Source organism: Labrus bergylta, chromosome 6, assembly GCF_963930695.1.
Source record: "Labrus bergylta chromosome 6, fLabBer1.1, whole genome shotgun sequence".
NCBI lineage: Eukaryota > Metazoa > Chordata > Actinopteri > Labriformes > Labridae > Labrus > Labrus bergylta.
This window is the reverse complement of record NC_089200.1, coordinates 9105752-9175885: the sequence shown is the minus strand read 5'-3', so window position 1 is coordinate 9175885 and position 70134 is coordinate 9105752. Positions and strand designations below refer to the sequence as shown.

The following is a 70134-nucleotide window of genomic DNA, read 5'->3' as shown; positions in this document are numbered from 1 at the left end:
GAGGGCAGTGGTTGGATAAGCATCGACAACTGAGTTCATGTTCAGAAAAATCCACTCAACCCAAAGCAGAGCCAGGCTTGATCCAAAAAGACTGATTAACAACCATTATGATTATCTCCTTTGAATATGAATATTTGAAGGGAAATTCAGCTCCAAGAAAATCATACACATCAGAAAGAACTCTTACAGATTCAAACTCACAGCTGATGTTCGAACAAAGTGTATTTAAGGCTGACTGGAGGGCTGTACTTTTCTGATGTTGTTAACTTGTCAAGTTGGTAAAGTTGTGTCAAACATACAGTTGTCTTGGCAGGATCTAGAAGAAGCTGTCATTTGTGCGAACACAGAAGCTAAATACTACTTAGGAATTGGGTAACACACATTTTGGAAGATTTTGTCTCTGCTATTCCCCTCAGGCAACTCTTTATTTTCTAAACTATTGGATCTCAACCTGGGGTCCAGATCCCCCTATTGGGGGGTGGCCAAAGATCCTCGCAGGGGCGAGAGGCTTTTCAAAATTTGATATTCACACATGAACTAAAATCAAGATAACACTCAAACTGGATGGATTATACAAAGGTCTTTAAGAGCCAGTTTGTGTAGTCCTATTCTATTGGGATTTTATAAATGGCACCGCCTGGGTAGGGCTTGACTTTTCTTAGAGACAAGAAAGGGCACTGTAATAACCAATGGGCTTTGGCCTTCTTATGTATGCTGCTCCATTTATACCTCCATGTCAATGTTTTTTTCTTTTCCAAAATAGTGAACCAATGGCAGGATTGTCAATTACATCAGTTATTCACCTCTGGTTTGTTCTAAGGAGTAGATTAAGGGCAGGTTTATTAAGAGACTTTTCTTTATGAAATAAAAATTATAAACTGTTTAAAGAACTACAATGAGTAAAAGGTCTTCAAATGTCAGAAAACATTTTTCTAATTTTGCACAGATTTCGTTTTTTAGCTACTGTTTGGCAGAAGTAAAATTGTCTCTTCTTGAACAGACATACAATGTTAGCTTTCTGTTGGTGTGGGGTTTTAAGCTTTAAACACTGTTTTTATATATTAGAATTTAGGTAAATTATAGCTCAGCTTTGGTATTACAGGTCCAATATTCAAGCTACCTACTGTTTTAAAGGATCACTATGTAACTCTGACACCTAGCGTTTAAAATTGGTACTGCAGTCCAAATTCAAAACATTCAAAACCACCCCCTCCTCCCTATAATCGATGTGCAAGCAGGCCGCTTGTTGCAAACACACTGAAGCTTCAGTGTTTAGCCAGCTCTGCATTGGTCTGTAAACCTTTCTGTGTTCTAACCTCTTTCCATTTTTCAAAAGCATCTCCAATATTGATCCTAGTTTGAGCACGTTTCTGCTCGTGGAGCTTATTAGAAACATGCAGTGGCTTTTTAGGTCGGGTACAATCACTTCTATCTGAACCAGTTCTCATGACCGCTTCCATCACTGCAACACCTGTTGGTTTGACCTGATAACTGGTCTCATATCTGGCAATCGAGGGGTGTCCAAAACAGCCGTGTGGGGGTGCCTTAAAACCGTCTACCTTCTCTGGGCCAAACAAATCCAGAGCATTCAGGACCAGAATCTAAAGTTAGAAGGAGGGCATACTGGCTGCTGCATTGTTGTCAGAGAAGCCAGCACTTCAACATTGCATGTTTCCCTAATGGCTGATCATATAGTAAGGACATGTAATGATTTAAATACCCCTTATGTGGTATCTTACTAACTTTCGGTGTATGGAACTAAAAACGGCCCCCCTGGACGAAAATCTGAAAAAGCTAAAGGAAATGAGACAGAAATGCTCTGTGGGGTATATTTAAAGGCAGAGTTTATATATAGTATATGTTTAGATATGGACAAATCTTATAGCACAGCTTTATTATTTAGCCTTAGGCTTGAAAAGGTCCTGACTAATCCATGGACGTCTCTCAACCTATTCTAGGACTCGGGATAAACCTTGGCCTTCATGACTGCAGCTAGTCCTGACTCTGCAGTTTTGTTAAAAACCCAGAGTCTGGCTGACCTCAGCTGTGTTCCTGACTGAAACTCACACGGAGTGAAAAATGACAGTGACACACACTTTACTTATCCGCATGATAAGTGTTATAGATTTTAGTGTTAGCTTATTGACGAACTGACTAAAAATGAGTTATTATGCACTTTGCCAATTGCCTGTTAAGCAGAAACTCCACAGCACTCAATCAATCTATGGCCAAGAGCTATATGCTTTGATCAATGGAGACTACAACTGAGATTTTTTTTTTTTATTTACCATCAAGCAGCATGGCCCGAAGCTAGTGCTAACTGTAGAGAAAACATAATCAAGTGCAGACGACAGGAGGAAGCAGACTCTCCACTTTCTGTCCTAAAAAGTCCAGATGACAGAAATAAAATGATGTGTGTTAAAAATAAAACAACTGAGGACTGTTTATTTCAAAGCATACAAAAATAAATAAAAGAAACACTTTATCTAGTTATTGTCTTTTAATTATAACTTTTGCTGCCCCTTGGCCAGGACTCCCTTGAAAAAGAGGTTTTTAATCTCAATGGGACTTTAATGGATAAATAAAGGTAAAATAAATAATTTTTAAAAAATTGTCAAATTACTGCTTGGAAAAGATTATTATAAGACAACAATGCATGATCCATCCATCCATCCCTATACCCATTCATCCATCCATCCATCCATCTTCCCATCCATCCAACCATCTACCCATCTATCCATCCATCCATCTTCCCATCCATCCAACCATCTACCCATCCATCCATCCATCTACCCATCCCATGTCTGATGATAGCAGGCTAAAAGCAAGTTGCCCCGGGCGTCCCTCTCCCCAGCAACATTTTCCAGCTCCTCGTGGGGGACCCCAAGGTGCTCCGAGGCCAGAAGGGAGCTCTGGGTCTACCCCAGGGTATCCTTCCAGTTGGACGTCCTCCTTTCAATGTGTAGGGGCAGCGGCTCCACTCCGAACTTCCTCCGGATGTCCAAGCTCCTCACCCAACCTTCAAGGCAGAGCCCAGCCATTCTCCGGATGAAACTCATTTTGCTCACTGGTATCCGCGTTCTCATTATTTTGGTCACTACTACAAAGATGCGTCACTGAATCAAAATGCCTCCCTAAAAAGAAAATGTAGGCTAAATACTTACATGCTAGTCAATCTAAGGAGCCAATCTGTGAATGCTTGTTAGACCCTCCATTGTTAAGAATGAATCACCACATGAGTCGTTACATTATTCTCCACAGAAAATATTGTAGAGTGATATTTAAGCTCTCCTCTTTGCACCCTCCTGGCTTATAAATGCTCCCTGTGTACCCTATCTGAGTATCAAGTATGGGAAGGCGATGTGACCGATGAATGACCTGAGAAGTGAAACTTTCCAGGTACGGGAGGGGAAGACACTCTGGGGAGCGAAAGCTGGATACAATTTAGTTGAGTCTGCATTTTAACTTTCGACTGATAGGACATATTTGGGGTTTCTAATATATGTGGTCACCACATCTAAATTACATCATAGTGGCATACGATTGATTTGTAATGATAAAATGCTGAGTGGGATATATTTCTCTCTGCTCTTGAACTATAGGATGGTTTGTTCCATAAAAAGAAGAGGGGTGTAAGACCCTTTTTTTTTCCAGAGAGGGATTTGTTGGAAGTCTTTGGCATGCCTGACTTTCCTTTTTTCTTGCATCTGACTCCAGACTCCACAAGAGATTTATTGTGTGTTTTGACTAATATTTCTCTTCTTACTGTATTTTTGACCATGCATTGATGACAATAACCAGAGCTGTCCCAACCCGAACATTATACTGCACCTCTTTTCTTTGTCTGTGTCCATGGTAACCACGGAGCAGCTAGTTTGATGTACATTTGTTTGTGTGTATTAATTTATCATGCAACTAGTCAAATACGTGTGTATTGTGTGATTCATTAGTACCATCTTGATGAATATGGACAAACACAGTTTTCAGATCACCAACCTGAGGCGGAGTCTTTGTGATGTTGTACTCTATCAGCACACATGTAGTGTCTCTTTTCCAATCAGATGTCATTGTATACGAACTTACTGTTTTATGAGCCACATCATGAGATAAACAAACTGAGAGTAACGGAGGACGATGTTGAAACTTCAAGTTTCAGTGAGGTAAAATTACAGATTTAATCAATGGAGTCTGGTGGCTCTGGAGAGTATAATAATTGAATGGTTTTAACAGCTGTTTCTGAACATTCAAAGTCATTTACTATCTTGAATAAACAGGTCTGTAGTCAACAAACAGATTGCTTCTGGCATCTGTTTTCAGCACAATGTTTATGCTGGAATAGGCTTTAATACGTATAAAGGACAGAAATTAGATAAACAAATGACGTCCAAGCATCACATTGTGATTTGTATCCAAAAAACAATGTTGAAACAGACAACACAGTGCCAACCACTCACCCCTCGTAGGCTGTCATTTGTCAAAGTGAGGCATCAGCGCCTCAAAGCCAATGCCAAGTGGCACTAATAGCTGCTCATTCTTTTCCAAAGACAAATTATCCTCAGCAAAAGACATTGAGTCAATCTTCTTTACAATCCTTCTGGTTCCTGAAAAGTGCTGCAAAATGTTCTATCATTATTAACATAAGGTTTCTCTTAAGGTGACCAGACTACATATCTACTTCCTTGTCATTCATAACAGTTAAAGATAAGTCAGTAGCTTTTGGCTTAAAAAAACATGAACACAAACCAAAAGTAATGCGACTCAATCATCAATTATGGGCTGTCTGCAGAGACTCAGGATTTTCATGTTTTGTTTTGGTAGACACTGATGTGTTTCCTCCAGCCAATGACAGCACACAGGTGATTTTAGGATACAAAAGTGATTCAGCGATTGGATGCCATTCAAACCGGCCAATATGAGGGACATGGTCATAGTGGCAAAAAAGAAAAAAGTGCTTTCACACTTGCAGAAAAATCCTGAAAAACACCTTATATTTCCAAGAGGAGCTGTATGTGTGAATGCAAACAGATATATTTTTCACTTTGACTTCACCCTGAGTTTCTCCTGCCAGACCCTTAGCTTTTTTTTTCTGCAGCAAGTCTGATTTGGCTCGTGAGAACTCAGCGGGATATTCTCCAGAGAATTCAGCTCGAGCCAATGGGACGAAGGATTGACGTTTATATACTGGAGTCAGTATAATCTCCGGAGTAGTCCTCCTGAAACGATCTAGATATTTTCAGGAGTGTTTGTGTGAAAACGGCTATAGTGAGGCGAAACGGCAGCCGGATAAAGCTCGGCATACACCGGTGGTTAGCTTAGTGTGCGATAGCTTGCAGTGACGGTGCAAGCAGTACACGTACACACTACGTCCTGCAGAGCCCTTCTGGGGAGCCCAGGAGGAGGAGCCCAGTTTGAATGTTGTGTTTACAAGCTGCAACGACCAATGAACAGACCCCACCTTGAACGCATGGTGGTTTTCTGATATGATAAATGGGTTTGTGCTGTTTAACACCATGTTGGATACTGCTTTATAGAAGGCTCTTGCATCATGTTACATACACGGGTGCAAACATCAGCAGACTGTACAGATCTTATAGTGGCGTTTCCACTAAATGCATCATAAATCAGATGGCACTCGGCAGGGAATATGTCCGCCTATTTATCAACAGATCCCAGTTCCACATGTCAGGATGCCATTGCAGCTTGAAATATTTCCCCATGCCTCATTACCAAACTGTTTAACATGAAGGAAGGTGCAAACGTTTTCCTCGCTGCGTCTAACATGGAACATAAAATATGTTTTATACATTCTTGTCACAGCCCCAAAGTCTGTCCAGTATTCGTTATTAGGTGGTTATGTCTAAACTAAAATGAGCGACATGCAGGAAAGGAACCACGGGTCAGATTTGAAACCAGCCGCCCACTTGGAGGACTAAAGCCTTTGTACATGGGGCCACCGGCGTCCCCAGGTGTGACCTTTTTAAAATGTTTACAGATTATCTTTCAAGTCCATGCATTTACTTCACTTCTCAACCTGTCCCAGTCTTTTAATTTGTTCATATATTGTCACCAACGTACAGCCACGGAGGAAAAGACTCTACAGCTGGATATTAAAGCTCCATGCAGCCTGGCTAAAAATGCTCTTCTAACACATGTATCGATGCTGTGAAGAGGTGTGTGAAGCCTCACACCTTTCCTCCTCCATCCGTCATAACATTTCTGGATTTGTGCCGGGATATTACCCACTCCAGGGCAGAGCGTTGGATCTCTTTGATGGTGTGAATCCATTCTGAAATGATGCATGTCTTGCTTGACTTTAAAAAAAGAAGGTATTTGAAGTGAAGCACTCCTGTGCTGCCTCATCAGATATCCTTAGATTTGTGATTGATTCCCCAGCCCGTGAGCCTATTCTGGTAACATGGTTAATGGGAAATAGTTACGTCTGAACTAATGCTTTTCCTCCTGCGTTTGAAGAGGGAGGGGAAACTAAACCCTTTGAGGATAAAGGAGGGAATAATCTGCATTTGAAGCAGCTCTGATGCCTGTGCTGTCAGAATAATGTTATCACTTCGCTTTCACTTCAGCACAGGTGAGGTGGTCTTTGCCTCTATTTTCAATATCAATATTATCCATACTTTATCCTGTCAGAATAGGGCACTAATCATGACTGAATAAATCTGTCAAGTATTTTTGTGTTGCCTTGTCATCCTTCATTATAGTAGTCCAAACGCCCGTCATCAATGCACTAAAGCAACGTGAAGCTAGTCCCTGCATGAGGAGCAGAACAATGTCTTCAAGCAAGAGAAAGTTGAACAGACATTGGATAGACTATATGTCTGGGATTGCATGTAGCCACTGTGTCACTTTTGAAGTGACCATATTTGGTCGACAGGGTGAATTCGGTGATGAGCTTTCAGTGTGGGCTAGTGCATGCAAGAGGTAGAGAAGGAGCAGGGAGACAGGGAGGCGTGATTGGTTCATTAGATTGGTACCTCGTGGCAGACATTGGTTGAAGTTTTTACAGGCTTACAACTGCTACAGATGATGGATTTTCTTTGTTCCTTTTTCAGAGCACATGAGTTATTAATGTCTGTCAGGACCTAAAGACAGTTTCAAACAAAATCTAAAAAGTGAACATGAGAAAATGACTAACCCTGCCTTTAAATTCATGAAAATCTATTACAGTTTTTCTCTGTCGCTTTGGTACATTTCTCGAATCATCCTGCGACAAGTGCATTTCTCAAAACAATTCGTACAAATAGCAAAACACCATGCAACACCTGCAAAAGCCAGTCTCTTGCTCAAAATCCTTAGTTCATCTCTCAAAAGTAAATATATGTGTCAATGAACATGTCAGTGCCATCAGAATGACAAGTCCTTGTGTCATTGTGTACGGATAAGACAGTCAAATTGCTTTGCTGGTGTTCTGATATAAACTATGGCTAAAGTTCTGATGACAATTATTGTAAATTGTAAGTTACACCTCAGTGTATGTGGGAGATTGATTGCAAGAGACTGGACAAGATTCACATTTACGCTTTTGCTGTTTGTACTGTTATTTGTTGACAGACCATGTCATTGCGATACAGAAAGGAAAAGACAGCACTGCATAGCACAAAGAACAAAACAAAAGTAGAAATGTGAACACAGGACAATCTCCTTAGGGAAAACTGTACATGCAGTGCTGTAGGAATTAGTAGTGCAGTCTTCCTACACCTCCTGACGTTCCTGTCTGTTGGGCCACACATTCTCATCCATATCACAACGAATATCTTCTCTTGCGATGCAGCGTGGAAAGAATCTTTTAGAGTGTCTTATCCAGCCTCTGCAGGCATCTGCTGTGATGTCATCACACGCTGCATCCATGGCAGCCAGAAGGGTCATCTGTGTTTGTGGCTGGCTCCATCAGCATCAGCATCCTGTTGTGGGTCGCAAACCATTGCCTGATGATGTTGGAGCGATGAAAACTGACATTGTCACTGTATAAAGTATAAAGTATACTTACTGTATATTATAAAATGCAAGTGGAATACTGTAATATTGTATGAAGCATTACAGAAAGTATACAGTATTACAGTACAGTGCCTATTGTTAGATTACATACCTGTTCTGTCGACGAAAAGTCTGAATGATTGAGGACACTGTTGTTTTCCAAACATTTGGCTGCACCCTTCGACCAGCCTCGGCCATTGTAAGCCCATGATTGAGAACTTGGTCGACAAGTGTGGCTCTTATCTCATCAGGAAAGCGCATATGTCCTCGGCCTCTTCTGCCTCTTCCTCTGTTTTGCCTCCCAGCGCCTTCGCCACGCAGCCTCACTCCTCTTCCTCTTCTTCTTCTCTCTGGCTGTTGACCCCGTCCAATTCCTTGTCCTTCCATTGTCAGACATTGTAACATTGTGTTGTGCTCCGGCTATATATATATATATATATATATATATATATATACTTACATGATGGTTCATGAGATGCACCTTTGAGCTAGTTCAGAAAACTGGTTGATCATTGGTTGATCTAATGCTTCACACATTTCCCTTCGTTAGAGAAAGTCAAGATTCACCTGGGAGCAATTTACCAATTCAGGACAGATTTAGAAAAAGTCTAATGGAAATGTATAGAAATATGCTTGACATATTATGACAACTTGTTCAACCATTTTGCATGTAAAGACTTGGGGGGGGGGGGGTGAGACTATTCAACAGAGACCCATTATAATACATTTTAATCAACATGACATAAGCAATTGATAATGTAGGAAACAGCAGAGAATTGTACATAATCATTTGCATGGATGTACCAAAGCATTTGCCACTTGTTCAACAGAAATGAGAAACTGCCTTTTTGATGTGCACAAGTGACACAATGATGTGAAGACTGAACAAGTAGTTTTGAGAATTTCCAATTCTGATCTGAGAAATGTACCAAAGCGACAGAGAAAAACTGTAATATCCTGCAGCTTTCTGCTTTAAAAACAGTTCCCCACGTTTCTGTTGTGGTTTCTTATTTATAGATTTCGCCTTTAGCCTTTAGCATGAAGTGTCATCATTCTTTTCTTTTTGTATTTATTTATTCAGAAAAAGTGACAACACAAAGCAACAAAATACCCCCAAAACCCAAAGACAGGCTAACAATAAGGAAAAGAAACACACTATACAAATGATCTACAACTTTAGAGCATTATGCATATAATTATATATACAGAATTACAGTAACATATATGGGTTTCCAAACATTTGTTTTCTCTGCTTTACTGTCATTAAGTGAATGCAAAGACCGAATATAGTGTTCTTTTGCTATATGTGAATGTAATATATATTTACCGTACAGAATTAATACATTAAAGATGAAGCATTTTTGCACAGTCCGTTACCCTCTCATTGTAATTTAAAAAATAAAAATAAAAATCCTCTATTTGAACATATGGAAGAAGTGCTCTTTAACCAAAATATGTGAACATACAAGTGATAAATACTTTCAAGATCAACTTTATTCCCACTTTTCTGAATCATAAAGTGTCTGGTCTTTGTTCAGATTGCAGACGTCAGAGCGTTACGTTCAAATTGCGGCTTGCGTCTCCTTGCGTCAGAAACTACTTCCGGTGGTCACGTAAAGGTAGGCACTCCAGATCTTGAGACTGTACTCTGCAGACGTAAACAGTACACATAAAGGGGGGAAAGCGGTCTTACATTAACAGCCAGGGTTGGTGTCTGACTTCAGATCTGTTTGTACACTAACCGCATGATTCACCTCGGTGTGCCGCTCGACTATTTTTTGGTTTTAAGTTCTTTTTTCTCCATGTTTGGTCGAGCAGGATGTCTTCCCAGGGTGGCATGGACCGGCTGCCGAAGGTCATTCTCGCTCGCTTTACTAAAAAAACAAATGAGGCTAAGCTGGCTGATTTAATGAATTTATCACAGCTCATTATGAAAATAGTGTGTGGTTAATTTTTTACAAACAATACAACATCGCTTGAGGTCCACAGAAGTTGGAAGAGAATAGGTTACGTGAGCCTGCATGCTAAGCTTACCATGCCGTACAGAATCGTGTAGAAGAAATACATAATTATACTTTAATCTTTATTTTTAAGCTCTTTTCTGATCGCAAAAGTCATCTTTCACACACTTTTACGAATCATTGGGATCATGAGACAAATTCGGCATGCCTGCTATCTGACAACTTCTGAGTTTTGCGCAAGAAAAATCACTTTTTATCATCAGTGTTCACGTTGTTGTCGCGCCGGTCGCTGACGTCACCGGTACTCTCTTCCACCACAGAACAGCACTGAGTGTAAATACGTTATGTGCCTTATTTTTCAGTCTCCATAGGGTATACCCACTTATAAATCTCCTTTGATTCCCACCATTGATTGATTGACAATATCCGTGGTATGCTGCAATTTTATTTCCTAGGATGGTGAAGGGAAGACTGTACTGTGTCTCTAATTGGCTCATATGCACAACTAAATATACAAAAGGAGTCTTGCATGTCACTGTTTATAACAGAGGTAGATTATCCTCTGCTGGACGGGCCACTTAAAAAAAAAAAAAAACAAGAGTAGCCTACCCACTTCTTCAGGCACCACAACACCACTGGTTATCTGATAGAAGTACTGGAAGGTGTATTGTGTTTGAACCTGTTTATACAGTCTGTGATACAAGCTGAATTTACAGTAAGGTTTTCACAGTTCGTTTAACATCCATCACCATATTTTTTTTCATGATCACATTGTCGTGCCGTCTTAAAACTGCAGGATTTTAAAGGGAGTTTTGTCACCAACCATCATACGATCTGAGCTAATTACCAGTGCCAGTGAAGGGCATTTGTACTACTAATCCTGGATTACCTAGCACATGGGCTTTACTGCGATTGTAGATCAGGCGTTACCGGAACAAAACAGTGATTTACACGAGAGAAAAATCTGAATCTAGATCTGTAACAATGCGCGTTTGTTTTGTAAGACCACATGTCTTCCTTCTGTTACATACTTTGTTGCTGATTATCGGCCTTCAACTCGTCTCTTCCAGAAGTATCTTCCCGTTTTTAAGGTTATCATAATACGACTGTGGTGGACATACTCTGTTGTGCTAATCCATGCAGTGTGTGATTGTTAAACTCAAGCAGGTTATTATCTAAAACAGTTGACCTAATGCCTTCAAAGTCATCTTAAAGCTTGTGCCATGTTGTGCTCTGTTCTTTTCAGAATGGGGAATTTAACATCCTCTTCCACTGCGGGTCTGTCCAGCACAGCCTGTGCACGGTATCTTCAGGTTAGTAGATATCTTTTTTTAAGTTTTTTTTTTTTTTTTTTTCACTTTTGGTACAGTAGTGTACTCTGGCTCTCTCTCCACTTTTATGTCTTTAGGATAGGATAGTACTTTATTGATCCCCAGAGGGGAAATTCGGGCATTGCAGCAGCACAGACAAGAAGGTCATACAAAATACACATTAAACAGAATAGATAAGATAAACAAAAATAGGGGGGTATATACAAGTACAAAATGAATGATGAAGTTAACTATGCAGGGAATGGAGACAGTATGTGCAGGGAATGGCATTTATTATATATGTTTATAATTAATAGCAATACAATACAAACTTCTGCAGATGCATCTCCAAATATTGATGCTCTGATGTTTCCTACAGTCCGTCACCATTCTTTGATTTAGTCTAGAATTATTATTTATTTTTTTTTGCATCTTTGTTTTATGTTCTCAGATACTTCCACATGTTTTTTGTGTTTTTCTGTACGTTGTGATTTGATTTATTTGATTGATTGATCAAGGGACAGTGTGCAATGATTTTGATCATTTATACAAAGAAAAATGAATAGATGGTTGCACCAGATTTAGCGAGTCGCTGATTTCCATCTGTAGTCGTCACATGAAAGGAACGCAAGACAAACCATGAAGCTCCACTCAACAGAGGACAATAAAGAAACACACCTGACAACATTTCAAAAATAAAATGATGTGAAGACTTTGTAACAATGTATATCCTGCTCACCCAAAAATCACATCTGTAACTCTATCCATTCAACTATTACCAAAGGCCATGCCAGACGAGGCCCTATAATATAATATCATAAATGTAGTGCTAAGTTATACTGGTTGTAAATGCTGGTTATGGCAAGTGTAACCAGTGTGTATTTTGAGTTGTTGAAGGTTACATGTGAAAGTACATTTTATGAAATGTGTGATTTAGGATGTAATTTTGTCCCAGATGATGAATGCATCAACTTAACAATTTTCATACAGTCTAAAATATAGCCATAAAATAAATGCAAAGTCATTGTTCCTCTTGCCTTTGCCCAGAAACACACTGTAGCCCACAGTCTGTTTAAGTGCTCCACTGATATTAACATAACTGGTTTGTTTGATTGATCTTTCAGGAGATGGTGTCTCAGAACTGTGTTGTGATATTTTCAAAGACCACCTGTCCTTATTGCAAAATGGCCAAGAACGTCTTCAATGAAATCGGTGCGACCTACAAAGTGGTCGAGCTGGACGAGCACAATGACGGGAGGAGTCTGCAAGAGGCCTTGGCTCAGATGACTGGTGCCAGAACGGTAAGACTTTATTTGTTCGGTAAGACTTTATTTGTTCGCTCGTGATGTATTTTAGGACGCTGAATGAAAGTGACTTCTCTGCCGCTTACTTTAGCGTCTGTTAAAAAAAAAAAAAAAAAAAAAAAAGAATCAAGTCAAGCATATTGGACAGCTAGTTTGCCTTGGCAGCACTAACAAAAACTTACATTCAGATTTATTATTATTAGATCAAACAAATAAAGTCACCTGAGCTTAAGCCAAGAGCCATGACTTTATCTGGACTCACAATAACTGAATGTTAGTCTTGATGAAGCTCAGAACAATTTGAACCTTTTTCATGACTTTAATATAACTTAGTATACACAGTGTCATCAAGTGACTTATATGAAGTTGTTTTTCTTTTTACTGCAGACTCCTCTTTTTTCATACTCCTTAGTTGTGAATGAGATATAAGATAAAATAGGCACAGGTCAATCGTAAATGTATATTTATCATGAAATGATGTTTACAATTGGTAAGAAATAAAATCTTGCTTGAGCCTTTTAAAATGTAGTTTCACAATGGAGATGCAAAATCTGATTTGTTAAAAGTCACTCAAAACAAACTCAGGAAGACTTTTTTTTTTTTTTTTTTTTTTTTTACCTTGTTCACAGACTGTAAAGGCTTTCTTTTACACTTGCAGAAAACTCCTGATATTTGCAGGAGGAGCTGTATGTGTTAATGCAAAACAGCCAAATTGTTCACTCAGACTTCACCTGCCAGACTCCTGTTGTTTTTTTGAAGTCCGAGTGAGATGATGTGAGAACGCAGGATATTATCCCGAGAATTCACCTCGAGCCAATGGGAGGGGGGAATGACGTTTATATACTGTGACTGCTGCACAGTGTGCGACCACTACAATCTCAGTGCACGTATCAGTATGTTGTTCTCGACCCTTTTTGTTGATAGTGTCATTCTGTTGAACCACACAGAGCAATGATAAAAAGGCAAATATTCTCATTGTAGCATCGTATAGCAGACTCTGTTGCTTTGTCTGCGCCTTTTCCTCCAGAGCAGAGAAAACGACTTGTGTAAAATAAGTGGACATCATCTGTTGCAAAGTACTGACCCTACTTCTCTGTGGACTTAATCCATCACTCTAAAGAGTTGATGGTCTCAGTGGGTGATGATAGGATGACCACGTTTGATTATTTTGTTTTGTTTTAAGAACAACATATTATTTCGTGCTTAAGGTCTGATATGACTTCTTTGTTTCAGGTGCCAAGAGTCTTCGTTAACGGAAACTGCATTGGGGGCGGCTCTGACACCAAACAGCTCCATCAGCAGGGAAAGCTGCGGCCCCTGATTGAACAGTGTGCACCCTGCTGTGCTGGGAGCGGCTCCGAAGGCTCGGGCAGCGGACAGTCCGAGTCCACCAAATGACTAACCGTTCTTGTCCTAGTTTTCAATCCTGTATTTATCAAATGTATGCTTGATCTTGTGATACAAGTTGTACAGTGCTTTAGCCTGACTATGTTATTTATTTGTCAAAGTGCATTGGCTACATGATGGAAGGATAAATTCACATTTTTGTCCAGGGATGTACAGAATTGTTATTAAAGTTGCCCTCTTTTAAACAAAACCTGAATAGTTGAAACTGCTTTTCATATTCTCTGCGCAGTGTTGTTTTGTTAAAGATGTTTTTTTTTTACAGTCATACAAAGCGTGACGTCGGAAACCATCAAACATCCATCACCATGGGAACAAGATCAAGCCATTCAGTATCACCACTTAAACGTCAAATTCATTTTGACTTGCTTGTGGAAGCCTTTCTATGTTAATGTGTCCGATTATATCAGTAGCCTGCCTCCAAGTTTATGTGACATTACTTTACATAGCATGTTTCAACAGGAAGTTACGTTGTTTATCATGATGCTGGTCAGTATTAAGACGATATATAAGCTGACATGTATAAAAAACACAAAAACTCTTGTTTTCCTTATGAATGTGTATTTTATACTTAATAAATATGAATGAAGTACCATCATCAGCCTCCCACATTGTGCTTTTCTTTTTTAAACAACTAAAGGGTGCGTCATTATTAATTCATCTCCTCTTGTAAGGGCGGGGTGGAGATTGAAACAAGATCATAAGAGCAATTCTTCAGTACTAAGTTACCCTTTTTTTAAGTTTTTCCCTTTCAAAGCTACACATTTCATATTTTAAAGTAAAATGGAAGAAACAAAGGATCAGATTTACGTCTGTTGTGAAATGTGTGCCGCGATCGACGGTGTACGCTGCGAGTTAAAACGCGCGCACCCTCACATTAAACATTGCACCACATCCCTCCCTGCGTTCAGGTGCTCCTCGGATAATCGGAACATTCCATTTATAAATTAATTAATGCAGCTATGGTTAGTTCTGGAGCGTTAAATCGTTATGCGGGAACAAAAATGGTACTATCATTAAATGGTTTGTGTATGTTATTGCTTAGAACTCATATTTGCTATTACTGTTGCCCAGCAAAGGACATTTAGAACATTTGACCGCAATAAAAAGCTAAAAATGTAAATACAAATCGTGATATTTTTCCAACAATGAAGCCAACATCATAATCTGCCCACACAACATATTTGTGTAATATCATGTTAAGCTGTTGGTGTGACTCAAAACGAGTCTAACATTTGAACTTCCCAGTAGAAAACTATTTATTTTCCAATTATTCCGACAGCCACGCGAACGCAGAGACTGTGACGTCACTCCTGAGCTTCACAGAAATCAGAGAGTAGCGGCTGCGCGGCTAAGCTAGCATATTAGCATCTTGTTTACGTGCACAGTAAATTGAATTAACTACATTGTGTTAAAAAAAATAAATTAAATAAAATGGCTGGAAGTGCAGGAGAGTGGTGTCTGATGGAGAGTGACCCCGGCGTGTTCACAGAACTGATTAAAGGTTTCGGTAGGTAGCTGTGATTGAGTGTAACGTGGCTATGTGCTAGTTAGCTAGCTTTGCTAAAAAAAAAAAACGAGCGTCAACCTCCACATTGACGATATGCACATGGGGGGAAAAAATGTTTTAATATTCAGTTTATTAACAGGCTTTGTTCCCTAAATGCTGAGCTCTTTTGTTAAAAAAATGTGCATGTGGTAATTGGCCAGCCTGAGCAAGTTGAATTAAGCAAGCTAACATGGCTAGCATTACTCAGCGTTGGAAAACAAATCGTCCCTCATGAGAGGAGACAGAAGATGTTGTGACATGTTGTTGTCTTTCCACGTGTTGTCAGGATGCAAAGGTTCACAGGTGGAGGAGATATGGAGCATGGAGCCGGAGAACTTCGACAATTTGAAGTAGGGAGATGGGGGGGGGGGGGGAGTCCACATTTGTCAGGTCTTCATTCTTCATGTTTACATCTCTGAATATTTCACTGAATGCACCTGTTCTGCTCCAGACCAGTTCATGGGCTGATTTTCCTCTTCAAGTGGCAGCCAGGTGAAGAGCCAGCGGGGTCAATCGTCCAGGATTCACGGCTGGATCACATCTTCTTTGCAAAACAGGTACGCTTCTTAAAAAAATAAAAATAAATAAAACGTGGACACATCAGTCTTTGAATGTTTCTGCACATCTCATTTCATGTGTCCTTTTATTGCATGAGATTTTCACCCTTGAACTTTGCAATTGGTATGTTTAATTGTTAATAACATACATTTTTTATGTAGTTGACCTACAATAGGGATAAGACATGGTTCCAAAAAGTTATTAAACATTGAAATATGACTGCTTTGGTTTGCTTTGAGGTATAAACAACTTGGGCATCGAACATCTGTCTGCCTTTTGGATTGCTCTTGTTGCAAATCAGCACGTGCGATGTCTCGGGCCCTAGCCCTTCATCAGACATGAACAAGTGAGGAGACACACCTCCATATGTACACTCCTCTAGGGTTACCTGACAGGTCATGACGGGTCAATTTTACATGCAAGTACATAGCGACTTCTTCCCCTGATGATCCAGTCGTGTGATTCAAGGTGTTCAGGTAATGCAGGCCTTTACCTGCTGGATATGTTTTACTGTGCTGTTTCTATTCATAGGTCTTTTATCCAATTTCTATGTTTGTTGTCATTGTATCACATGACCTGTCAGGTGACCACAGGGGTTTTACACATGGAGTTGTCTCCTCATTTGTTCACGTCTGATAAACTGTCATGGCCTGAAAGGGCACATGTGGTGATAAACTAGTACCTAGTACTTAAAGATTTGGAACAGTGAGAAGCCCAAAGATGACTTCCAGATTGTGAAACTGGAATATTTGGAAAAGTGAAAAGGGGGAGGAATTCTTAAGCAAGGTCCTGTATCTGTCTGTTCCCAAGAAAGGCTCATGGTCAAAAGTAACACTCGATGTATTGTTTGCTCATGACTGGTGCATCAGATTATTTCTGCAGTGACCAGAACTCAATAGAAACTCGAGCGTAAATGCAACCCCTTATTATCTAGAGTGCAGAGTTGTTCAGCCAAATTGGATAATGAAGATAATGAAAAGCTTTGCTTCTTAATTGTCTGACAGCCCACATCAAAGTGTAGAGATGCTTCTCTTCATAGAGAGAGCGAGAGAGAGTGTTGGATTCGAATCTGGGCTGCCAGCTTGGAGGACTAGCCTCCATACAGCAGGGCTCCAGAGTGCGACCAATTTTTGTTGCACATGCGACCAAAATTTTTAAGAGTGCGACTAACATTTTTCTAGGTCGCACTGGTGCACCTGACGCTGCCCGGGTGAAAACATAGATTTCTTTCGCAAGAGCATCATCTCTCTTTGTTCTCCTGTGACCGAACTCACACTCGTGGTAGGATCATGTCGTGGTCTAAACCAATAAGAGACAGAGCTCGGGCGGGTCTTTGCCTCTGATTGGCTGTGGTCCTGTTCACTGCTCTAAGTCGTGTGTGTTTAAAAATTGCGAGCGACCTGAGCGCCAGAGTAGCCTGAAAAAAAAAGTCAGTGACAAAGTTAGATTACGATATTGCGGACACGTAGAAGAACGGACTGCCAGACTCATCAAAAGTCATTTAACTGAGTTTACTGAGTTGAAGAATGTGCACTCCACACGGAGCTGATCAGACTGCAAGTGATCCACGCTGAAGGATAAGATGTCTGCAAAATTAGTCCGGCCCACTTGAGGTCTCATTTGAACAAATCCGGCCCCCGACCCAATAGGACTTTAACACCCTTGCTCTACACCTTTATTCTTGTTTAAAAATCATTCACATTATATGAAAGTTATGGAGAGCGATTTAAAAAGGTGACCTTATGGTGTTAAAGGCAATGCAATGAAAAATTTGGGTGCACCTAAAAAAGTTAGGCGCCCCAGTGCAACCAATTCAAACAGTAAGTCTGGAGCCCTGTACATGGTATTGTAATCACTATGAAAGTCAACCCTACCTTATTGAAAGCTTCATCACCTGAGCATTAGCACCCGTTGGAACTCACAAGTCCTAATCATACGATTACCAAGTGGTTACTTTGAAATACATGTCATGCATCGATAAATGTTCTCTATTATCTGTCCTATAACTATTGTGTGTGTGTGTGTGTGTGTCTTTTTTTTTTTTGTCTGTGTGTTTTCAGGTCATTAATAATGCCTGTGCCACTCAGGCGATAGTCAGCGTTCTGCTCAACTGCTCCCATTCGGACATGCTGCTCGGAGACACGCTGACAGAGTTCAGAGAGTTCTCACAGAGTTTTGACGCTGCTGTAAGTTCATGGTGTTTTATCTCTAATCCAAAGAGCTTTTTCTCAGGTCGGTTCTTTTAATTGTTTGCATTACTTTAGAAATTTAGTCGTCTCTCCATATTTTCTCAGTGGATCTGTCGTATCATAATGCGGGAAGTTCCCTCTCTAAACTAAAGGGACACCCGCATTTTTCTAGTGAACTGAATGCAGTTATAAATTATTCAGTGCTCCTTTCTAAAAATAGCGTCAGAACAGCTCCCCCTCTGCGAGCTGTAATTTATTACACTCCAAGCGTTAGTCATTTTCTCCTTCCATTTCTTAACACTGACAGTTTGATCCTCTCACCTTCATCATGACTCTGTTGTCTTTCCCAAAAATAATCCAAAGAAGGAATCTGAACTGATATCATGATTCTCTACTCCTTCTTTGTTTTATAAGAAGTATAAATTGACACTAACAGATCTTTTTGCAGTGAAAAATGTCTTTAAAGTATCTCCAGAAATGGTCACAGCCAAGAGGGAGAAACAAGCAGTATTTAAAGGCCCAGTACTATAATTAAAAGACTCATTGTGGATTCATTACTCGTAACTTCAAAAAAAAGGAATGCATATTTAGTTCCATCCTGCTGCATCTGGGAGGCCAGGGTTATACAGTCAGCATTATAATCCTAATCTCCCCCCCTCTCTCTTCAGATGAAAGGTTTGGCTCTTAGCAACTCTGAAGTGATCCGACAAGTTCACAACAGCTTTGCCAGGTAAGCTCCCTGCTCATATCATATCCAGATGGAGAGGCTCCGTTTGATTGGCTTCCTGTTTATTTTTAGCTTCTCATTCCCGCCCCATTGAGAGGCGTTTGACCCATAATGCACCAGTCTGCTTTTGTGAAACTTGACAAATGTGAGGCCGGTTCATTTGGGGGGGGGGTCACGTCCAGAATGTCCAGATTCTGTTATTCAGCCGACAACTGGATACACACATTTATAAATGTGTAGTGATTGTCAGTGATTACAAAAATGTACCCCAGCATCCTGCTTTTTTTTTTTTTTTTTTTTAATAAGATGAAACACTGGCCTCTGTCTTTTTATGTGATCTGCATAAATGTGCTTTTGGATTAAGAATCAAATACAAATGCGTTTTTTCTCTTTTCAGACAGCAAATGTTTGAATTTGACGCCAAGTCGTCAGCTAAGGACGAGGATGCCTTTCACTTTGTCAGCTATGTTCCTGTAAACGGTAGACTATACGAGCTGGATGGACTTCGAGAGGGACCAATTGACCTGGGTAAGATGGAAATTTGTTTCGAAATGCGTGCGTGCGTGTGTGTTTTTGGGTCCAGCACTGCACAACTGAATTTAGTCTGATTGGCCACGGCCCATTCCCCCCTAAATCTGTCTGTTTGATGAGATGTACAGTGTGACCTTATTCTCTGTGTATATATGGACACCTGCAGTGTTGTTTATTCAGGTCTGTGTGTTTCCCCCAGGTGCATGTAACCAGGACGACTGGATCAGCGCAGTTCGCCCAGTGATTGAGAAAAGAATACAGAAGTGAGTATCGTCGCACATTTTATTTTCGCTACATTTTAGGGTAGTCCATCCAGGACATGACTTTAAAGGTCTTGTATTTTACTCTTTTCCAGTGTTTTAAGTTAAGTTTTTGATCTACCGTATATCATCTCCTCTTCTGTGCTTCTCTTTGAAGCGGGAGGGGAGAGAAGGCCATTTTTGGCCGAGCAGTAGGCTTCAAAAATGTGCATCGTATTGTTCCAGAGGAAGAAATCGGCAACGAAATGAGCTGAGATAATGCTAAAGTGAAGACTTAAATGCTCTGCCACCACAGGTCCCTGGCATTATCTTGGGGGACTCTGTGGGTTTATACAGGGGCGTCATGAAATCCAACAACTGGGAACCTCTCCTCCTAATTTTTCACTTTTTGGATGGAAGCGTCACAATCTTTCAGAAGTCCTTATTGCTCAATTACAGCCAATAATTAGGGATCATAACGGTTTGCCTTCCTCCATGGGTTGACCGTTTTGATGATCTTAAATTCTTCAGATGGCGTCTAGACCGTAACTCATGAAAATCAGCTTTTGCATGATAAGACACACACACTCTTTTTATAATCTCATGCTTCTCATCAGCATTTCTCACTTTCTGATGTGTTAATGCAAAGAATATAGTTCTCAGTAAGAAGGTGTACTCTTTTGACAGCCTATCACTCTGCAGGTGTATACATTTTGAACTGGATAAAACTGTCGTTTCTCTCTTCAGGTACAGCGAAGGAGAGATCCGGTTCAACCTAATGGCCATCGTGTCAGACAGAAAGATGATATACGAGAGGAAAATCGCCGAGCTTCAGACCCAGCTCACCGAGGTGAGTGGCAACCAAAGAGCTGAATCGCGAGCAGACGTGAGAAAGAATAATGTATTCTTTCACTTTCTGCTGCGAGGCTACATGAGAAATTCATCAGCTGTCAGCTTTTCAAGAGTTAGAGATCTTAACTGTGCTTGTGTTCGGATGGGAAAGAGAAACAGAGCTTTGTTTCTGTTTTGTGTGCCTAACCACCAAGCTGTTTGTCATTTTTCCACATGTACAATATTTATCTTTACGATTTAAGCTTATTATTTCAGAATTTAGCTTTTTGCAGTGAATACAGACTCACTTGGCATCCTGCTAATCTTGGTATCCAAATGGGTCGGAACGTGATGCTAGCCAAAGCTAACCCTCCGTGTTGCACCCTTTTTTTTTATTTTTATTTTTTTAGTTTGAGTTTATTGCACCTGATGTCACACCACTCATGGTGGAGTGCTGTCAGTGAAAGTGCTCTGCTGCACCTGGAAAGAAATACAACAAAAAGTAGCCCTATTCGGATAAATATCGGTTCAAGCCCCGATATTTACGCCCCTGTGACGATCCGCCTTCAATCTGAATGAGGTGGAGGCCACACAAAGTGATCCCGCTCCCTGTACCGTCTTCTGAGGTAGTAACCGAGACGAGACGGTATCAGCTGAGCCAGCCAGGGGAGAGCAGCGTTGTGTGTGCGTGCATGTCTGACTGCGTGTGTATGTTTAGTTCCTAATGTGCAGTGTGAATTTACAGACTGGGGCAACAATATTACGCCGTGTTGGAATCAACATGAACGTACAAAGATGTGATGACAGCTGAGCTTCGTAACGACACCTTTGCGATAAAAGCAGTGTGAAAAAGGGTGATACATGGGGATTACACCCGAGGAGCACATCCTCATTTCTGCTCAGCAGAGTTCAACATTTCAACCACTAGAGGTCAGCAGAAAACAATATCTAAGGTTGATGTTGTGGAGGGGAAAAAACAAGCCAACAATATGTAACCTCGTCCTTTAGATTGACTGTAGTCATGCATAGTTATTGCTCGTCAGACTCACTCGTATATGATATCCTAAAAATCTCTAAACAGGCTGCACACTACGTATAACAAACCCTCAGATGAAATCAACATTTGAATAATGTGAGGAGATTTTAATGAACACAAGAATACTCATCACCAGTTGTCCACTGCTCGAGTGTGAGGCTGTGACTGATGATTACTGTACTGATTAATCTGTTGATTATTTTTGGATCAGTCATAAATTTAATTCTATAAATATAAGAAAGTTGTGACAAATGCATATCACAGTCGTAGCAATGCCAGTGCGACATCTCTCAATGAGAAGGTTATGAAGAGTCCTGTGTTTTCTCTTCTGCTCCTCCCAGGACGAGCCGATGGACACGGACCAGAGCAGCACGTTCCTCAGCTCCATCCAGTCAGAAATTGCCAAGTACCAGCTCCTTATCGAAGAGGAAAACCAGAAACTTAAAAGATATAAGGTGGGTTTCTCATCACCTACACACTGGCTACATTCTCATGATGTTTTTATGTGACACTAACTAGGATATATGTACAGGGGAATGGCCAACAAGGCACTGTGTATTTGTTTTTCTTGGGAGAAAAATTTATTTTTCATCGCCATAAAACACTTTTTTACAACAGAGGCTTTGTTTACTGCAGCGTTCCCAGCCAGCCTTAAACAATGTAACCACTCGGCTCTTTTTCATTTCATCCTCACATATCAAATCATCTCCACTTTCCTCTCACTTGTGGGGTGTTTTTTCTTCTCTTTGCTCACAGATTGAAAACATTCGGCGAAAGCACAACTACCTTCCTTTCATCATGGAGCTGCTGAAGACGCTGGCAGAGTACCAGCAGTTAATACCTTTGGTGGAGAAGGTATTTTATTTTTTTCACAACGCTGCGTTTGTTCGGCACAAGTCTGGGAAGTAGGGCGATTAAAAATGATCTTGATAGATGAGGGCGATAAAATGTATGTTTAACAATCTAAACAAGGAAGAAGGTAGGCTCAAACACTTCCTCGTATGCCACATTTGAGCTAGGCATTTGTAGCATTGGATAGATGAAAGAGCCGGTCACACAGAAACAACTGCTAATTCATGAGCAGTTTTTTGTTTCTACTTAGAGTTCACTCTCATTTTACCTGAAAAAATAATATGTATTTATTTGCCAGGGAAGAAATTGCATCTTTTTATAATTTCTTTGGCATGTCATGGCAACCCTTCTGAGAGGATTTCAGTATTTTACACATTCTGAGACGTAGTCGGATAGCTCTCTTGATCACACACAAGCACACGTTCTTTTTAAGAGGTGTGGTGGCTGCTAAAAACAAGTACCGTAAAACTCCAAATAAAAGCTCATCCCATTTTAAGGCCCATTCCCTTTTACTTGCCTGGTGTTGCACGATGCATGTAGGGTTGAGATAGTTTGTGGCTCAGTTGGTAAAGTCGGTTGTCTCTCAATCAGAAGGAATTGCTCCTGCTGCGTTGTCAGGGATGTGTAAATATGTATAATTGGGATTAGTTATTATGGTGGTCACTTGACATAGCAGCCTCTACCATCAGTGTGTGAATGTGAAGGTGTGACCTGAGGTGTAAAAGCACTTTGAGGAGTCAGAAGACTAGATAAGCTCAAGGCCATTTACCATCAAAAATAAGGAGAAAAAGCAGCCAGACAAAAAGAAAAGAGATGAACTTTGACATTTGTCCAGGAAAGATAGAATAATGCTCGTATGTTTACAGACCATGAAGAAGTTCTGCATGCTGCTTTACAGCGAAAGATCAAATTAATCATTTATTTAATGTGTTTATTAATATACTCATTTTGTACACAGCTAAAACTTTCCGGTGTAAATTTACAATTCTAAAGTATTTCCCGCCTTAGCTGTGCACCAGTTGTGTTTGAACGTAATTTTAAAAAAAAACAAAAAAAAACCTGTCTGTTGTTGACTCGTGTCCCAAATAAAAGCCGGGTCATTTCATAGAAAGAGGTAAATAAATGCCTGGGCTATTAATAGAAGATTTACGGTACTTAAAAAAAAAGACTTTTAAACAATTCAGTTGTCTAAGAATTTATTTTAGTAAGTAGGTGTTAAAAAACAGAGTGTCAGGGTGTATTTTGTCCACTAGAGGGCAAAAATAGAACTTTGTTTTATTTATCACAGTTGTTTAATTTTGATAAATTGAGCCCATATTTAGATTCTAATTCCAACGTTGTTTTTTCTCCCCAGGCGAAGGAGAAACAGAGTGCCAAAAAAGCCCAGGAAGCCAAGTGAACAGCATCGCACACTTCATCAGAAAAGCCTCTAAACGCACCACACGCACACACACACACACACTCAGAACCACACAGCCCCTCTTTCATCACTGAGCCACATACAGACACGTCATCCGTCATTTGATATTAATGGCCGTGGATGGTCTGCAGCACTTCCTCACCGTGGCATCTCGTGAACCATCCACTCTTTAAGAACTGCACTGCAGGTGTAGCAGAGAGACTGTCCCACAAAAAGCTCTCTATGCGCGCGCGTGTGTGTGTGTCCATCTGCTCTAATGCATGATAGAAGAAAAGTCGTGCTCAAATTCTGTTCTGTCTTATTTTCATAATAAAATGTCTAGATGTTTGTGAAATCATGTTTTCATGGACAGATGATAAAACCCAACCAAAGTGTGTTATTCTTCTACAGACATCCAAACGCTCCTCACTGTTATAAACCCACTCAAGTCAGACATAGACGAAGGTCTTTGCTGCCACCTACTGGTAACAGAGAGGAAGTACAATCATGGCATTCTTAGGCTGTGACAAGATCTTTTAGACTTCTTTTTGTGAAGTGTAAATAAATGAGTAAAGCTGAAGTTTAGTAAGATGAATATGTGTCTGGATGCAACTTTAAAATCACAGATTTGCAAACTAATAATCTTCAAACAGAAGTTTAACTAGATCAGTGATTCTAAAAGACAAACTCTATTCAATTAACTAAAGCCACTTAGCAAAATAAATGTAAATACAATAAAAAATCTTACAATATAAAATACAAAGAAGTTGCATACCAGCAGAGAATGACTCAACATTAAGTTAATTTGATAAAAAAAAAAAAATTGGGCTTTAGTACGGTACGGGACAACTGTGCCCAGTGTGAGTGTGTCCTAAGGTGCCTGATATTTTAAATTGAGGGAGCGTGTTTTTTACATTTTATCTTCAGACATATGAATAAACTATCAAGTCGGTGTTTTATCATGATTTGAGGTAATATATGCAAGTCTAATTTTGACAACCCCCCCCTCCGAGATCTTTGAATCCCAGAGCCCAGATTTAAATCCAATGCCCGACCTACATCAACCAACATTTAAAATATCCCATCAGTTAGAAACCTTCAAGAAACCAGAACCCAGGTGAAGATGTTTCACCTACTGGGATCACTGAGATAGCCAGATAACTACAAAAAGGCCATGAGACAACTTTTCTTAATGTTTCTTGACGTCGTCCAATGGGTCAGAATAAAATTAAGAGGAGAGATGGTAAAACAATTGTATTTAATTTAACCCCCTTTCATCTGAGGTCGTCCAACACTGAGTCTTTGACGATACAGACGCACATGGACTTTCTCTTTTCTTCCTATCTAACTCGTGGTTAACATCAAACAGTCTCCTTGGTGAGGTTAAGGCACAAAGGAAAAAAGAAAAAAAAAAACCCTCTTGGTATAGGTTAAAACAATAACTTATTGTCTATGTTTGGTTCCACATGGGATTGAAACCCCCGCTCTGCTGGTTAAAGGTCTTATGTTACGTCAGTTACGGCCGTTTCCTCGACCATGAAATACAGCTGTGGAAAGGTTTAACTTACAGTTAGGGCGCTCTGTGCGTCTGACTGAACCGCAGAGGGCTGTGACAAAGCACCAGGACTTTAAACCTTGGAAAGGAGAATTATTATTTTTTTCTAATCAGTTCAGAAGTAATGGTGCAATAGAAATAAAAAATACACTTTTCTATTATAGGCGCTAATGTTTGTAGTGTCAGTAATTAATTACACATAAAAACAGAAAGCTACAATGAGAATCTGAATTCATGAATGTATTAAGCAGCAATGAAACGAAACACGACTCACGATACGATGAGTTTCACAATATGGGGTCCACCTTGTGATTTGAGCATTAACGCTGAACGAGACATTAGACGACGTAGTCTCAGTGAAAAAAAATATATTTTTTAAATGATGTGTGTATGTGACTTTCGGTGTTCCTGCAGCCAGCCTAAAGTGGACACTCGGCGAACTGAAGGATGTTGCACTTCAGCGTTGACTTCATTTTTCAACACTTCAGGTTGCCGCTTGATGCACACACACATTTTATAAGAGAGGAGAATTCTGAATAATATTAAAACATTATTTACACGTTTCCCTGAGTTGTAAAAAAGTTGAAAAGGAAAATGTGTCAGATGAAAATAAAATACGATATAATAGATATTAAATTCAAAGATTGACTAAAAAAGGTTAAATTAACTAACTGTATGCTACTCTTTATTCCCTTAAACTGCCTTTTATTTTAACTGTATGTAACCATTAAACACAATACTAGAAGACGGTGTCCTTATAAGTTCACCATTAAGAAACCACCAGTACGAGGTAAGTGTCTCCTTTCTGTTTTCTTGGTCCTGGGAAAACTTCCCGTAGCAGTTATGCGGATGTTTTGAACGCTGCTGGGTCCCCTACTTTACAAACCGGCTCCCCTGGCCGTGCTTGAACACAGTGTTCGTCTGCACTCCTGCGTAGTCTGACGTTTCTGCGCTCTGCCGACCGAAGCAACACGTGGCCCCGCGTCTATTTTTGGCTCCTGTGTTTACATACACACACCTTAAGCACTTGTTGGATCTGATCCCGGGCGGTCTGTTGCCAAGATCTGTCGTGGCAACGCAGGTTTTTTTTATGACCAGCTCTGACAGAGAGAGAGACAGAGAACAGTGTGTCTTGTTTTATTGTCATATCTGAGGTGAGGCCAAGTGAATTAGCAAACAAGAAGTACTCACTGCGACAGCGATCCGGTCCTGCAGGATGCTCATGAATACCTCAACTATCACACCGTGCATGCTTTGTTCTCAAGCACATCATTATCTTTTCCTTGCTCTTTTATCCGTTTTATTTCTGGCTGAGGTCATACTGTGTTGAATGCGATGTGGTTGGGTTGACTGTGATGCAGATCCTTGCAAACAGATTGAAGTCTTAAAAATAGCCAAAGACTGCTGCGTAACGGAATGTGTGCTGTGTAGGCCCGCTTTGAAGGTCAAGGCGAGTTTATTTGTACAGCTCATTATCACATGCAGTCCCTCAAAGGGCTTCAGAGGCCCATAAAAAGCAGCAGTCCCTTAAAACCCAGACAAGGGTGAAGTAACCGCAGCAGAGAGGCCGAGAGTAATACTTCTATGTTGATTATGTAACTTTTGTAAATAAATGTTCAGGCTATTAAAGAGTCAGGGAAATAAACCACGAGGGCTTGCAACTTTGATTGTTTTTGTTTGCAAAAAAAAATCCAAATCCTGAAGAGTTTTTTATACAATGATATAAAACAGAAAAGCATCAGCGAAACTGTTTTTTTGTTTTGTTTTTGGTAATAATGAATAATACGTTTTTATTCTCAGAGTTGGAAGTGGTAGACAACTTCAGAGGCAGTGTTCTAGTCAAATATATCCTCTGCTGACTGGCAGGCTCGCAATATTTATGCAAAAGACTTTCAGACAGAAAAATGAAAACACCTTTCAGCCATATATTGTAAATACAAATGGACCAAGAAGCCTGAGGGACGTCACCCTCGTGTAGCTGCAGGGGGCTTTGGAGTCCCATCGATGGCGCCATGCTGGAAATTTGACTTTCAGCCATTCTAACGACAGGCTGAGAGCTGGCGCCGAGGCGGTGCTTTAAAGCCTCCTGACAAACCCTTACACCACGCCCACCTGTCAATCATGTCAGATACACACCTTATTGTGAATAACTCTTATCCTTCATAAAATCTAAACGGATAGGTTATCAAAAAATACAATGAGCTAATCAGACTTATGTCGTTTTTTTGTCCCAGGCTGTAAACATGTTTATTTCTGCTCTAAAAAAAGGCTTTTTTGAATAAGCGTGTATGTGACTTCTGGGGCTCCTGGAGACAGCCTCAAGCGAACCCTACACAAACTGCAGGATTTTGCACTTCTGCATTAGCATCATTTTTCAGCACCAGAGGTTGCCGCTTGCTTTTAACCCAATCCACAGAAAATCTATGCTGGCAGTCCTGTGAGGTGGCAAATGCTAAATGCTAAATGCTAATGTCAACTTGCTGAGAAGATAAGAATATCCAGCTCTGTATGGAAAAAAAGATTCATGTCGGAATCGTATTTAAATTCTAAGATTCTGTTTTTTCGTTCTTTCTTACATCCTTAGTTCATTTACACCAGCAGCCATATTGAGCACGGCAAAGTGGAGTAGATCCTAAAATTACAACCCGTGTAACAAATAGGCAATGAATTGTGATTGTGTTTGAATCTAATTGTGACCCTGAGAATCGAAACGTGATATATTTAAAGGCACACACCCCTACTGCTTTGCCTGCTGATACATTAGCTGCTATAATAACTTACCTTGACTTCACCTAGAGGAGCTGTGTGTGAGAAAGTTTCCACATTAGTTGAACCTGACATAAAACAGACTTTAGCTCAGGAGCCCTCGGCTGTAAAGTCTGTGTAATGTCCATCTGAGCTGGAGCAGGTCATTGTTTGTGTAATATAGAAAATTCAAGTCTTTAGTAGACATGAACATGACGGATTATGTTTCACAGAGTGGTTCTGTTTTGTGCACCTTTCTGCCAGCTTACTGCTTCCCACTGTAGACTTTTCAGATGTGAAGAGCCCTCCTCTTTCTGCTGTAACAAGGCACCTCATGTAGCCTAAATAAAATGTGTCTCTGCTGTAGTTAGTCTGACATGCACCATCTCCCGCTGTGGACTAAATGTGAAGAAGAAAACTCAAGGACAATGTTTGGATCTGATTCTCTAGACCAGTGGTTCTCAAACCTTCTAGACTGCGTACCACCTCCGTAGACGTTAAAATACACATTTTACACAGGAGGCAAATATATTCATAAAAATAATATTATTTATTATTGACTGTTGGCAGCCACACTATAGGACTACTAAGGGCTAGCACTAGAACTGGCACTTAAACTCCACACAACACTGACATTTGCCCAAATCAAAAAACATTCAACATAGCAAAACTACCTTTAAAAAAAAATAAAATAATACCTCTCGACTCCTGCGCATAGTTAAGACACAGAAAAATAGAGACTCAGCTTCAGAGCAAGAGAGAGAGAGAGAGAGAGGGTGAGCGACTGTCCGTACACTCTTGTAAATGCATCACAACAGAAGCATCTCCTGGCGCCGTTTTAAAAATGTTAATGTACAGCTGCTTGTCTGTGCTGAACTCCAATAAATAACAGAATATCTGTTAATGTAGGCCTACAGCTGCTTCCTGTTGATTCAGGACTGAACTCCTATAAATAACGGACTATCGAGTGGAACTTTTCAAAACGCGAGGCGCACTCCTGGTGTTTGTGTCTGTGCGCGCACGAGCATAAATTGAGAAGATTATAGTTGTTTGTTGCAAAAACTAGATTTATTTAGAGGGCAAAACACATTTGATATAAATACAACCCAATAGATACAAGCCAGATAAGATAAGAGTACGACAAAAAAAAAAAAAAAATGGTGTTTTATGCTGAATGTTTTTTTTTTTTTTTATATTGTGGAGATTCCTTCGCGTACCACCACAGGGAGCTATCACCGGTGGTACGCGTACCATAGTTTGAGAACCACTGCTCTAGACGTATCCATATTTCCTATAAGACAACGGCTAACATTTAGCAGGCTAGCATGCTAACATTTAGCACATAGCATGCTAAGGACTGAGAAGATGACATTTCCATCCTCTGTATGTCCTCTAAAATAAAACATTAACTTTAGATGTGATGATTGGCACTTTTTAAAAGGTTAGGAGGTCACCATAGTTTCTGTTCTTCACCCTGAGGGAAATACGGACGTCTGTAGCGAAATACAAATCAAAAATAAATCCTTATATCTCTCAAGAAATTTAATTTGAGACCACAGACGTAAGGTAAGCTAAGGCAACCTTATTTGTACCCGTAGTTAGATTTGATTTACAGGGAGTGAGTCGGCCTCCTTTAGAAACAAACGACAGCACAGGAAAAAAAAATGTAGGATTATTCATAGGGCTAGAGCAAAAATCATGGGGCTCTCCAAGGTCATTAATCTCAATCTTCTTGGGATCATGAATCCCTTACGTCCGTACAATACGTCGGTTCAGCCCATAGTAAAAGGATATGTGTTGAGTCTGGCGGCCCCTGTGGTCAGAGTGGTACTTCTTATCTCTGCTAATTCTGTCGTCTACATGCATGTGCAGTATCCCTACGATGAACCAGTCGTACTTCATTCTTCATACTCCCTGTGAAACTATGCTGGAGAAAAAGTAAACAAGAGTTCTTTCCGCATGCAGTTTCGCCAGAATTCAACCAGCATAGTAACATAATTAAAAACAACTAAGAAAATGTGCTAGCTTATGCTTCCTGTTGTAGGTCATGTAGAAACTTGTTTGAGTATTTCAGAAGAAAACTGGACCTGACCCAAATGACATCCATCTGGTGAAACTGGATTAAAATAGTCCTAATACTGAAGAGGGAGGACATCTTTTTAGTACAGTTTTACAAACACTCCCTGTCAGTGTGGAGCTCGAAACCATTAAACACTCAAGTCAGGGATGTGCTCCCCTAACCTGTGGGAAAGCAGAGAGCATATGGTTCTGTAAAGGCTGCTGGTGTAAAAGATGATCTCATTACACTCAGACAGCAGGCCAGCAGGTCTGAGGAGGGAGCTGGAGCTGTCAGCCTGTCAGGAGCCACGTAGGGGGGGTCTGGACACTGTCAGCCTCTTCTATGAGTTCATGGCTGGAAACGGCACCGCTATCAGAGAGTGGACACACAGCAGGCAGACGAGGACTCTCCGCTGTCCGTCAGGATGTCCTGTTTCTGCCTGCACTTACAACTTTAAACATTGTTACAGTGCGGGAACTCAGCTCGATGACGTGCCCCCCCCCCCCCCCCTCATCAGCTGCACAAAGGGGAATGAAATGTTCCAAAGTGAAGAATTATGTTTTTGTTTGGCAGCAGAAAAATCCAGGCAAGGTTTCTTAATATATTTCATTCACATACTGCGTGTGGATGTGTCAAGGCTAAATGTGCCGCTAAAGCCTTTTCATAATGCTGTTCTGCAACAGTGTGGTAGTGAAGCTCTGTCGTCGTTACATGTCACGCCATTGTGACATGCGTATTGATTTTGCAACAGCGTAATAATGGTGTCCCTGTCTGTGAATTTGCACTGTGTTATGGTGTTGCAGAAATTCCTAAGTGAATTGTAGAATTGTACATACACTCACACAGTCAGACATGCACACACAGAACGCTGTTGTCCCCAGCTGGCTCCACCGATACGTCTCACCCCTGTAACACCTCTGTTGGTACCTCCTAATGCAGCACAGAGGGAGGATCACTTCGTCAACACATTTTTTGCCTAACTTCAACAAAACAAATATGTTATTTCAAAATGTTTTGTTGTTGTAATTTTAGCCTACTTCAAAACTTGTCTAATTACCATAACGTACTTGTAATGCTTTCACGTCAGAGGTGGATATGATAATCTTATCCATATCACCACATAATCCTGGAGACAGGGAAAAATAATCAAATTACAATCTTACACGCAAACATAATGCCACCCCTGCATTGGGGGGGGGCCTGGCAGCTCCAGTCAAAGATGTCTGGATTCACCCCTGCTTGTTAAACTAATGCGCTTGAGAGCACGTCATGTTATTTTTGCCAGATTCAGGACATTGCACTTTGACGTGTCATTTTTTAAAAATGTTTCACTTAAAGGAAGAATGTGTGACATTTTGATCCAGCAGAACACCTCCAATCCCTCTCGACTCGCGTTCACGCAAAGGAGTTTAGCGCTTGTGGCGGCCAAAATTGACATTGGCTCAAGCTGTAATTGCCTGTGGCTGCATTGTTGTGTTAGCGGGCTAATGTTAGCACATAGTTAGCTTGTAGCTTCATATTGCATGTTAATTTACACAGGAATGCCTTAATCCAAAAAACCCTTAATAAGCAGTGAGTATATTATTCTTCTTTTCTCTAGTCCTTGACTAAAACAGCTTTTATACACAAGGCCGTCCAGTCCATGTAAACACAGCTTTGACAACAACACAGCCAGTGGGACTCGAGCTTCTCACTCATTTAATGTGAAGCTCATTTTGTATAAAAAATGCTTTGTAAAATAAATTTGACTTCTCTTAATTTGTGTTGTGTGGTGGCTCCTGTAGACAAAGTGGTTTATGACCTCGTTGATAATCTTTCTGTGTACCTGCATGTGCAGTATTATCTTACAAAAAATCGTGTCCTCATACTTTTTCACCATCGCACGTGCTACTCACTGCAAAACAGTGCTGATGAACAAAGGCTCTTTTAATCCACAGCTGCAAACTGCTTTGTCGTAATCCCTTTAATTGGCATTAAAACTAAGAAAAGGGTTTCCTTTTTAGGTCAGAAGTGACAGAGGTCATATCTCAATGGATGCTGTTTGTGTACATGAACAACGTCCATGTGGAGAGCATATGTGGGAGAGTCTCTCATCTCAAGTGAAAGAGTAAATTTAGATTAGACCAGATGGAAGTAAATGGACTGTAATGCTGCAAATCAACTGCATCTGTGAATGCAAACAGTAGGGCTGGGAATCTTTGGGTGTCTTTGATTTTTATTCTTGGGGTCATGATTCGATTCAGAATCTCTTTCCGATTTGAAACGATTTTTGGATTCATGATTCAAAGTCTATTTTTGAATTAGTTCATTCTTCAGGATCTTCTCCTGTCATCTGTGAGACCGGCTGAATTTCTTGCTGCTCTATTTAGCATTCTACTGAGTTAAAGAGCTAGCCTTAGCACTTAGCAGGGAGTGACTGATTAGAGCCAAAAAATGATTCTAAGAAGTTAAGAATCTATTCAAAATCTCAGAAGGTAAGAATCTAGATTTTTACATGAATCGATTTTTTTTCCCAACTCTAGCAAACAGCCACATTTTTCAACCTTAATTGGAATCGATGTTGAATCCCCTGACCAGTGCAGGTGTGATGGTCAAACATCTCATAAGGCAGCTCCATACTTTTTCAGTTTGCCAGGTTTTTCTTTTTCGCTCATTTGACGATACTGTATGTCTGAAACATGTAGCATTGAGATAAAGGCAAACAAAAACTGTAATGAAAATGACAGATTTTACTTCACCTGCCACCTTGGATATGTTGCAGACATTACAACCATCATGTCCTGCCTCCTGGGACCCACCTCCCCCTCCCATCTGTCCCAAACTAGAAGTTGTAAGGGCCATGTGTCAAAGAGCACCCCAGGGGAGATTTCAGAGGATCGCTGTGCTGAACTTTTCCAGACATTTTCAGGGGTGCTTGTGTGAAAACAGCTAAAAATAAATCTATATAGCACTTAGGGCTGAGATTATTTTCTTTAACATCTATGTTTCTAGAAGTCCAAAGTTTGAGACTGAATTAAAAAACAAACCTGTCAGAGACATTTCGGTTTTATTTCACGAGCAGTCCAGCTGCCCCCAAACTTTTAATTTACATTCAACACGTGTAAAATCACAATATTTACAAGACATCACATTCTCACAGTCATCTCGCAGCCACTTACAGTCTTTGGTAGAAAAAAGTGAATATATTTATATAAATAAAAAATTGCACTTCATGTGTAAACATGCAAATCCATCAGATCAACATACCAGGGTAACATAGGAAGTGCATGAGTTATCGGTGTGTATTGGATATCAGCATTTAGATACTTTTAAGTGTGTGTGTCAGCAAAACAAGGATAAGTGGCTTGAATGCAGTGCACTACAACATTTTCTTCAATTGCATCATTGCTCAAAAATACCAAATTCTGATAGTAAAGAAAGTGCAGGTAATGGCCCCCGGTGAAGAAGACGTAACCTTAATCCCTTGAGATGCACACAGTGCCGCATGCAGCAGCATAAAGCATCGGGCCTAATCATCCTGACTCCTTTGTTGAAAGCTCTCAGCAGGACGGAATAAAAAATAAATAAGATACCTTCAGTGTTTTTTTTTTCCCCACGCTCTCCGGTAATGTTTATGCTCATGATTTGCATTTTGGGTCTATTATCCCGCGGCAGTGCCTGGAATGAACATCATCAGTGGTCTATTTTCAGAGTCACAGCGGTAAACAAATGACTTCAGGATCGGCTGTCTAGGTTGACTGGGGCTTAATGACTTTTCCCTCTCTCCTGGCAGCTTCATGTAGTTCTCTGTAGAGGTCGGAGAGGATGAACCTGGGGTAGGAGTTGTTCTCCATCAGACTGTAGACTTTCCTCTGAGCTGCCAGGAAGCTCGTCACAGAGGGCTCGACGAGACTCTGGACGATAGCATTTTTGGTGTGGTAATCCAGGTTTATCTGAAACCAAAACACAAGCTTGTATGAGCTTTTGGCATCCATTTTTAACACGGGATATTTTGAGTGTTAATAAAAGTTGGAGGTCCATTAATTCTGCTTAGAATGAGACCAAGGAAACTATTTAAATAGCCTCCCTTTTCTAGCATTAGCAGCAGATATTTGACAGATTCAGTCGGCTGTTACCTCTTTTGGAGCTTCATTTTTAATGAACTGCTCGTAAATGCTGTTGGCCTTGGACACGAGCTCTTTGTGCGACGTTTGGGTCTTGTAGTCCTCGCATGCCGTCCAGAACTCAATGTTCTCCTCGCAGAACTCCGTCTTCAGGAAGATACAAAAAGCAGCTTTCCCATCTTTTTGGGGGAGGAGAATAAAAGAGGAGAAGATGTTAGGAAGACAAAGCGGCTGACTGTTTTCAAGCTACGTGTGTGCAGAGCCATGACAGCCTTGTGTTTTACTGAGGCTAATAAAAACTGCTATCAAGTCAGCACTCAGTCCCCGTGTGACCTCTGAGGCTCTTTTATGTAATCGTGTTGGACCACATAGTAATTGGAACTTACATTTATGACTGAGTAATGTGTCAAGTGACTGCGCCCATTGGCTGACGTCATCAGCAGTCGGCCTGAAGGAAGAGAAACATCCTGTTAGAGATAAGTACTGTAGAGTGGAGCTAACTACCAGTTTGAAATGCATGTATGAAAACACACAGCAAAGTCCTCACAACAAAGACACACTGGTAATTCTGGACTCTTAGCATGTTTTTCCATTGAATTACTTGCAGTTTTTTAAGTTACAATCACTTCGCTACACAGTGATGGGTTTCACTGAGAGTCATTTAGGCCACACAAATCTTTGTAAATCAGTATTCATCTTGCTGTAATACACCGCAAACATGCAAAAATATCCACAATATATAGAAGACATAGTAAGATGGGTATGAAAGAAACCAAAAATGTGGAGGGAAAAATGCTCAAAATCTTCAAAAATCAATAATCAAAAGGTCTTACCTGTAAGATCTGTTTTTCATCACACTCTGTTTGGACTGGGACGACTTTGCCTTCAGTAGAAATCCTATTCTGTTCCTCCAGTTTCTCCTCCTAAAATTGGGTGGGGGGGGGGAGAAAATCACACATTAGTCTTTATTGCAGCTGTAACTGTATGATCTTTTTAAAGCTCCACCATAATATGAGCCATTCTCACTAAACTGCACAGTCACTCACTTCTTCTCTGCGAACTGGTCGGTCGGTTTCATACAGTCAGTGAACGCCATGTTTTGGGATGTAATCAAAGCGGCAGGACTGTCTCTCATGTTTTCTGTCTCCTCTCTGCCTCCCTCTTGGCCCGTCTGACAACTTTATAGCGTCTCCCCTGCCACAACCTGCGCGCGTAACAGGCTGGGGGGGGGGCGGGGCCAAGGAATGACAGGTCTGTGAGGTGATTGGCTCGTGCTGTGTAAACACCGACTTCTATGACTCTCATGGGCCTGAGGCAACGATAGGCTGTCACTGCATAAACACCCCAACCCCCACCCACCCACCCAGCCTCTCCAGTATCCTGTGGGCTTCCATTGGTAAGGTCAAGATCTGACGTAAAGAGCAGACTCTTATTCCTAAAATTAAGATCGGTCAGGGAGCGATGGAACTTTTCACTTCCTTCTTGTATCTTTCCTCCCTCTCTCTCTCTCTCTCTCGCTCTCTCTCTCGCTCTCTCTCTCTCTCTCTCTCTGTGTGATTGTATCCACACATTCAGAAAGCATCTTAGGCATCAACTCTCCCGCCTCGCACCTTTATCTCCCAGTTTAAAATCAAAGTACATTTTAAACATGATGCACAGTTGGTTTATTGGGACTTGCTCAGCACTTCCTGCAGTGCTCATATTTGTAGAATTACTCATGCAAGGTGTGGATGTGTGAAGCATCGTGTTGTCATCATGGCACATAGATGAATGAGGGGTTGGTACAAAAAAAATGATGATGCAATGTCCTCTTATCTCTGTAGTTCAGTATGTTTAAAAAAGGAAATGTGGGCGCTCCTGAATGCAATGCTTTACATTCCTCTCATATGAGCACAAGTTAATGAAATCTTCAATCCGATCAGCGTGCTTCTCGTTGATAGATCGGAAGAGAGAGAGGTGGACTTGAGGTTAAAAAACGTGTCGAAGCGTTAATGTCGGCTGCATTTGATTGAAAAGCGACTTATTTTCTAGACGTGTGGGTCGACTTGTTCTAACCGCTACTCATGTTTTTCCAACTGGACATGTACAGTCGGTCAGTCGGTGCGCCTCGCTTCAGTCAAGATCTGACCATGTATAGCAAAGACAGTGAGATACAGTTGGATTCGGCAGAAAAAGGCTTTCAGGGAGTTCAAAAAATCCGTTGCTGCCAGGGGAACTGATCCCCCGTCAACAAACACACGCACGGACAGACAATCTTATTAAAGTCAACAAGAGCAGAAGCCTCAGTCTCTACTGGAGGAGGGTTAGAGGGGCCAAGAGGGTCGGCATGAGGGTATCAGTACGGTCAGAGAGAGGTTATCAAGGTTGAACACCTGTTTGCTAACCCTAACCCTAACCCGCAGCTGGTGGCCTTTAGCATGCATTAATACATTCAAATAAGAGCTTGAGCAGAAGTTAGCTGTTCAAGAGCAGAAAGCATAGACAACAAGGACCACAGCGCCTTTTAATAGTTGTTCATGTTTGATTCAGGTGTCTTCTCTCTTTGCCACCTTGATTCATGCCGATCAGGAAATAATCAAGCACAAGCTGTCCCCAGTGCGTGTCCCCTTAAAGGTAGCTGTGTGTGGATCAGGCGCGTCTCACCCGTGGGTGTTGTGGGTGTTGCGACACCCACACTTTCACTGAAACGTAATTTCATCCCCCACACTTTTTACCAGTGGAGTCATTGATGAAAAACTTATTGGTCAAGTAAGATTTATTAAGTGACAATTAAGCCAATCATAGCTGTTTGGTTACAGTTGAAGCACGGTAAAGTTACGTGCATTTAATCCTCCTGTCACTCATCACGGGCTGAGTCAGAGCTCAGAGCTAACAAATGTATTCATCCACAACATGTAGCATCCTTCTGAAAGAGAGTTAATCACCCAAACAGATGTTTTTAAGATAAATCCATCTCACAAAACAACGTAAGTGTAACATTTTCTCCTCTTGGATGTTATTTTAGCTGTATTTATTTACTCCCGTAACTTTACGATGTAGCGGAGGTCCCCTTTGCAGTTTTTCAAAATAAAAGCACATTATATTTGAAGACCGGAAATAAAGAGACTGAGGCCTAAGGCAATAAGAAAAGCAAAATAAAAGCATCACAAAGAGCCGTTTTGAATCTCGTTTTTTGGGCTAACTGGGTTTCTCGCAATGGATGTTCATAAAGTTAGTGTCTAATTATCTTTTGTAACTTTGTCTTGTTGTATGATGTGTCAGCTAAACTTAGTTATTGGACATTAAATGAAACAGAATGTGTTGATTTGCTAGAGGGTGGTGATATACTAGCATCAGAACACCCGCACTTTTAAAATCGCTGCTCCACCCCTGCTGTGGATAGATTCGAGACTCTGCCCCATTTAGTTTTTGCTTAAACTGACTTGTGTATTTTAGGAATGTTCTCTGGGTCAAATTCCCAGAGCGCTGTTGTCAAGCTCCTGTGTTGTTTGTCAAGCCTAAGGGACGCTACTAGCTGCTGGGTTCTACTAGTCAAAGGAAACGAGTGCTTCCTTCAAGAAATGTACCTTGTGATCGATTAGGCCCAATCAGGAGGGGAAGTGGCAAGACTTTCATTTTTGGATCTCCCAAATGCCACAGGATTTTGGACATTATAAATAAACAAACAAGTTTAGATGTTTCCCATGTGCACAGGTACAAATACATGTTAATCCTGTACACAATTAATACCTGCCTCTCATGTCATTGCAGATGTGAAAACTATTTTTAATTTTCTGTGGGGGCGATCAATGAACCCAAATCTAAATGATGATACAGATGAAACAAATAGATTTATTTCGATCTGAAATCTTCTTCTCAGCTTTTTTCAGGGGATCGTGGTGATGTGCTGCGTGTCATTTACAGACCCGCACATCCCCGTCTGCTGCACGATGCACAGTCACTCTTCCTTCTTTCCGTTGTTTACAGATACAGCAGGATGTCGAAAGTGATCAAATGCACAATTGTTGGACGGCCAAACTTGCACGTCTACTTTCTGTGCACAGTCAGATGAGTAACCCTCGCCAGGGTTTCCATTCACTCACTGTTTGCATACAAAGCAGTGCTTGTGAAAATGTTTGTCATGATATTATCCGCACAGTTTGCTCGCTGACACTTTAGTGGAAAAGTACATACGGATCTGAAATCATTTTCGTGTTTCAAAATCGGTGAATACAGTCTTTGTTCGGGTGTTTAAATGCAGCAGCAGTTCCAGTAGGTATATGAAGTCGGGAACAAAAGGTGAAATGAGAGAACTTTGAAGTACATGATGGGTGCATACTCTGTTTGGACACCCCTATGTTCAAACTGTTCTGAAGGTAATTTCCCATCAGCCCCGGTCTGGGTGACATTTAATCACAAGCAGAGGGCCTTATTCCAGTAACAATGTTTGACTCTGACATCACATCCCAGAAAAAAAAGGGCATTTCTGCTGAGGAACACACACAATGTGTATGCACATAATAATCACAAGAATAGTCTGTGCTTTAATGTATCTGCGTCACCTTCTGTGTTGTGATTATGACAGTGTGGAGCAGAGCTGGTGGGGGGGGGCGGGGGGGGGGGGTGGAGGCGGCGCGTCCACCTCATGTGTTTATTATGATGTGCAGACTGTGTGTAAGCAGCCGTCGGTTTAGAAGTGGAAGAAGAGCAGAGCCAAGTTTCCACTGAGGCACGAGGTCTGTGCAGAGAGGGCCTTACGCAGGAGGTGATTCCCAGCACCCCCGCAAGTTCGCAGCGTTTGTCCCTTTTTGTGTTTGGAAGTGAAAACTCGGCAGCACTGTTAACCCGTCTGAAGGCCAGTTTGTTTTGAGCTCAGCACCAAAATCAGCCTCAAGAAGTATGTTTAAAGAAAGATGTGCAGAACATCGAGAACGTCATTGGAGGACCCCTCAGTTTGTGTGTGTGTGTAACAGAGATTTTAGAAAACAGCCATACAGTTATGAACTACTTTGACTGCTGCATGCAACCAACCCCAAAAAATAATAAGGACGTGAAAATACTTAAACCCTGAAGCCCTCAAAATGGACTTTTCAATTCTTTATAAAGTATCGAAACACTTAAATGAAAGCCAACACTGCAAGAAGTCCAAGTAAAAAATACCTCATTACACACCATGATACACCAAGTTCACCTGACAAGTCCAGATAAACACCTTATTGTCCTTATTTTAAAATATAACAAGCAAAGAATCAGGCCTCAATTACTTGTAATATCTCCCAATGCAGCAAGCCAAATTTACTTACAGTAAGTGTCTTGAAATGACATCCATCCATCCATGATCTGTAAAGGTCATCCCGTTTGGGGTCGCAGGAGCCGATTTCAGCTTTCATGGTACACCCTGGACTGATCGCGAGTTGTGCTGCATTCATGTGCTCCTCGTATGTTCCCAGTTTTCGCTGTTGGGAGGTCATTCTTCTGACTTCTTTTCCCGAGTTGTTGCTCCGACTTGAGCAGGTGTTTATGTACATTTTACAGCTTGGAAACTCATTTTTTCCGATTGTGTCCGACACCACATGAATGCACCATGTATTACAGGGCGAGATACAGAGACAAACAGCCAGTCACATTGCTTGGAGTCACCAATTAAACTGACAAGCATGTCTTTGGACTGTTGGAGGAAGCCGGAGTACCCATGCATGCAAACCAGAGACATCAGCGCTAACCACTGCACCGCCCTGCAGCCCTTGAAATGAGACGTTCTAACTAAACCAGTTAGAAGTGAAGTCTGATCTGTCCGTTCATTTGTGAAGCCTTTTTATGTATGAAAGGTCCTAAATAAATAAAGCCGAGTTGAGTTAAAAGAGTACATGGTGACATTAAAACGTTGCATTTCTGCAGGTTACCATCTGGTCTCTACTGTAAATCTAGTAGTCTTTAGAAATACAAGGAAGCTGTGAGATTGTGTTTAGAGATATCCAGACCAACAGGGCATGTTTGGAAAGTGAGGAAGGTAATTGTTCTGCTCAAAATCACAGTATCACCTTTGGTAAACAGCAGCACATGTCAGGCCGCCATGTGCTGGAGTCAGACGGGGATTTTTCATGGGAGTGCAGGAACTTAAAGTTAATACACTGAATGAGTTGTTCCTCCTACAAGCTGCCAAGAAATACTATCTGTTTCAGGTTCTCTTTCATTTCCAACAAAGGGATTTTTTTTTTGCAGCAGGAGCACACAAAATGAAACAATGCAGAAAAACACTGACTGTACAATCATCCCCTGTTAATATCATCTTTCACAATCTGACACAATATGAATGACGACATCAGTGAGACTCAGTCAAATCAAACCTCAGTGTTTGCTGTTTGGGATATTATTTCAGGCACGTTTCTTTCAATTTTGGCTCAAACTATTTATTAAAAGCTCCTACTGCCAAATATTTAGAATCATATTAAAGACAAAGTTCTGTTTTAAAAAATAAGAAAAGGTTTTGATTTCCAGATCCCCTGTGTTTTTTCTGGTAGGGCAACCTTCTACAGCGTTAAGCATAAGCTTTGTCATGTGTTGAGTCGTAAATGATCGAAGACAAAAAGTTCAAACAATACATGTGGGATAAAACCGAAACAGGACAGCTGGTCCTGATCTCTGCATGGACCTTTTGCAACCCTTCCCAGGTTCTCCTCACGTGTCAGAGTGCGTGCGGGGGTGGGTGGTGGGGAGGGATCGCTGTGCAACACCTGCGAAAGCTCACTTATCTATTCTAGAGTGATGCTGCGTTCACATGGATCAGACGCACAGTGAAAGTCACGGCACATGCAAACACTGACCAATACACATGATGATGTATAGCTTCTCTTTTGTCCTGTATGAATACATTCATTTTAACATATTCTAACCATGTATGTAGCTGTTAAACACGCTTTTTAATGTTCTTTTGCAAACTGAGAAGTGCTGTTACATTCTGTTATTCCTTACTTATAGATCTCCAATCTGGATATCTGCCGTACAGATCTCATTTTTCTCTCTTAGTGTGAGCCAGGCAAAATCCAGGGGTCAAAAAAAGTTGTCCAAAAGTAAAAAAATGTAAATGTTAGACTTCAAAATTGTGACTATATTGAAGTCTAAAGTTCGACACAACTGCCTGACAGTACCTGTCACAGAAATTAAATCAATTTTCAGATTCATGCATAAATAGAAACTAGTGATCCCTAACTATACACTGCTTGTTTCAAAATGAGGTTTAAAGGTCCTAAAGGTCCTCGAGAGCGGGCGGGCCAGGTTCGACTCTGACCTGTGGCTCCTTTCCATGTCCTCCCCCCAAACCCACACTCTCTCTCTCTTTGGTTTCTGACTCTATCCATTGTCCTGACTCTTCAATAAAGATGTAAAAAGCCCCAAAATACTTCTAAAAAAGATGGCATATGCAGATTTAATTTGTGTTAAAGCAGAGATCATATTTTCATTCACATTAACTGCACTTGTAGCCTAAATGTTAATAAAAATATATGTGCTTTATGTGTGTGTGTGTGTGTGTGTGTGTGTGTGTGTGTGTGTGTGTGTGTGTGTGTGTGTGTGTGTGTGTGTGTGTGTGTGTGTGTGTGTGTGTGTGTGTGTGTGTGTGTGGGGAGATGGGGGACGGATTCCTGCTTTTTCTGTCCAATGCAAATCACATCTCAGGTTTATCTATGAAATGTAAGTCCTCTTGAGGACATAATTAGAAAAGCTTTTGGTGATCATTGACTTTAAATTCTTTAAAATTAGAAATATATAAATTTCACATTATGTGTTTGTATTGAATGTGTAATGCAGTGATCTTTTCATGCTGACTTTACCATAGGGGAAGTGTTGTAGTCTCGAGACCGGTCTCGAGACCACTTTTTGAAGGTCTCAGTCTCGTCTCGTAATCGAAAGCATCTTTACTCGGTCTTGTCTCGGTCTCACACTGGGCGGATTCTAGATTTTAAATCAAGACCGGTCAAGACCACCACTGATCTGCTATTTTTTTTCACGTCATTACTGTGATTGGAAGGAAATCACTCCTTTCAAAAAGAACAAATAACTTTTATTCATTTGTAGTTTGATTTTTAGCCCCCGGTGTTACGGCCTTAACCTTCCCAGTGTTACCGTCTAAGTGAGTGACATGCCCGCTGTCCACAATATGATGAGGTTTTATTGATATTTATAGTCTCAGTCTTGACTCGGTATTGATCCCTAAATGTCCTGGTCTTGTCTCTGCCTTGGATCAGTCCGGTCTCGGTTAGTCTGGTCTTGACTTCAACACTACCATAGGGGTAAAAATTCCACTGTTTCAACCTCCCTCCCAAATCTTAGTGACCTTTGATTACAAGGCATCAGGTGTGAGAACACGTTTGTCATTGTTTTTTTTCATTAAGCCCATTGTCTCTTATTGCATTACACAGACATTTACACAGACAGTTAATCCAACAGTGTTAATAAACGCTGCAATGAAAGCTCCAGGAAACCACCGAAAACAAAGAAAGGACTGTCTTTGGAGTTGGGTTTCTTAGTCACGTTTCATTCCTCGTGTTGTCCAAAAGGCGGAGCATGATTGATGTTCGTCTTGGCACGTTTCAGGATACTGTATGCAAATTTATGAGTGTTAGGCAGCGCCTAACTTATTTAGCTACAGTAAAAGACGAATAGACCATACTTAAAATACAAAAACACAGAGACCAGCAGCAGTAAAAAGGTTGTGTTGTGACCCCACTGTGTGTCAAACTCTGCACAGTGCATAGCCAGTGTAAAAATCCTTCTTTGTGTATTTGTTTATTCCTTTAGTCTTACAAGTTTTCATGCTTTTAGTCATTGCTATGATGAAAATCATAGTTGGCCACTTAAACCTTGTTCACACGCCCCTGAAAACCTCCAGCATTTTTTAAGGGTGAGCTGTATGTGTGAAGGCAAACAGCTGAATGTTTCACTCAATGCCAATTTTTTCCACATACGCACGCCTGCACACCGATGTCTGTCAGTCTGGCGCACTATGCCGCCGTTTGCTGCGACCTCTAGTCAATGCTCCTGTTCCAGCAACGCCGCTACGCTCTGCTTGGTTTCAAATTTGCTGCGAGTCTATTTTCAACGGAGCTCACTGCAAGCATGTGTCAAGTTGGACGGAAAAAGATTTTCAAGAGCGCTTAATTAAGTGAAAACCGCTTTAGAGTAGTAAAAGCTTAAAATTCATTGATCCACAGGGAGACAATGAGTCAGTCAACAACATAATGGAACAATCATAACCCCAAAAACATATTAGAAGCACACTTTAGTGTTCTTTATTGCTTTGGAAACAGCCAAAGCCAGGAGACATTTGGCTGTGACTGCACACAGCCAGGCCAGAAGTGTCCAAAAACTTTTAGTCTGGAATAAAGAAATATAGGCCTATACTGTCAATAACCAAAAAAGCTGACAGCACAAGGAGTCACTGTCCTGTTTATGAACTATTCAATGAATCTATTTTCATCATTAGTGTCAAACTGTTAAAGAAAAGCTTTACATTTGGGGGACCTTATGGGAAGGTAATCTTTTACTTACACAAACAAGAACATTGCTACCCCTGCCACTTTTGTCTGTTAGGTATGATGCCAGATGTAGGACCAGGACACTCTCATCATAGATTTATTGCAAAACACAGTCAAACTTTGATCTGCTCTCTTGATACTCCCTGGGTTAGCCAAGCAGCATTCCCCGGCTTTCCAGGGAAGCAATGCTAAACCAACCCCCCTCTGAGGGTGGACCTAAACCTTTTCGGTTTGAAAGGAGGAGGAGCTTTGCCATCAGCAGTGCAATGTGAGCAGAATTGGTGTAGCATAGATCAGTGAGAAGGAAGTTGTGGTTAAATGGTTAAATCAGATGCAATAATTGAAGCTGCCTTCTGCCGGCAGAAGCATGTCCATGTCCTGCATGAACTAGTGCGAGGATTCATTTGTTCTCATTTTCTGTTTGAACTTGTACCAGTGATTCCCAGACTTTATTCTGCCGGGCCCACAGTTGGCAGTTGAAAATATTTGAAAGCCCTGTCACCCCTCACTGTCACAGTATATCATCATCATCTTTAATGCCAGACTCAAGAGTCCATTAGACAAGGTATAAAAGGCCCCACTAGCAGCAGTCTTTACTGAAAAAAAAATACAACGATACAAATCCAGGCAGGCAAACAGAGTGAGAGGGGTCAGGCTGAGACAAAATCCCAACTCTCAAATCCATGCTATAGGTCAAAAGATCAAGATATTTACTAGAACAGAAATGCTAGAAAGCTAGGGCAACGCACTGAGACAATCTGGCAGGGGGTTAGTGAACAGGTGTGTGAGGGGAATGACCAGGTGAGGAGAATCTATGCGCAGAGAGGCAGGCAGGTGGGAGTGGCAAACAACACATAGAGAAACTATGAAACAAACTCGAACCGTGACAGCTCACCATGCACAACAACACAGTAACATCTACACATAGTGTCAGTCACACTCTTTGACCGACTCTCCAACACATTCCTCTATTTTTTAGAATGTATCTCAAACATTGTCGAGAACAAAAGTACAGAACAGCAACTTCAAAATAAGTGTCTTTTACAGAGGAAGTAATTAAAAGTGATACTGAACATGATATAAAAGTCATTGCTTGACAGATTTTAACTCCTGACTCTCTGAAGTTGAACAACTACCTCAAGTTAAAAGCAGTGTTGCCAGGTCTGCTTGTTATAAGCAACTTTGGGCTTGTTTTTCCTGTAAAGTCGCTTGCAAATATTGTCAGTCGCGGGTTGCTGGTTTTTGGGCTTGTTTTCTAAAGTGCAGTTGCTTGTTTGGGCTTGCTTTGCTACCTGTATGAACCACTACTGATTCACTCCCAACTCTCCACAGTAAGCCAAACACGATCGCGATAGTTTGTCCATTTCCAGGATCCGTCCACAACCCCGTGTCCTTGGTATGTGGTAGGTTAGGTAACCTGTTTGGCTTCATTTTACTTATTTGAGGAGCCATTTCGCTTGTTTTGGGCTTGTTTCCATAGAGCTGGTTGCTTGTTTCTCTCGCGAGATCTGGCAACCCTGGTTAAAAGATTCATCAAAATCGTCTTTTCAGATTGATACTTCCAGTCCTGCAATCAACGACTACTGTGGGCTTGGTTTGTGCTACAGGTCTTCTCAATTCTGGGTTGCAGCTGTGAGTTTGCCACTCTTAGTTAATTTTTAAAGTCCAGCTGTGATCTGTGTTTGGTGTAGATTGTGGCAACTGCAGAAAAACCAGGACACACAGGATGTGGCTCTCTTCATTACAAACTGCTGTACAGGTCAAGCTGAGTTCCTGTATTTGCTTTAGTTGTTGTGACATCTGGAGTAGATTCATGATGATTAGCATCACGTTCACCTGGAAGTCCCCACAGGAAATTTCCCATTCTTCGCTGGTTGAGCAAAACGGTGTGGATTTATTAATCAAACCAAAAGTTGAAATATGATTTATTCACAATCGTAATCTTGAGCCAATTTGAACTCCGTCAAAGAAACTGATTGGTTGACCACTGGAGCCCAATGGATGGCAGTCGCCATGTTGGAAATGCTGTCTCAGCCTGACTTTCAGTCAACCTAACGACAAGGCTAAGAGCTGGAGCTTAAGCGGGTTTTAAGCCTCCTGACAAACAGTTACACCACGCTCACCTGTCAATCAGGTCAGCTTTACACCTTATTGTGAATAACGCTTGAACTTCATAAAATATAAGTGGATGAGTAATCAAAATATCAACCCATCGTACAGTGTGTGCCGATCAAGACAAGAGGTATTCAGACCATTTTCATTTTTTTTTTTTAAAGATGTATTTTTTGGCTTTTTGTGCCTTTAATGGAGCTATAGGACAGTGGATAAGGTTGGAAATCAGGAAGAGAGAGCAGGGAATGACATGCGGGAAAGGAGCCACAGGCTGGATTTGAACCTGGGCCACCCGCTTGGAGAACTACAGCCTCCATACATGGGAGGCGCCCTGACCATTTTCATTTTTCTTCGACCAGGCTGTAAACATGTTCATTTCTGCTGTAACAACTGTTTTTTTGAATACGGTGTGTATCTGGAGCCAGCCTCGAGCGGACACTCCCATACTGCAGGATTTTGCACTTCCGCATTGGCGTTGGTGGTGTTGATAAATTAATAATTAATAATTAATTTATCAACACCAGAGGTTGCTGTTTGTTTTTGTTTTGTTGTTTAATACTGGAATTATTGTGCACAAATTTCATAACCCATCATAGCCATTTTCAATACGTACTGTAGGTATTTTGCTAATTAGTTCTCTGAAGGTAACAGACTCAATGGCTGATAGGAAGCATATTGTCAACAGCATATTTTACCATCAGTCTGTCAAGTCCCGGCTCACAGGTCGTGGAGGAAGGCGTTTATTTAAATTAAAGACTTGTCTGTTTGGATGGAGGGGCTCCTCCTTGGTCTGCCGAGCTAACGTTAGCTACACTTGGGTCTAAGTTAGAAGCGTGTCTGCACATAGACAGGCAGAAAGCTAACGTCTGAATGATCTTCAGCCTGTGTGTGTGTGTGTGTGTGTGTGTGTGTGTGTGTGTGTTTGCTGAGTATGATATTCTTTCTCCCAGGATGCTACTGTGCTGACGTTAGCATGACCTCGCCCGCTGAATCGACCTTAATCTCATGTTGTCGGCTAGTTCCCGTAACATAAAGAGTGCTTCTAAATTTCTGTAATTGTAACGCCGTTATTGACTTTGAAAAGTAACTATTTACACTATTAGTTATACGCAAATAGTAGTGGAGTAGTTAGCATTACTCCCAATGCTGTACAAGACATTAATGGAAATCTCTGCTCTAAACGAAGTCTTTGCCATTCAAAATGACTTTTACCAAATTAAACCAATAACAAAAGCCAATTATATTGTTTGTGCTTTTTTTTTTTCATTTGACATCATAGGTGCATTTCAGACTGAATCTCACTTCTCACAATGTCTGATTTCATAAGAGACTGATTCTGGGAGCTTCCTGTTTCTAAAACAGAACAGCTCGCTTGTGCAGTTAACTTTCGAGCCAACAGATGCTTTTCAGTGATAAAAGAAAAGCATAACAGGAAACTCCCAACACACAATTTCCTTCATTAATTTCTCGAAGAACATTTTTTACTTGTGACATCTGTTCAACAACAGAAATGCAAAGTGATCAAGATGAATATTTTGGTACTATGAGTATTCTCACTGTTTGCCTTCCTGATTAGGGCTACTACTGTAAAAATAAATGGACGATGTCTGAGTGATGTCACACATCTGTTCCTGAAGGGGGCTCCGGAGCCTCATCGGCAGCAGCCGCCATGCTGGAAATCCTGTCTCAACCTAACTTTCAGTCAACATAACGACAGGCTGAGAGCTGGAGCTGAGGCGGGTTTTAAGCTTCTTAAAGAACCGTTACATCACACCCACCTGTAAATCATGTCAGACACGAACCTAACTATGGATAACACGTATCATTCATAAAATCTTTTAAAGAAAAGTCTGTGCCGGGGATGACAAGAACTATTCAGAACTATTTAGTTTTTTGTATCAGGCTGTAAACATGTTAATGAATGCAGTAACACCGACCTTTTGCCTGTTGTGTGTATGTGACTTCTGGTGTTCCTGCAGCAAGCCTCAAGTGGACACTCGAGGAACTGCAGGATTTTGCACTTCAGCGTTGGCTTCATTTTTCAAGACCTGAGGTTGCTGCTTGGGCTTCACAGGTTTGTCATTGTAAAGCCTAAACTGTTGGAATGTGAAAGACCCGGAGCAGCATTTGTGATAAATTTACTATATATACACACTTGTTACGATTGAGTGCTTACTCTCACCAACGACTGCTCTGTAGTGAAAATCATTTTTCAACCCAACAGAACTTGGCACAGCCCTCATGTTTCCATACTTGTGCAAAAGAGCACTACTTTAAACATATAACAGACAATCTTTATGCAAACATGGCATTCATTTTCTAATACAATGGTGCAGTCTATGTCAATGTAAGCGCAAGTAGAAACTACAGAGTGGGAGTGTGGATGTAAAGAAAATCCCTTTGTGCCAAACTGCAATTTAAATAATTTAATATCTTTGAAACCTTTAACATTTTAACAAGCACTTCAACACTGCAACAAACTTTGTACTCAAATGGTGACAATGAACAATAAATAATACACTGTTTAAGTTAACTATTGACTCCAAAGAATACATTCAAACACCATGCTTTTGGAAGCAGTAAGTAAGGCTTATTCTCAGAGTGTACAAAGAGTTTCAACATCCTATCATGCAAGGTGATACGTTCTATCTGTATAATAATTCCACTCAAATAGTTTCATACATGAAGTCACAACTTCTTGACACTTAAGTGCTGTAAGAACAGGGTTTTCGACTAAAATAACGGCCAGCAGTCTTCACCGTGCTATGGGATTCAGTAAGACGTCACGGCTGTATAAAATTGGGAACTTCTTAGTTGCTGTAGTGCAGAGTTTAGTTCCACTTCCTCACAGAAAAAAAAGGTGCACAGTTAAAAATGTATCCATCCTGTATTTCAATCTCAATAAAATCTACTTTTACGTTTTTGTTTAAAGTGATAAAGACATCAAACGTTGGCTCATAAATCACTCCTGGGAAGCTTAAATCCAAAAAGTATCAGTTTTTTTTTTTTAAATCCCAAATTTGTCCAATTAAACAAATGAAGAAAATTCTCCTTTCAAAGTGTCCCAGATTGCCTCTTGCAGAACTAAGTGGTCTTCTGCAACCCTGTACTAATGATGACACATCGCTTTTTGAGTCCCAGTTCTGCTTTGGACCTGTTGGCTTCCTAAGTGCTGTTGTTAGATAATTGGCCAACTCTTATTGTGAAAGCTTATTCTATTCAGTAGCACTTAAAAAAAACTACAGCTAAATTCTCTCTCACAAACACAGCTAATGAAATGTGACCATTGCATCACACAGCCACTATCTTTTTCTGCACAGGAAACACCTCTGCAAAGAAGGCCAAAGGAGGTCCGCTGCACGGTTGTGATTTCGCAGCTTTGCCGTCAGAGCGGGCGCCTTGAAAAGTGTTCAAGGGGCCTGCGTACACCGATTCATCCAGTGCAATCACACTGTGGGATCCTTTTCAATACGGTTGGTCCGTTTAATTTGTCTGTTCCATGACCCTCAGGTGTGAAGTTCTCAGTGTGGGGATCCTCCATCTTTTGCTTCAGGATCTAATGTCGCCTCTGAGGTGTGTGTCCGCTGTGTGTCCGTGGGGCGGGCGGCGCGACCCTCCTTCCTTCTTTGTGTTCAGTCCTTCCTCCTGAAGGAGCTCAAACATTCCAGTTATGGGGTTTTTAAGTCCATTCTCTCTCTTTCTCCCCCTCCCCCACCTGGGGCCATGCTTCTCAACCCTTCGCAGCATCAGCAGAAAGGTTTTCCAGGAGAGTTCTATAAATGTCAGAGCGGAGGAACCGCGGGTACGAGTCTCTTTCCATCAGCCCGTAAACCATCTTCTGAGCCTCGTCGAAGCAGTGCAGGCTGGGAGACTTGACGCTTCTTTTGATCTGCTCTCGGGTGTGATAGTCGATGTTGATCTGGAATGAGACGGATAGGTTGGAATGAGGGGATTTTAGCCAGGAGCGAGACAAGATCAGAGATTCAGCATCTGTCAGTGCTCACCATACATCCTGATTTATAATCTGATGAAACAGGATTTAAAGACGTAAGCATCAGTGTGTTAACTACAAGTTACCTCTTTAGGAGATTCTGCTTTGACAAACTGCTCATAAATCTTCTTAGCTCTGGAGGACATCCTGAATGAAGACTTGATCTTCTTATAGTCCTCACAGGTGAGCCAGAACTCAATATTTTCATCGCTGTATTCAGATTTGAGGAAGTTGCGAAAAGTAGCCAGACCATCTAAAGGGAAAGTAAAGAAAACACACAAAGCGTTGTGTTTTTTAAAAGATCAAGCATCCTCTTCAAACTCTTTTCCACACAAACATGATGTACTGTTTCTGCAGCATTATTGTCCTCGAGGGGAAAGTCAACCTACATTTAGACTCCAGAAGCCGATCCAGTGACTGTGACCATTGTTGGGTGTCTTCTAAAGTTAGCCTGCTGAGAGAGAATTTAAGCTTGATTACTCGATCAGAATCCGATTTGGGGGTAAAAAAAATAAAATAAAGCTGTGTGGGGTGAGCTGCAAGGACACGGGAGCCGTCTAATCAAGAAAACATAGCAGATGTGCTTATCAAATTTTGTACAAAAATGTCCAACCATGGGATCTTGTTGGCATGCCTGTGTGCTGTGCCAAAGCAAACATGGTGTCTGTAGTTCATTTGAATCCTTTCATGATGCCATAGATGGAAATGATAGGAGCAGGCTGGCTATTTTAAAACTGAAATGTATGCAAAACACTCCATAAGTCCTCTTACCTCTCAGAGCTTGATGAGTGTGAGAACATGCCTTGGAGTCGGCACATAAAGTTCTTTCCACTGTGTAGAGATAAGAAATACATGAATATATATATATATATATATTTATATGCCTACAGGATTTAGTGCAGTTCAATTAGCGTTGGGTGAATCTGTTAAAGCATGTTTGGCATGTTAGTGATTAAAAAAAAGAGGGAGCATGTGAGGATGTAAAGTTAGATGACATTATTAACTTAAGCTATTTTCAGGATGAAGCATCCATCCATCATATTCCCTGTGTGCTCGTGTCTGAAAGCTTAGTCGTGAGAACCGAAAAAAAAAGCAAAAAAACAGATTCACCGGCAACCCCACATCAGCGACAAAACAAAAGTTTCACTCACATGTTCTTGTTTCTCTTCCTGTCATCTCTGTCCATGATGAACTCTTGTGTGTTGAGTGGTTCGACGATTAGGCTGGGCATTGTTTTGTTAAGTCCGAACTCTCAGGCTCTTCGTCCTGGTCATGCTGCGGCTGAGAGACTCTTAGGAGGGTTCCCCCTGCGACGCCGCTTTTTATACCGAGGTTTCCTGTTGCTACGGACTACTGGGATAGATCAGCAGCTCAGCCCTAGACTGAAGAGGAAGCACCCCTTCCTCCTCCCCCTCCTCCTGTTCCCCCTCTCCTCCCACCTCGCTGTCAGAATCAACACATACGCACGCTGTACTGCATGTGTGCCTCCCTCCTCCGATGCCTTACTCCCTATTAAGTCGTTCTGCGTCCTTTCCTCTTCCTTCTGCTGCAGCAGATCTTCCCCCTCCTCCTATATGGATGAGCTAAACACCAAGCATGCTGTGTTCATATTATTTTTAGTCTGGCAGCCGAACAGATGCAAATTACAGTAACAGTGACTGTAAAAGGCAAATCGTGACCTTCACACACTGTGTGTTTTGGTAGGTTGGAAAAGTGAAGCCAGTTTAAGACGAATGGATGGACTGTTGCCTTTGGATCTTTACCACTTCAACATTTACCGGTCCAACAGAGGGAAATTCATAAGTGTGGTGAAAATTAATGCAACGCAAGGATAGGGCCGTATGTGAGAAAGAGGAAACGGCAAATTGATTGCAACAGAGACTCAGGAAAGAGACAGGAAGTTAGAATAATTGTCAGAATGTCACATCATGACTGCTCATGTTTCAGCCACAAAGTTTCTGCTTTTTTTCCTTTCTACATGTTCTGAAAACATTTTATGATGGGTACAATATGCAACCGGGACTCTATATTTTACATACAAGCAAATGTACAACAGTGGAAAGGCTGTGAAAACCCCCAAAAGGGACGACCAAAGGCCCACCCTTACAACCCCTTCAAGAGGTTTTAGATAAATCTGAATTGTGCTCTTAGAAGAGTTTCTTAATAACTTGTTTAATGATGTTCATGGACATTCATGCAAAGTTAATTCACATCATATTGTATAAAAAAAAAATAGAGATGGTCAGAAAGGTCAACTTTCCCTCTGCTGCTCTTCTTAACTCCAGGTCTTTCCAACTTAGAAGTTATTGAAGAGGTCAGAGGCACTCAGAGGGGTAGTGAATAAAAAGCCTTTTATTCATCAGGGCTACACACTTAAAAAAAACCTATCAACTTGTTTCGCCAATTCAGGCCTCCATGGGGGAGGGCAGGTACCAAATGGTCGCCAATCTACTTCCTTTCCAGATTTACACACATGTCACATGATCAGTATAGTCACATGTTGAAGTAAATAGGTTACCCATTAGAAATTAATGTACAAGCAAAATAGTTGAAAAATAAGTCAGAAATCCCAAACGAGAGGACAGGAGAGAAGTCCAGTTCACCATCGAGACCTGGATATAGCTTTGTTTTAAACGTCTATATCCAACAAGACTGTCTTTTTAAGAGTTTTTTTTTAGATTCATCTCCACCTTTTATTGAGCTTGGTATGTGATCCATACCTGATATTTTTATAAGAGTTGCAGCTGGCATGATGAGCCTCTTTATACTATAAAGCCATGGGATATTGTGGTTTGCCAGTTCCAATGGCACGATAGTGTTCAGCCAATGTTGCCTTCAGTTTACGTTTAGTTCTACCGATGTCTTCCAACCACATGGACACACAAGTCTATAGACCTATTACTGTATTAAGAACTGATGTAACATCTGTAAATTAGCTGGTATTTGACATATTATCACAGGGATTGCAATTTCTACATTTGTGGCTAACCTGCTTTAATGCTTAACCAGGTTTTCTGTGTTCTAGGGGGGAGATAGCGTTTTACCAGTTTCTCGTTCAAGGTTGAAGCTCTTCTAAAGCTGATTACTGAAGAGGTCAGAATGCCTAACGAACATGACTTTTAATACCAATGTCAACTTATTGTCATTTGACAGACTGCTGCCTTTACATTTGGGGCTGTCGGTTGTTAAATTGTCTGGTGGGGTAGTAAGGGGTGAAGAGAAACAACCCGGCTTGGCCAGAAATTCAGTCTTGGTGTGAGAACTTCTAGTGAACTGGACAGTTTCTTGGCGAGTGACTAGCGTTAGCTGAAATTAGCTTTAGTAGCAATGACCTTTGACATTGTATGTGTCCTCCAAATCAGTGCTGTTCCATGATTTATTTTGTCTGGCGTTGTAGAGGCTGCTGAAGAAACGAGCTGTGGGAATTTATAGGCTTCCACATCCCATCCTGAACTTTTGTCTTATCTTGAAGGCGGGGGCATGCTTAGTGTACAAAGTGTTGTTCCAAGCCATGTCTAAAGGGAAAAAAGTGTTTAAAATAGCACTTCTTCACGGCCAAGCCTGTAAGTAAAGAGGAGATGTTTGAATTTTGATAACAGCACATACTTTAGGATAGTTTCTGCTTCAGGGCGATCACAGTGTTACCCTTGGTTTTATAACCTGATAAGTAACAGAAGTAGATTTGTGAAGAACTTAAAGCCCCTATGAGGAGTTTTTATCTGGTCAGGTTAAAGACTGAAATTAATACTGATAACTCTATATGACCTTCAAAAGCCAACAAGACTGTCAGTGACCATTTTGACAATTTCCATGGTTTAATTTTGAATTGCCTCTAATCACTGCCACTGGGTCAGGAAAATGTACAGAAATGGCCTTTTTCTTACATTTTCACAGCAACTTTTTATAATGAGTGAGCCATTTGACTTTAGAAACAAAGATTTCTACTACCAAGACATGTGCAGAAGAAGATCCGCTCAGAGATAAATGCCACCACTTTGTCCACAGGAGGCGCCAAAATCAACATAACCTGAAAATTCCTCACAGGAGCTTTCAGAAAATCTTGAAGAAAGAAGTTCAAACTAAGCTCACTTTTTTAAGATAGCTTGCTAATCGCATCATGAGGGGTTTTGTTGTTGGTTTCTGAAAGTTAAAAGGTTGAATATGTGTCCATGAAGATGTTTCATATGTTGTTTAATTATTTGAAAAGTGCTTGAATTGAATCATACTGATTCCTTAACCAGAAATATTTTGCATACCAAACAACACAGAATAGCGCCTAAGTAATAGTGGTTACTCTTTACATCATGTTCTGCCCTCTGAGACCAACTCAGAAAGATTTCAGGGTCAGGAGTTAAAACGTGTGAAAACAGCTTCATTGCTCAAATATATTGTTGAAAGCTGCTATAGTGGATTCAAGAGGAAGTCTCTGACTTCTTATTGGTTGGAAGGTTTTCATCACGTCTTACTCTGAGACACATTATGCCGCTTGTTTTTGGCTGCTCAACACAGCTTTATAAATATCAGTCAATAAAAGCGGCTTTAGCCTCTGAAGGAATGATGTTCACATAGTGTGACCTACGTTATTATGTATATATTTGAACACCATCCAACCATCAGAGGTCTTTGGCTGCTGTGCAAAAGTGTTAGCGTCACAGACAGTTTGTAGTCAAATGCTCATAAAGATCAAAGGACGCCAAAGCCAATTTTTACGACCAGAGACCAACTTGACTTGACAAATGATGCTAAACAAATATAATCCAGAGCTACCAAGGAAAGGAAAGGCATGTTTAAAGAGCGCCATTCATACAAAGAGCAACTCAAAGTGCTTTACACAGTTAAAAATCTGTGCATTTAAAATAAAAATGAGACAATATACAGAACGTATTACAGTGAAAGGCCAACAACCATTGATTTTACCACCTTTCATTTGTTGAATGCAAACAACACTCCTTCTTAGGCTTATGTCGTCCCCAAAAGGCGTCCTAACACAAAAAAACATTAGAAATGCCTTTTTAAGTCAACTTGCCAGTTGCACTAATTTTTTTGTGTATAGCGCCTCAAACCCAATAAGTTATTTCCATATAACCACTCAGTAAGTAGCCTATTTAGAGCTTGATTTAGACCTTTTAATTGAACTACTGTCCTTGTCCCACTTCAAGTGCTGAATCGATTAATTGACAGACAAAAATTGCCAAATAGTATCTGACTCTACTACAGAAGGTAGATATGACCCCTTTCAACTTGTTACATTTGGACCTTTTTATGGTTTACCTTGTGAATAAGTTAACTAGCCGCAAACATGTTGTATGTCGAACACTGAACACATGGACACATTTACAGCTTTGTACATTTGGGTTTACTCTTAGCTTAACTGTTGGTACAAATGTGATGGATGTAATCCCTTTAGCTTATGGTGATATCCAAAGGCAGACATTGACACGCCTACTGCTATGCTACACATTTACACTCTTCAACTTCCTGGTCAAAGCGCGGTGCAGGGACTGTTGAGAATGCGCAGAACACCTAGTCCAGTTTGAGTCCAATCAAGCCTTATTGATGTAAATCCACCCCCAACCATGTTTTCTGAGTTTGATAGTTGGACTTCAAGAAATTTGACGAGTATGATTTCCAGTCCAACTAATTTGTTTACATGCATCTTAAAAATCCAGTTTTAGTCGGACTAATCCAATGAATTGGCGTTGTCCATCTGCATGTAAACATACTGATTAATCCTTGAACTCTACCAGAATCAGTTCTGTTATGTTTCATTCATTGCCACTTGAAGTTATACCAGGTTTAAGAGAATACAGTGCAGCAGAAAACCTGAGGAGAACAAAAATAAAGAGTTTTCTGAGGGTGATGTAGGTTTTTTTTTTCTTTCCTGCTCCCCATCTGATGCCTCAGGCCATTCTCTCACAATCTACCCTTTGGCTTGGCTTCACTGATGCTGCTCCCCTTCTTTGCCCAAACACGGTTACAAGTGCTGAAACGTAACAGATAGACACCAAACAAAGAGAACTGAAAGCTGTCCCTTTTTTTTTTTTTTTTTTTACAAAATTGTGACTCTATGGAGGAACACAGAAGTATAGAAAGCACCAATGCTATGACCATTAGCCTGCAGCATCCAGATCTGGGAAGTTCCCCAAGTGTGACGGTCTTGACTAACACTGTGCCATCTATCGTACTCACTTCCTTTTTTGTAACCATGGTAGCCGCGCTGAGTTGTGAGAAAACAGCGACAGATTGTGTGTGAAGGATAGTGCGCCATGTGATGCAGGATACGTGAGACCTCAGTCATTTATCAGGAACAACCCCTGACACCCCAGTGTACTCATACTGACGTTTGACATCGGAATAAACTGTGGCACTTGGCACAATACAAGCTCCTGCGGAGCAATAAGAAAAGTTTATTGCTAATTTCCAACAGCACTTAGATTACTTAAAAACATATAAGGGTGTGAGCTCTACATTTTCTTATCAGAATATTGACTCAGTTTAATTTGAGTCTCATAAAATCTCACTTAAGAACATTTTTTTAAATGTACTTACTTTTGCAATAAACGTTTGGCTCATACAAACCAAAGACTTGCATGTTTGTGTATTTTGTTGCTGATCTTTTGTCCCCAAAATAAAAAGTTAAGACAGGTTTTTTTTTTTCTTCTTGAAACTACAGAAAAAAAATGGTTTTGTGTTATTTGTGGTCTGGACTTTAAAATGCAAATAGAGCAGTGACCGCCAACTTTTTACATTTTCCCCATACAATCCTCCATTGACATTTCAGAAAACCCTATTTTGGATATTTTATATCTTGGAACCAAACAATCCAACTAACCAAATACTCGTGACGACTAAACATTTGACACGTACAAAAGTTAGAAAAACTGAGAAAAAGTCAGTCAATTTTTTTTTTCCTGAAGTTAAGGAACTACACATCCCACAATCCATTGGGATACCAAGAGCCAAACAACGATAGTGTGCTTCTTTCTTAAAATACACAGAACATCTTTCTACATTTGTTTGCTGAAGTTCACGAAGGCAGTAATCGTTTTCCATGGTAACAGCAGGCTCCCCCATTTAGAGACTTCACTGTGGCACTCTAGGATTGTGGGTAGTGTAGTCATTTTTCCCCAAGATTGCAAATAAACGACTTTTGTCTTATAAAGAGGTTGATATCATCTAATTTTTCCACACAGAATAATTATAATGTGCGCACAAGGTTGATTTTTTTTCCACTTTTCTGGACTTCAAGGGCTCTGTACTTTTTGATTAAATGTTTTGAGGACATAAAACAATTCTTTATAATGTAATTTAAGGCATACCCTTAACTTTGAATTAATGTAATTAAGGAGTGTGTTGTTGTTTTCTTGGCAATACACATTGTGAACTTTCCCCAGAGAAATAACTCTTACAGGTTATTTCCCAAAGTACAGCAGTTGTGTATCTCTGCCATCATTGTCTTTAGATGATGAGATTATTCCCCTAACAAGGCAGCACATTCAGGCTGATCTGTTACGCCTCAGGTTGTCTGATGACTCCACTGTTGTCGTTTAAGCCCCTGAGTTATTATTAGCTGCCTCTGTACTCCTTTTTAAGGCGCTATCCTGCAGAATAAGGCCATTTACAGAACTGAGTGGGATCAAGGGTTACTGCAGGGTTACTTTTTTCCAGTTTGGTAAACCCTATTGCTGGTGTGTGGAGTCATCTCTGCACCTAATTAGAGGATAGATCAAACATGTGACCAAAAACAGAATCTCCTTGCTGGGTGAACGCTGGAAACTGTTCTCTTTTTTTTTTCTTTTTGACTCATGCCCATCTCTACCTCTCAAGTCAGACAGTCAGTCAGACAAATATAAACCTTTGTCTCACAACTTCTGACGGCATGGAAACAGTCAGAAATGTAAGAATAGTCATACAGGACGTCATGTGTGAGAACATAGCCAAAGTTGGACAGGAAGGGAAAAAAAATTGTGAAAATATATTTATTGCCCATTGATTTAAAGACGACCATTTTATTCCACATGTCAGAAACCATTTATTTTACCATCTTCATTTTCTATCATTCTTTGAACTCCACGTAAACTTACAATACCTTTCAGGTAGCACATACTGTTTTCCAATGAACTCCTAACATTTGCACCGATACACTGCTGATAGTGACATCATTCTTTTTCCCATCATACACAGACTTTTTTCCACCTCACATGACTTTTCTCCAATGTTTGACTTTCATTATTTTCCACAACATTTCATCCGTACGTCATCTCTCAGCACATCTACAGTGTGACATAACGTTTTAACTCAGTCAAGAAGACAAAAGAAACAACAAGGCATTGGCCGAATGCAAACAAGAAAGAACAAAACCAATTGTTTTGGCCATCTTAGCTAGATCCACTTCTTATGCAAAGTCTATGGTTGATACAGCGCAAGTTTTGATTGTTGTCAAGCTAAATGTACCAAAGAGTTCTGGATTTGTGCTTGAGACTTAGGTAGGCATCTGAGTGCAGGAATCTGGGCCAGGAGTCTCTTTCCATCAGCAGATAAACATGTCTTTGGGCCTCATCGAAGCATGAAAGGCTCGGCTCCTCCAAAGACTTCTTGATCTTCTCTTTTATGTGAAAGTCAACATTGATCTAGAGAGAGAAAACAAACACAAGACGTTGGCTCAAAAGCTGTGAGATATACAGGTAAAACATTATTTGTAAATCCTTGTTGGTTTGCGATGTGGATTTGTGATTTTTCAGCCAGCTAAAACACATCTCTTCTCTCTCCCTCTGTGTTACAGCACAGTCTGATAGAGCCATGCATGTTGAAATGATCTCTAGCCCATGGTTTATAGTGCTTGGTATATGTGCCCTTTTATATTTATTAAATTGTGCATAAGTAGAGAGCCAGATTAAAACGGCTAGCCCTACAACCACTTTGAATCACATTTAAGTTGTATGAAAGGTGCTTTTAGAGGCGCTGCTTGACAACAGTAAAGCAGGAAACTGCTTGGGACCCCATTAGGGGCTCACAAACTTAAACCAAAACAGTGACTCAAAAAGTACAAATTTTGCAACGACAGTAGGAAGCCTCCCTAAGGGGGCCCCATCTGACAGCACTCACTCTGGTTGCCCTGCTGAGAATTGTATGCATTATTGCTGTGAAAACCAAAAGTTTGTCAATGAACGTCAACAAAGAAAAATGAAGAGGAATTATCCGTCTTTACCGCCTTTAGGAGAGAGGGCCCCCCAATTGAGTTTTGCTCAGGACCCCACCAGACTCCCCTGGACGCCCCTGGACGCCCCTGGGACGTCCCACCTTCTCTATGAATGACACAGAGGTCAATGGGGATACAAAGTGATACCACCTCTGTACCGCCATCGGAGGTAGAAACAGAGGCGTTACAGGGCGAGATGGGATCAGCAGAGTCAGCGGAGGAGAACAGCGCAGTGTGTGTGTGTTCATGTCTGACTGTGAGTGTATCAATCAATCCATCAATCTTTGTCTGTATAGTGCTAATTCAACAAATGTTGTCAAGTCACTTTACAAAAAGAACAGGTCTTAGACTTCCTCTTTGTTATAATATTTCCAAAGACCCAACATTAGTCTCCCGTTAGGACAGACCTTAGCAACGATTAGCAAAGAAAGTGTACAGTGAGCTCCTTCTGTGTCTTGTGCTTCCACAACAGCGTAACACAATGTGACTGAGACTGATAATATGATGCTGTTGTGAAATTAATGTGAATGTACAAAGACATAATGACGGCAGACCTTTGTTGCAGAACTGCATGGCTGTTGAGCGACTGTATAAATGCTAATAAGTTTAGGTTCTTGATTGACAAATTCACTACGTTTCTCAAAGTTCAGTAGCTAAACATATAAATATTTTATATAATTACAGATTCTCATCTGGATTCAGAGTTGATAAGATGCAAATCAACCGCACCCCACAGGATATATCTTCACTTCAGTGTGCCAACATTACAGCATACAGCACCAGAGACAGTGGAAGTTGTGAAACGTTGTAGTCATCCGTGTTTCTTCATCCACTTTGTCAGTCTTTAACTTATTCTTCTTCATAATTTGGGGCGCAATCTGATACTGATGCAACAATCCTTTCCCATGTTTTGCAATAGCAATTTGGGAGAAATAGAGAGTTTATTTTCACTGTCTACTGGCTCTAGATCAGTCCATCATGAACCATCAGCCCGGGTACACGTGGCACACTGACCTCTCTGCAGGCTGTTGGCTCAATGAACTCCTTGTAGATCTTCTCGGCTTTCCAGCGAAGGTCGTCCAATGAGGTGGTTGACCTGAAGTCTTCACATGCGAGCCAGAACTCAATGTTTTCTTCACTGAACTCCGACTGCAGGAACGCACGAAAAGCTGCTAAATATTCTGTACGGGTGGAAATAATTTATTTGAGTACTTTGTTTAAATTGTGTGTGCAATCAGAAACACGTTTTAAATTTTCTTTCAGTTATGATTGTGCATGATTAATTTTGGAGCTCTTTATTTTCATAAAACTAGCATCCCATTCTTTCAAAAAATAGATTATTCTTACTTTTATCCTGAAGCATTTTTTCCAGAGTTGAATGGAGTTGATGTTCAGTCCGCCAACTAATAAAACAAACAGATTTGAGTTTTCATTTTCATTACAATAAAAAGCTGTAAGAGTCAAATATCTAAATGGTACCATTAAGTTTACCTCACATTTGAAGGAGATGTGTCATGATAATTTCTTTGCACCACAAGGCACTGGACGTCTTTCTTATACCTCTTTCGATTCAGAACAATATCAATTCTGCAAAACAATAGACCATTTTTTAAATGTAAGTAAGTTAGAAGACAGAAACATCTGATCAACTTAACTCACTTATTACTCAGTCATTAGTCTTACCTTCTGGGCCGCTTCACATTCTGCATTAGGTCTTTAAATTCATTAAACCGAATCCTTGAAAACAAATGTTTTGGCATTTTAACATCCCCGGTCCTCTGAGGAGCTGTGACAGTGTTTAGTGTTTTGCTTTGTCTGTAAAAAACCACCATTACCTCCAGCACTCGCCCTAAAACTGACAGGAAAGGAGCCCGCCTATGACGCCGGGGACCTGCTGGTACAGGTTCCTAAATGCCTTTTGGATACGCATTCAGCTGACTGCTGCAAAGACTCAGTCGGATAGATCTCTGACTCACAGCTGTAAAATTCCAGTGAGAGTTGTAGCAGAAGCTGAATGAAGAGGAAAACTCCCAGAGGTTGACTGAGGCCAGAGAACATGCCTTTGAGTCTTTAAAGGATTTTGATGCAGTATTTACAGTTAGGTATCTATCCCTTTAATTTCTCAGGTTGTATTCGGTTCAGATCATAGTGAAGGAGAACCTTGACAATCAGGTGTTCAAGTCATGAGTCATCAAGTCAAACATGCAGACCGTTTGATTTTTTTTAATTTATATTTTATTGGAAATAAAGTTACTGATTAATTATTTGGAGTGAATCAACCTTTCTGCAAAAAAGTTTTATGTATTTGCATTAATTAAAAAAAAGGTAAAACAGATAATTACTGTCATCTTGTAAATGGAAAGAAGTAAGGACATAAAAGTGCAAAAATAAAATATCCGACAACAGACAATAAGTGCCTGAGCACAGTAGCATTCTGGAGAAAGAATGTATCGCGCAGTAAACACACACACAGAGACTGATGATCACTCAGATGTGAGCTTCTGTCTTGGCAATACAAACGTTTTTTTTCCCCTGCTCGAGTCAAACGTCAAGAACACAGCGATGGGTTGTAGTCAGTGTTCAGGAATAACAACTTTGTCCACCGCCAGGAGTAGTAATCTTCATCTTCCCAAAGCAACTGTTGAGTCTGTCACCTTCAGGGAACTAATTAGCAAAATAACTCAAATGGCTACAATGCTACATGTACATGAAATCTGTGAGTTGGTTCCTCTCACACTGCCACAGCAACACTTAATAATATGTACATTAATAGGATGAGTGTTGAAGCAAATTTCTCAAGTTACTAGTTACTTTTATTTTGTTTAACTTTTTGATTATAGTAAATATTTACTCGTTTTCTCTAACTCGCTCAATAACTTAGAATAGGTGATGACAAAAAAGTCATCCACAGCAACCTTAAAAATGTTCCGAGGTTAAAAACTATGCCCTGAGTCACCTAAGGACTGTGTGTGAAAAAGCATGAAAGAAGCCAGGAAGTCAACTGGGAAGTTACTACATGTACTGCACTTCTTTACTGAAACCAAGCAAACCAAAAAACGTCACACAGTTATGATAATCATACGCATTAATGCGCTCACACGTGCACCACCTCGATTGAGTATTCAAATCACAACTTCAAAGTTCCTCTAGTTGAATGTTCCATGAAACTGTAATGGAAATTCTGCCACTCTACAAGCTGCTGCTTGTGTGTATGTTTGGGTGGGGGCGGTGGTGAGGTGTGGGTGTGTGGTGCTTCTCAGGATTCCCTCAGGGGTCTCTTCATTGTGTATAGTGGTGTGTTTGTGGTTAAGAGAAAGCTGAAGTGGGTTGATTTCAAACTTTCCACACAAAGACTATACAGGGGTTGACTGCAGTTAGCGGGCGACGCCCTTAATATTGCACGCGTGACTGAAAGGTACTTTCAGCACAGATGTGAGAAAGTTGAGAGCATGCAAACTACTTTTGGTAACTCTGCTTTCTAAATGTAATCGTGATCAATCAGGCTCGTGGGAAAGGAAGTGTTCTTTGACATCTATGTTACGAAGAGTTCAAATGTGGTAGCAGCTACCCCTGATTGTATTAAGCTGATTACTTTGATGTTCTCCTGCAGCTCTACTTTTGTGGTTCACTCTCACAGCTCTTTTAAAAAATACCTGTAAAGGCAACTAGTTATTTTTAGTTAAAAACAATATCCCAGGATTTTTTGTATGTTTGGTTTTTTTTATGTTTGATTTTGTTTATTAAGCATTTGGAAGTTAAAGATAAACTCACTCTGAACTTCTATTTTCCAGATTGACAGCAATTTAACATCAAATGAAAAAAAAAAATTATAACGTTGCCCTATAGATGCAGTTTAGTATCTTTTGTAGCATTGCTTGATTTTAAACCTCAAATGGAAGCACGTGTTCGTCACCTAAATGGCATTCCTGCCTGTCACACCTCTGCCAGTGCCAGTGGGCCAGCCACAGACTCATCAGCTGGGAGCCCCCTTCATATACGTTTCGCACCTTTCAAAAAAAATCTCTGGTCGGTGGGTCGGCAGTATAGAGACATCGCCCTACTGCTCCCTGCGCCTCGCCCTAAGATCGTTGGTTCCCTCAATTTTAGTCTCTTCTTCTGAGCCACAGCCAGAAGCTCCCTTTTTGAATTTAAGCAAACCCACACACGACAGCTAAATTGCTACAGCTCTTAATAACACATGAAGCCTGATTTTGACCACTTTTGGTAACTCAGGAATCCCACTGTTTCAAAAAAAAAAGTAAGCATTTTAAATTGTGAATCTGCCATTTGCAAACAGCACATCAAAAATATTAGGACAGAAAGTTTGACAAGTGTAGCAATGGTCGCTACCTAACAGGACTTGACAAATAATAAATTACCGACCTTAAACTTTAGTTTGGTTTTCTTTTAGCCTCTGTGACCACAAACCTCAGTTATCTTCTCACAAGGTTCATGCAACTAACCACATGACTGTATATGGCTTCCTTCTTATTTACTGAATGACTAAAACATGTTGGGGTTGATTTGCAACTCATTTCTAAACTTTTGAAATCCTTTAAACACCTCCACATTAAGAAACCAGACATCTTTTCTAATGTATCATATTGTGCTTATTTGGGATTACGCTATAGTGACAGTGAGGTGGATTACTCTGCACTTTGTGTGTTTGGTCTGATACCAATGCTTACATTCTTCCTGACAAGCCTCTTTTCCACATTGGAAATCACCTGCCTTAAGAATCATTCTGTTTTTGCCACTACTTGATGTTCTTTCTCAAAAAAATGAAATGCAAACGGAAAAAGGGGAGAGTCAGAGTTCAACCAACTTATCTTATTGATCCATATCTTTTGAGTCATAGGATGTTGTTTGCTTCATGTGTTTATTTTAGTTTCAAAATGTTCCAATGATTTCACACATTTCCTTGAGCAGTCTGGTTCAAAGCCTTTTGCTTTGGTAACTCACCTTTTTAAAAACAAGTTTTCAGATGCTCCTGCTTCAGATTGGTTAATTTAAGGAGCCTTGGTATGGTGTTTTCATTTGTCCCTGTCTTCTGAATAATCTTGGGACTCCTCTTTTTTACCTAATGACCATGCAGGGGCTCATGACCCCAAGGTTGGACCATCGACTCCCGAGGTAGGGTTGGTGTAGTGATGTAGTTTGAGTCATGTCCATATGTAGATCTTTGTTGCGCCAGGATCCTAAGATTTAGGATTGCCCATTTTATTGAAAAGACAAGCACAATAATTTCCTTGGACTGATTTGGGGTATTTCTATAGAGACAACACTAAACTTGTCCCTTGATTCGAAATGCCAAAAAGGGACAAATCAGGGAAAGTCAAATGTATTCATGGAGCATAAGAAAAGTGAAGAATTAAATAAGATTAAAAATGATTAAGAGCAAAGATAAAACCATAAGCAGTATGATAATACGACTTTCTGGACAATTACAATTGTCAAACTAGGGCTGTAAGCAGCACAGAACTGGTTGGCCCTTGCACTTTTGTGCACGTTGGGGTTTGATGAATGTTGAGGTTGTGGCACAGCTCCTAAAGGGTGATTTCGTTCAAATGTGGAGGCTGTGAAACGATAAAATTAGGCATTATTATGGAATTCAAATAAAAATGGCGGACTTTCTGTTGGGTTTAGACTTTGGGTGCAAGAGGACTTTTTGTAGGTCTTGACTTGGAGAATATTTGGCATACCCAATTTCATACCTGTAGGTTACACCAACCTCTATGGGGAGCCCTTTTTAAAAAAAATTGTAATGGGCGCTTGAGCCATTTTGCCAAAGTCATCTGCAAAACCACCAAAATATCAAATGGTTTCGCAGACCTGATACACATGTCAGGTTTGGTGAGCCTCCAAAAATGGGATCAAAGAGGCGGTAGAAATGATATTAATTCCTTGCATTTGAAAAAAGGGTCCTTGCTCCAAGGTCAGTGCTCCGGCACAAATAAATGTTTAGAGGATGGGATGGGTTTCATAAAACTCAACTTCATTCAACAAAAAGTAAAACAAATTGAGCCATCCACCAATCCCAAAGTAAATTGAAAGCTATCAATCATTTATCAGTGTCTTATGGTTGCAACACTAGTAGATGCAAAGCAGGAAAATGCTACTGTAACGGCTGTCAGTGACACTTTGTGGCTCCGGAGCTTAGCCTTTTTTTTTCTTCAGTGTGTCAAAACACCTTTACTAAAGTTGCTGACACTTGAATCAAAGATACATGAATGAGTAATTTTCTCACCACGCTGTGGGTTATTTTCTTCTTGTACAGCGGGTTGAAAACAGTTGATGACTGAGAGCTGAACAAGTATCACTGAAGAGATCAGAACAGTGTGTTTCTTGTTCTACTCAACTTCTCATATGACGCTCAGGTGACCTTGGGGTGACCCTCTGATTGACAGCTTTAAGAGGTCCTGGTTCAATGAGACAACAAGCTGGTTTGTTTTTTTATTAGCCTTTTTGTTTTTGGTAATTTGATGGAACATTTTCTCCAATATGTCAATATGATCGCAGAGATGATATCACTGAAATGTGTACGAACCGCTGTAATAGGTCAACTAATACTTAAAATACCTTAGAATGTATGCTTCTGTCTTTAAAGCTCCTGTGAGGAACTTTGGGGTAGTATCAATAAAGATACTGTTGATACTGCCTTGTACATGTATGACAAGATTTTCTGACCAAAAACATCATCCTCATCCTTCTCTATTTTTAATAGTCTAACTTGCAAACCACAATAAGTGTATGCCATCGGAAGTTTGAAAAGGCTGTTTCACCTGCATGACACCTACCCCACAGCAGGGGTGCCAGGCTGAAAAAAATCAATCTAATCTCTGATGAACTTGTTCACTTTGGAAGGTCATAGAGGAACATCAACTTCAGTCTTTTTCATTACCAGCTAAAAGGCCCATACTAAATGGGGGCCAAGTTTCAGATCATGATGCAAACATATGTTGGGACCGCTAAACGGCTTGCTCTGCAAATCATTCAATAGTTCCCCGATATGAAACCAAGAATGTCACATGCCGGCTTCAAGCCTCTACGTAAGCCTTTGAAACCTCTTACATAGGCTCTCTTCTCCCAGCACTGGAGAGCAGCACCCTCCCAGCAGCCCTGCAGCATTCTGCCCATATGACACAATGAAGACTGCATTGGAGGCGGAGCCCAATTCATTCCAATGAAAGCTTCTCAGTGGCGCATGAAGCAAAAAGTCCAACTTAGTACTCCCTAGCTACAGGGCCCATAGAGCAGGCACACTTGGAGTAACAGTCCGGTGGCTCTAATCTGCATTCATCATGTCTACAATATCTCTGTAGTGGGTTTTAAGTGTATTTTACAACTTTTAGGACTGTATGTTTTTAAGAAGGGTTATTCAAGTGTTCGTATAGGGAAGTTTATGTGGCTCAAAAAAATGAATCTACTGATTTATAGATGTATCTTTTCCAACGTAAGCTTACTGTGTGGGTAGAAGTATTTTTGGGCCTAATGGCATAACGTAACCCGCAATACCAGGTTTGGCCACCATGTTAAAAAATGGCTTTAATAGTTGACACACTTCCTTTGGGCTTGGTTGGAAGAACTGCACAAACAGCATTCACAAGCTTTGTTCCAGTTTATTTCATACCTTAGACAGTGTGAACGCCAGACTCTGTTCTGTGGTGACAGCATGAAGACGACATGAGTTTAATGAATCATATTAATGAACACCCACAAGTGCTGACTGTGGGTCAACAATTAGAGACATTTGAGATGCCAAAAGAAAAAAATCTTGACTGTCGTCCAAAACAAGGTGTGTACCAAGAGCTATTTTTAGCAGCACGAGTACTGATCATGTTGTACTTTTAAAAGAAGTTGCACCCGTCTCCTCTTGATGACGTATTGATTGTCTCAAATTATATTTTACTTCAGGTGGGAACACCGAACATGGGCCGTACACACACAGCTTTCTGTGCTGTTCAAAGAAATATTTTACTTTTATATTCTACTACTATTTTCAAAATTCTTGAGTTACACTTTAAGATTAGAGTCACAATATTCACCATCACTAGTTTCTTATTAGCATGCTAATCAGAAGCCTTCTGGTTGCTTACTCCAGTGGGCCGCAGTAGCTTAGGGACTTGGGATGAAAACTGGAAGGTCCCAGGTTCAAGGCCCATTGTGGACCCAATCTGGAAATTGGTCTGGTAGCTGGAAATGTGCCAGGTCACTTCCTAAGCACTGTGGAGGGGCCCTTTTTTCCCTCGGGGGATTAATAAAGCATATCTCCTTCTTCTTCTATTAGTCATTATTAAGAGCTTATTAGCATCTTATTCTCTGTGACCATGTCTATGAGTTATCCCTCAATACCCTCCTAATTACTGCTATTATAGCAAGGTAGGTAGTTGTTGTATGTGAATTATGATCTTCATCTTTTGCTTTCTTCTACCTTTTAAAGGACCATACTTAGCAAAAACTGCATAAAAAAACTGTCAAAAGATCTTTTCTTTAACTAATTTGGAGAAGAAATGTCAAAAGAAATCAAACGACCCAATTTAATTTTCCAAATCCATCAATCCTCCTCTCATGGATTAATCATTTTGAGCAGCATTTGTAGCAATCTATGTAAAGTACAACTTTGCGCTGCAGTTCACAACAGCAGAATTTCCCCCGATTGTCAGCAATATCCTTCTTTCATCAAACTGCATGTTTAACACCAACCTAACCGTGTTTTCTGGGGAGCTATTGGGACATTAATGTTTCATAATAGTGGAACGCCATGAAATATTTCATCAGACTTTAAGCCCGACTGATTTGGCAGGAAGTGTGCTTTGTGAGATATGAATGCTTATAGCAGCAATAATAAACTGCACTTAAGAGAAGTACGGTGCTTTCACTTTGGTTTGATTTTGTGTTTAGTATACTGCTCAGCCCCTACGTCAGAAATCATATGATGGTTATCTTAGTAAAAAAAAATAGTGTGTTCAGATGCTGGCAGAATTTAGTACCACATGTTCTGTACCTTGTATTGTGTGGTGTTTTTTTTACGTGTGGGTTCTCTGTAATCGTGTGTCTGGGCAGTGCGATTTCATACCTGATTCGACTTATTGGCTACCAAATCACGTGCAGACTTATCAAAAAATTGGCAGCAGAATTGTTTTTGTGTGAACATTGTTATCATGATGAAGGTTCCTGTCAAAAGTAACATGGTACAGGCACAACTCTCTATGAAAAAGAGAGAGTGTGACTTCATGGAAAGCCTCTTAAGTCGATAAATACTGATAACTCAAAGTAAATCGAAAGGCCATCCAGTCAATTCATCGTATATAAAAGGAAGTCCCACTGCGACCTTAAGGCCCTGACACACCAAGGAGATCCTCTGTGAGCGGTCGTACCACCAGCTTTTGCGGGGGTCCAGCTCTGTCGCTGAGACATGTTGCATCTGCGTCGTTCGGCGTCTGTGCGGTCGATGAGAGGAATCTCTCTGATTGACTGTTCGGAGGTCTAATTTCTCTCCAGCTCTCGACACAGGTTCAGGAAAGCCCCTTGAGCATGCCGCTGTAGTATCCATGCTTTCACCCATTAGTGCGGTTTCTCCTTATTTGTCGCATCCGCCTCTTCTTTTCTTTTTCCACTTAAAGACCAAGGGATTACAACGGCAGCAGCATTTCCAACTTTGTATCAGACATTATTCTCCATTAGTAGGCTACCTATAGTATGAGTGGTGAGCGACATCTGTGTGAAAATGGTCTTCTCGTATCATAACCATGGACTACCGCCGCCTGCTGGCATGAAGAGTTATTTCCTCTCACGCATGAGCAGCATGTGGTGGTTGGCCGTCGGCTGTAGTCTTTGGGGTGTGTTGTAGTGCAGCTTTTTGACCTGAGTCGACGCCACAGGCGGCCTTCAGAGTCTTTATCTCTTCAGAGTCTTTATCTCTTCAGAGTCTTTATCTCTTCAGAGTCTTTATCTCTTAGGCTTACTTCTCCTTCATAGCAGCTCTCTCTTTAGCTATACGCATCCACCCCTGCTGCTTAAACTCACTCATGTTATGTTGGTGCAGCTCGTGCAGTTGGTCCTGCATGCTGTTCCTGGTTCTGCTGTCTGATCTGGTGCAGTTCTAGCTGATGTGAAACCTGCATGAGATCCATTTCCTGTGCAAATGTGTCCCTCTCTGAGGCCTGGACATCTGTGCTTGCTCTCTGTACTTGTGGGTTTTGGGCAGTGTGACTGTGTATCCGATTCAACCGTCCTCAACCGTCTAGTCTTTTATCAAAACATGTGCGGACAGCAGAATTGTTTGTGTGTGTGAGTGAGAGTCAGGTGATCTGAAACGGGAATTTCTGCTTTCTTAAAAATCTGAAATATGAACAATCTTATCATGATGAAGTGGCCTTTTCAAAACCAACGTGATACAGCTTTGAGGAAGAAGTGAGCTTTGCTTTCTTATGGGCATCAAGCCTGTGAAGTGGATGAATTCTGAAAACCCAAAGTAAATTTGGCCTCTGGAATAATTAAGTGTCTGACAACCCGTCATGCTCTGGGTTACGCATGAAGGTGCTGCGGATGCAGTGAGGTGTGGAGTGAGAGCACATGGAGCAATTTCGCTCGCTCTTGTTGAGGATTAGAAGCCATGGCAACACGTCTCTGTCTCTCTGACCCCTGTGTGCTCATGCCTCAATCCCTCGGGACTCTGAAACAAGCTGTCCCATCACGGCCGGCAGAGTTCAACATCTCATCTGTGTGAGTGACAAGGGCAAAGGAGTGACCAGCTAAAGGGGAGGAAGTGAGGACTTTTAGAAGTGACATTTTCAGGAAAGTTCTGTATCTGTAGTTCCTAAAACTTCTTCTTGAAACAAAAAAAAAAATGTGCAGAGGTAGGTAGGAAACATTATACAGTCAGGTGTATCAAATGTAAAAGGAAGTTCTTGTTTAGGGTTCTGTTTCTTGTGGATGAGAGTTGGATATGAAGCAGTGCTTACTTCACTTTTTTATAC

General features: G+C 40.7%; 5 protein-coding genes across 10 annotated transcripts; 2 read left to right on the top strand and 3 right to left on the bottom strand.

Annotated features, from left to right (window-relative positions):
* The first annotated feature begins 9610 nt into the window (after positions 1-9610).
* On the top strand, positions 9611-14566 carry glrx2 (glutaredoxin 2). 3 transcript variants are annotated; one of them, XM_020637274.3, is made up of 4 exons: positions 9611-9695; positions 11197-11263; positions 12385-12561; positions 13798-14566. In XM_020637274.3, the coding sequence occupies exons 2-4, from the start codon at positions 11198-11200 to the stop codon at positions 13960-13962; spliced, it is 408 nt and encodes a 135-aa protein (XP_020492930.2). In that variant the 5' UTR covers positions 9611-9695; position 11197; the 3' UTR covers positions 13963-14566. The 3 variants fall into 3 exon arrangements, with proteins under 3 accessions (XP_020492930.2, XP_020492928.2, XP_065811737.1); XM_020637272.3 differs by having other exon boundaries at positions 9616-9844; XM_065955665.1 differs by lacking the exon at positions 9611-9695 and adding an exon at positions 11021-11041.
* A 706-nt stretch (positions 14567-15272) lies between these two features.
* uchl5 (ubiquitin carboxyl-terminal hydrolase L5) lies at positions 15273-24271 on the top strand. The gene is made up of 11 exons (XM_020637271.3): positions 15273-15478; positions 15804-15867; positions 15969-16074; positions 18136-18261; positions 18933-18994; positions 19389-19519; positions 19722-19785; positions 20509-20611; positions 21970-22083; positions 22385-22483; positions 23835-24271. Exons 1-11 carry the CDS (start codon positions 15403-15405, stop codon positions 23877-23879), a joined length of 990 nt encoding a protein of 329 aa, XP_020492927.1. The 5' UTR covers positions 15273-15402; the 3' UTR covers positions 23880-24271.
* Positions 24272-33267: 8996 nt separating this feature from the next.
* LOC109986574 (regulator of G-protein signaling 8) lies at positions 33268-35533 on the bottom strand. The gene is made up of 5 exons (XM_020637282.3): positions 35388-35533; positions 35175-35264; positions 34728-34789; positions 34354-34520; positions 33268-34170 (listed from the first exon to the last, which is right to left on the bottom strand). The coding sequence occupies exons 1-5, from the start codon at positions 35474-35476 to the stop codon at positions 33967-33969; spliced, it is 612 nt and encodes a 203-aa protein (XP_020492938.1). The 5' UTR covers positions 35477-35533; the 3' UTR covers positions 33268-33966.
* Positions 35534-48376: 12843 nt separating this feature from the next.
* LOC109986553 (regulator of G-protein signaling 1) lies at positions 48377-51341 on the bottom strand. Of its 4 annotated transcripts, none has more exons than XM_020637260.3 (5): positions 51108-51341; positions 50728-50787; positions 50346-50407; positions 50043-50209; positions 48377-49884 (listed from the first exon to the last, which is right to left on the bottom strand). In XM_020637260.3, exons 1-5 carry the CDS (start codon positions 51185-51187, stop codon positions 49696-49698), a joined length of 558 nt encoding a protein of 185 aa, XP_020492916.1. In that variant the 5' UTR covers positions 51188-51341; the 3' UTR covers positions 48377-49695. The 4 variants fall into 4 exon arrangements, with proteins under 4 accessions (XP_020492916.1, XP_020492915.1, XP_020492917.1 ...); XM_020637259.3 differs by having other exon boundaries at positions 50346-50410; positions 51108-51338; XM_020637261.3 differs by lacking the exon at positions 50728-50787 and having other exon boundaries at positions 50346-50410.
* Positions 51342-57921: 6580 nt separating this feature from the next.
* On the bottom strand, positions 57922-61068 carry LOC109986580 (regulator of G-protein signaling 21-like). Its single transcript, XM_020637292.3, has 5 exons — positions 60839-61068; positions 60647-60742; positions 60503-60558; positions 60170-60336; positions 57922-58586 (listed from the first exon to the last, which is right to left on the bottom strand). Exons 1-5 carry the CDS (start codon positions 60985-60987, stop codon positions 58401-58403), a joined length of 654 nt encoding a protein of 217 aa, XP_020492948.3. The 5' UTR covers positions 60988-61068; the 3' UTR covers positions 57922-58400.
* Positions 61069-70134: the final 9066 nt, after the last annotated feature.

Bases quoted from the DNA above. Each gene is read 5' to 3' on its own strand.
- LOC109986580 (XM_020637292.3), bottom strand. From the start codon at position 60,987: ATGGTGGTTTTTTACAGACAAAGCAAAACACTAAACACTGTCACAGCT. The intron at 60,559-60,646 runs GTAAACTTAATG...TTGTTTTATTAG, and splicing joins ACATCTCCTTCAAATGTGAG to TTGGCGGACTGAACATCAAC. The intron at 58,587-60,169 runs GTCAGTGTGCCA...TTCTCTCTCTAG, and splicing joins AGCCAACAGCCTGCAGAGAG to ATCAATGTTGACTTTCACAT.
- LOC109986553 (XM_020637259.3), bottom strand. From the start codon at position 51,187: ATGCCCAGCCTAATCGTCGAACCACTCAACACACAAGAGTTCATCATG. The intron at 50,788-51,107 runs GTGAGTGAAACT...ATCTCTACACAG, and splicing joins AGGAAGAGAAACAAGAACAT to TGGAAAGAACTTTATGTGCC. The intron at 50,210-50,345 runs GTAGGTTGACTT...CTTTCCCTTTAG, and splicing joins TCGGCTTCTGGAGTCTAAAT to ATGGTCTGGCTACTTTTCGC.
- glrx2 (XM_020637272.3), top strand. From the start codon at position 9,735: ATGATTCACCTCGGTGTGCCGCTCGACTATTTTTTGGTTTTAAGTTCT. The intron at 11,264-12,384 runs GTTAGTAGATAT...TTGATCTTTCAG, and splicing joins CCTGTGCACGGTATCTTCAG to GAGATGGTGTCTCAGAACTG. The intron at 12,562-13,797 runs GTAAGACTTTAT...TCTTTGTTTCAG, and splicing joins AGATGACTGGTGCCAGAACG to GTGCCAAGAGTCTTCGTTAA.
- LOC109986574 (XM_020637282.3), bottom strand. From the start codon at position 35,476: ATGAGAGACAGTCCTGCCGCTTTGATTACATCCCAAAACATGGCGTTC. The intron at 35,265-35,387 runs GTGAGTGACTGT...ACCCAATTTTAG, and splicing joins GACCAGTTCGCAGAGAAGAA to GAGGAGAAACTGGAGGAACA. The intron at 34,521-34,727 runs GTAAGTTCCAAT...TCCCCCAAAAAG, and splicing joins CACATTACTCAGTCATAAAT to ATGGGAAAGCTGCTTTTTGT.
- uchl5 (XM_020637271.3), top strand. From the start codon at position 15,403: ATGGCTGGAAGTGCAGGAGAGTGGTGTCTGATGGAGAGTGACCCCGGC. The intron at 19,786-20,508 runs GTGAGTATCGTC...TTCTCTCTTCAG, and splicing joins ATTGAGAAAAGAATACAGAA to GTACAGCGAAGGAGAGATCC. The intron at 22,484-23,834 runs GTATTTTATTTT...TTTTCTCCCCAG, and splicing joins TAATACCTTTGGTGGAGAAG to GCGAAGGAGAAACAGAGTGC.